Here is a 71,876-nt window from a genome sequence, read left to right as displayed (position 1 = left end):
ACAAGGTGTTCACATTTTAATAACGCTAAGATTAAGTCATAGGTTTGTAGATACTCTTATCCATCCTCATCACAGCTGCCAGGGTAAGGGAAGGTGTTTGTGGAAAGTAGGCCTTAGGGAAGGGGCTGCTATACATCATCAGTTAGCAAAGGTGTATGTACTAACTTATCTTCTGCCCTTATCTGTTCCTTTTCTCTAAGTTAGGCTCTTTGTCTCTGGGCAAGACTTGATTTTCCAGTTATATTCTTTATTGTACCAGAGAGCCAACCATACCTTTAAAGAGTTTAGGTATTATTTCCAATATATAGAACAACCTCTTCGAGTGCATTTACCTTTGTATCTACTTTTATGATTTCTTTAATAGCTAGGGCAGGAGAAACATTTTTGGTTAGTTGATTTACATGTTGAGCTGTATGAACATCTTGCACTAACACAACGGTAAAAGCAGAATTGTACATGTAAAGGTCAATCTTTTATGACTAGGGGTCATTAGCTTGTTCATAGCTCAAGGGAAAGTATGGAGGGAAACAGGACCTTCTGGAGACACGATGTCTGTTCCCATAATCAAAAGAAGAAGTTCCCACAATAAGTTCCTTCACAAGGTGCAATCATCATACCAGGGCCAGAATAAGGGGACAAGTCACTCCCGATATTGATCAACAAGGTACCCTAGGGGTCAGTGCTCAAGCAGACATAATTGAGTGGGGGTGGATATCGGTCGTCATCTGATTGGCAAGAGACAGTGCAAACTTGCTTTAACCTCACCAGGAGTTTTCTCGACTAGTGGGCTCAGAATGGCTCCCAACAGGCTCTGGAATTGGAAATGTAACAATAAAGCCAATTTCAACCTAATAAGGATTTATCAAAATCATGTAAGCCTCATTCTGTGCATAGGATCTTTTACCTGCATTGACTCAATCTTCCCAACAACCCTGTAAGGGGCAAATATTATTACTTCTAATTCTTAAGTGGGGATCCTGAGGCCATAAAGAGGTCAGTAGGAGGCCAAGGTGGCATATTTGTTAGACAATAGAACCTTATTCTATTGGTCTTATTCTATTGACTCTCAGGCAGTCACAGAGTAAGTGCATCAACCACCCACTATCAGCCCTCACAGAGGGAGGCTGTGGCCCCCTCTGTGCATTCAGGTCATTGGGAGGGATTTGGAACACAGGACTTTCCTGCCACCAGGGGAAAGTATGAGCATCATAAAGAAAAATGCAAAGTTCTTTGGGGAGATGGGGACACCGGAGGGAGTAATTGATTTGCTATGGTGTAACATTTAATCTATAGTTTTTCATTCATTTATACTTCTTTTTAAAAAAGAATTTTAAATGATAATTTATTTTTGAGACAGAGACAGAGCACGAGTGGGGGAGGGGCAGGGAGAGAGGGAGATACAGAATCTGAAACAGGCTCCAGGCTCTGAGCTGTCAGCACAGAACCTGATGCAGGGCTTAAACCCACAAACCTCAAGATCATGACCTGAGCCGAAGTTGGAGGCTCAACCAACTGAGCCACCCAGACGCCCCTCATCTATGTTTCTTCATTCTGAAAATAGTATTTTACTGTACAAGGCTTTCCCTCTCTCTCTCTGGTCTCTTGATGATATTTTAGAGATGGCTGTGTCCACTCAATGGAGCTGGAGGGGTGGGGCTGGGCACCTACTTTAAGATCTGTGTCTGTTGCCTTAAAAAAATGTAACACTCTTAATTTGTTTTGATCCTGTTGATTGTGGTAGCGTTTTCTAAACCTGTTGCAAATTGGGCCTTGAAAGTTGTGGGGGACAGGTGAAAAAGGGAAGAATATAAATCCTAACTGAATATCCTAAGAATTAGCTCGGATAGAATCATCAGAAATTAGGCCCAGTAGAAAACTGGAGGATGTCTAGCTCTTTGTTTTATAAACTAATGTATGCAGATCTGGGGTTCTGTCCAGGTTCCTCCTGGAACAAACCTCAGGCCTTCTACCCATTTCTGCTTCCGGACCACAGTAAGGCTTTCACCCCGTCTCTCTATCTCTGTCTCTGTCTCCATCTCTTCTCTCTCTGCCTTTCTCTTTTTTGGGCATAATATTCCTTTCTACTTAAGCTACCTTCTGCTGGAAAACATCAGAAAACCCCAGCTATTGTTCTACTCCATCCTCATTTCATTTTTCCCCATACATATTATATTAAAATTCTATAAATATTGAAGTAGCATGTTTGCTTTACTGTGTTTGAAGAAACCTCTTTATCTACACCTGCCTAAGTGCTTCCTGCATCACGAGCTACTGTCTTTTTCCTTTTTACTACTTTTCACAATTTGTATTCATCTATCCATTTATTTGTTTACTTGCTTAAGGTTTGTTTCCCGCTCAAGATTACAAGCTTCATGAGGGTAGGGATTGTGTGGACCCAGCTTTTTTATTCATTTCTTTGTTATATTGTTTTGTACCCAACTCCTGGCACTCAACAAACATATATTGAATTGATTAATGAATGAATGACTAAATCTCAGAATTTGGAGGGAGATATAAAGTTATTTCTTTATCCTAAGTGGTGAGTATCATGTATGTATTTTTTAGCATAAATAGGCAGGTCACTGAGACCTTCTTAATAGGTCTTCCCATTGGTCACGGAGATCTTCTCATTAGGCAAGTCATTGAGACATTTACCTTTCAGAGGACACTTGTCAGGGTCTGGAGACATTTTTGGTTGATGCGCTTGGGGAAATTTTACTGACATCTACCAGAATCTAGTAGCATGGATGTTGTTAAATCCCATTCAATGTTCAGGACAGATCCCCACATCAGAGTTATATGATCTCAGACATCAACAGTGCTGAATTTGAGACAGCCTGGCCTAGATCGTTGCCCTTGTAAACAATTATTATTATTTTACAAAACCAGATTCTCAAAAATAGTAGAAAAAACAGTAGAAAGAATCTAATTTTGTGGATTAGGAAGCAGATGGCCAGATGGATTAATAATAATACCTGTGGCACTCTATAACTTGAAAAGCAAGTTCACACATGTGTAGGTCACAGTCCTGCAGTGGCAAGAGTCTTGAATCTTCGAGAAGTCTGAGTAGTGTCTTCCCTTCCTCTGCAGACTTCAGCATTGCAGGGTTGTGAAATTACTAAGGAATTGTGTTCCCATTTTCCAACTTTATGCTCATTATTCCTTATTTGAATTCATTCAGGATTGGAAACAGAAGTTCTATCAGAACCACAAACATGTGTGTAGTCAGAGGGTTCACTGCCCATTTCTCACGTGGACAGAGAGATATCACGGATGTGTTTCCAGTGATGTCTGAGAAGAGAACTGATCTCCTTTCTACCAACACTGACACTCATAGTACCTCAGAAATGCTGGTGTGTCTAAACACCATGCTGTTTTTTAATGGTTGTGTGTGATGTATTTCACCAACCTCAAGCTGTCCTTCATGTAGGTTACCTTTTCTATTTGTTGGTAGCCAGTGCAGATATAAAAATGACGCCTAACAAGAGAGAAAGAGCCAAGTAATAACTCTCCCTATTTACACCATATTGTGTCTCTGTACAAAAATCCGATGAGGTGACCACATCAGGACCAAGAACAGGGGAAAGATTCAAGTCTACGAAAAAAGAAATCTTTGGGGCGCCTGGGTGGCTTAGTCGGTTAAGCGTCCGACTTTCGCTTGGGTCATGATCTCGCGGTTCGTGGGTTCGAGCCCCGCGTCGGGCTCTGTGCTGACTGCCAGCTCAGAGCCTGGAGCCTGTTTCGGTCTGTGACTCCCTCTCTCTCTGACCCTCCCCTGCTCACGCTCTCTCTCTCTCCTAGAAATAAATTAAAAAAAAGAAAAAAAAGAAAAAAAAAAAGAAATCTTTGGCCCAAGAAACTTAATGGCTAAGCTAATTTAATGTTAAGAGTTGTTTTGTAGAATGCCTTTCCTGATCATCACTGTTGAAAAAAGTCTCCCAAGTTCACACGTTATACTATAGGGATTCCATGCAGGGATTTTCCCACTGATGGCATTTATTTATGTGGAAGAACTGCATGTCTTAGTGATGCAGGTCAGCTAACGTAGAGATAAAGAGAAGGTGATCCTTCATCTCCACAGTTACATCCCATATCAGCAGCTGTGGCAAAGAGGAACACTAGAGGTAAAAAGAAAAACACATTTTTATGAAAAAAAGGGACTTTTATCAAAGTAAAGGAATCAAGCATTACTTAGTTGAAATTAACACCTACTAATCTTGTACAACACAATTTTTAAAATATTTATTTATTTTGAGAGAAAGAGAGAGCATGAGCAAGCATGAGTGGGGAAATAGCAGAGAGCGGGGGAGAGACAGGGAACCCCAAGCAGGGGACGCAGGGCTCGAGCTCAGGAAATGCCAGACAACGACCTGACGAAATCAAGAGAGTCGGACACTCAACCAAATGAGTCACCCAGGCATCCCTACAATATAATTGTGTTCAATTTTATTTTGTTGTATAGAAAGTATTTATAATAATAAAGGGAAAGTGGAAACATTAGAAATAATATCTGATAATTTCTTCAGGCATCCTGGTATAATTATGTTTTCCTCCCCAGGAGTATTTAAAAAGCAGAATCTTATACTCTGTGTGAAAATCAAGGACAAAGTTCTCCACATGCACCATGAGCACCAACTCATCCCCCTCTACAGCTGAGCAGCTCTGTTACCAGAACGTGACCGGGTCCTGCGTGAAAGCTTCCTACTCACCTGGACCCAGGCTCATTCTCTACACGGTGTTTGGCTCTGGGGCTCTGCTGGCTGTTTTTGGAAACCTCCTGGTGGTGATTTCAATCCTGCATTTCAAGCAGCTGCACTCTCCAACCAATTTCCTCATCGCCTCTCTGGCCTGTGCTGACTTTCTGGTGGGGGTGACCGTCATGCCCTTCAGCATGGTCAGGTCTGTGGAGAGCTGCTGGTACTTTGGGTCGAGTTTCTGTACCTTCCACACGTGCTGTGATGTGGCGTTTTGTTACTCGTCTCTCTTCCACTTGTGCTTCATCTCCATCGACAGGTACATCGCTGTTACTGAGCCTCTGGTCTATCCTACCAAGTTCACGGTGTCTGTGTCAGGGAGATGCATCGGCATCTCCTGGATCTTGCCTCTTGTATACAGTGGTGCCGTGTTCTACACAGGTGCCTATGATGATGGGCTGGAGGAGTTATCTAGTGCCCTCAACTGTGTAGGAGGCTGTCAGACAGTTGTAAATCAAAACTGGGTATTGATAGATTTTCTATCCTTCTTTATACCTACCCTTGTTATGATAATTCTCTATAGCAATATTTTTCTTGTGGCTAGACAACAGGCCAAAAAGATGGAAAATACTGGGGGCAAAATAGAATTGTCATCAGCTAGTTACAAATCCAGAGTAGCCAAGAGAGAAAGAAAAGCAGCGAAAACCCTGGGTATCACTGTGGTAACATTTATGATTTCATGGTTACCATACAGTATTGACTCACTAATTGATGCTTATATGGGTTTCATAACCCCTGCCTACGTTTATGAGATTTGTTGTTGGTGTGCTTATTATAATTCAGCCATGAATCCTTTAATTTATGCTTTATTTTACCCATGGTTCAGGAAAGCCATAAAAATTATTGTGAGTGGGTGGGTTTTCCAGGACAGTTCAGCCACCATGAATTTGTTCCCTGAACAAATGTAAGCAATTGGACTGAGGAAATTAGAGAAACTTTTACAATTTCCAAAGGAAATGAGTTTGTAAAAATCAAATAAGACTATTAATGAGGAGAAAACCATTTGCTCTTCAAATTTAACAGGATAAATCAATGTTTTCCAGTATTAACTGTGTGCTTCCTGTCGTTTCTCAAAAAAATATTTGTATAACTAGTAAATGTCAAATCCCTATTTGTTAAGTGCTACAGAGCTCACCATCCCTCATTTCCTGCACATACTTCCTTCCCTCCCTTTTGCTCTTGTATTTTATTGATTATTCCCTTCATGGCCTAAAAACACCTTTTTAAAAATTGTCTTCTTTCCTCTTTTCCTTAGAAAGTTTTCTACTCACTCCCAACTTGTTAAAAAATTTCTCTGAGGTTAGCTTTCACAGGGTTGTTGTCCTGTTTGTTTTTGGCTATGCTTTGCTTGTTTTCCCAAAGGAAAATTGGGGGCAGAAGTGAAATCTATTTTGTTGGCTGTCTGCATGGTACCTGTGCTTGGAATTTGCTTCAGCGGCTCCTGGATTCTCTTGTATACAGTAGGTGTGCATGAGGATGGGATGGAGGAATTAGTAAGTGCCTTCTGTTCTGTACATGGTTGCCACCTTGTTATAAATCAATTCTGGAAGTTGATAGAATTTCTATTATTTTTCACATCTAGCTTTCCTAATATTGCATCTAGTAATATTTTTCTTGTGGCTAGAAAACATACTAAAGAGACTGAAAATATTAGTACAAAATAGAATCACTGTCAGGGACTTGCAAGGCTAGGATGGCTAAGAGAGAGAGAAAAGCAGCTCAGGCCCTGGGTGTCACAGGGTAGCATTTTTGGTTGCATGTTAACACATGCAATTGATTCATTCACTGATTCTTTTAAGGGTTTATGGCACCTTCATATGTTATGAGATATTTTATTGGTTTGGTTATTGTAACTCTGCCCTAAAGTCTTTGATATATGCTTTATATATAAAGAGAGCAGGAAAACTTATTATAAGTGGTCAAATAATAAAAGACTGTTCATCGACCACAAATTGAATTTCTAAATTGACCTAAATTAATAATTTGAAAAAAAGACATTGATGTGGTGACATATTGAAAATTTCCTAATGATTATAATGCGAATTATAGTACATGAAAATGTCATTTTAAATGATGGAAGAGAAATGGTACCTCAATTTCAGTAGCATAACCTCTAGGCTTTTGCTTTCTTGGTGAAGTGAACATCTTTAAGCATTTGATAGAACTGTATTTACTAAATAATGGTTGGCACAAGGCTCCTTAAATCTGTGCCCTTTCCTGCTTTGTCAGTTGCTTTTTTCCTCTTCCAGGACTCACGTTCCTTTCTTACTTTTCTTTCACTGTCAAAGACTTCCTGGTCCCATGTTCCCTGTTAACGGCTTGTATTTCCTGCCTTTTCCTGGACTGGGTTAACTTTGCTTTCATTTGAGCAGCTTGTTTCTTGTGGCAGTGGGGGAAGGGGGGTGGAGGTGGAGGAGAGATAATTTTCTGGAGCTTCTAAGACATCTCTCAACCATATACATGAGCTATTTCAAACTCAGGACAAGACTCATATTTTATATGTTGGGAGCATATAATGTACATGTGGGAATAATCATGAGCAAATGCACAATTTCTTGAATAGTGATTATCTCTTGACATGATAGTTTTCTTATCACATGAGGTTTGTTGTTCGATCTTTAATCATGATGGAGGAAATTTTCTGTCATTTTTTTTCTATTAAACACTATCCAAAGTCTATATATTGTCCATGTTTATGGGAAAAGGATGGGATATTCAAGAAATGTTGATGTTGGGGTACCTAGGTGGCTCAGTCAGTTAAGCGTCTGTCCTTAGCTCAGGTCATGATCTCACAGTTGGTGGGTTCAAGCCCTGAGTTGGGCCCTGTGCTGACAGCTCAGAGCCTGGAGCCTGCTTCAGATTCTCTCTCCCTCTCTCTCTGCCCCCTCGCCCACTTGTGCTCTGTCTGTATGTCTCTCTCTCAAGAATAAATAGACATTAAAAAAATATATATATATAAAAAAGAAATGTTGATGTAGTATTTAACTTTCTGGAAAAATATTGTTCAGCATTCTGCTTCATGTATTTCATAAAATCAAAACTGACTTCTTTCAGATTTATGAAAATAAAGAAAATAAAGCATTTATGATTTTTCATTGGTGAAATCATAACAGAAAACCCACAGGGATTCATATACTAATTTAAGGTTTTTTAAATTTTAAAAGAAAGCAAAGTCATGTTAAGGAAAAAAGATAACATTAAAAAAACTATTGGCAGTGTACATGATAAAGAAGAGTTAATAGCTTTAAAAACAGAAAAGTGTTTTACAAAACAGGAAGACATAGTCAAATATTACACTGAACATGTCAATAGGCCATTTTGTAGAGGGAAAATACAAATGACTAATGAATGCATTCAAATTCCAAATATACAAATAAGTAAACATACGAATAAAATGTGTTAGAGTTTCATATATCACATTGGCAAATATTAGAAGGATCCATAAAACCCAATGTGAATTAGAGTGTAAGAAATTATGCATCTTCATAAGAGTTGAACATGCTTCTATACATCTCAGGAAAATGCACTTTAATTTCTTCTCTCTGAAGTAATTAAAATATGTATATTAAATTTAAATCATACATGTCACTTAAACCTGTAGCTCCATTTCTAGAAAGTAATTCTAAGAGCCAGGCAAGGAAACCGGCATGACCAGGACATTCTTTGTAGAAGTCTTGACATGGAAAGACAAGCACAATATATTTTTTGATTAAACTCAAAACAAAAGCAAAACACACTGGTCCAGATTATAAAACAGTAGATGTAACACAGCCCCCATATATGTATATTTCTATATATACAGAGGTAGGAAGCACATATTTCCATATGCTTTCACAAAGTCTAACTTTATGGACAGTGTGTGTAGGGGGAGTTTCTTTTCATTTATCTTTATCATTTTAGTGTTTGTGAGGAAATAAATATATTAAATTGATATTCTAACTTGTATCTCTGTTCTTATCTGAACATTGAAATTATGTTTGTCTGCTTGCTTCCTTGCTTTATTTTAGGAGAATCTTTTGAAAACACATATGTGCTAGATTTTTTCTTAACCTTATGACATGAACTAAATTGCAGCTGCATTGGTAAATTTTAGGACTACATTTTTTTTTAATTGCTGCAGCTTCTTTAAACATCCATTTCATATACTGTAATGTATTAGCAGTTAGGTTTGGGCCACATTACAAAAAAAATGTTAACTTCTATAAGTGGGCTAATAGACATTTAAATTTTCTTCTTGGATGGTTTCCATGGTGAGCAAGTGTGGCTCTTATAGTTGATTCCTGATGAGTTTTATAACAGTGAAGCTACCGAGATCATTGGGTCCCACATAATCTGTTAACCATAACACTGTCATGCTCTTTAAAAGTTTTTTAGTGTTTGAACCATGGGGAAAGGGTGTTTGTAAATCAGATTAGCCTATTTTTGCAGAGGGAAAAATAAAGGTTCGGATGAGCCCGAGAGTTGAGGGGATCCATGGATAGACGCCCAAGATGCCAGCTGTTCTGGCTTGTCCCCACACCTCAATCTTTGCACCTAACAGTGGGAAGGAAGAAAGTTGTGGAAACTCAAGTGGCATGGCATCCCTTAAACATCGAAAAGGTTTTTCCTTCTCCCTTCAATGTCCCAGCTGGTGACACTGATCCAAAAAAATGTTGTTTAAATAATAGCTCCTAAATCCTTATGGTGAAGCAACACATTTCCCTTCAAACTGTAAGTAATGAGATGGAAGAGGCCCTAGGAAGCACCAGCGAGTGCGTCAGTAGCAGTCCCCTCGGCAAGTGGCTGCTGCTAGGTCTGTCCCGAGGTAATTCTCTCTCTTCCAAGCATGGACGCCCTGCTCTCAGTAGATGGGGGCCTTCCCACCCATACTGCTTGGTTTTGTTCCTGGTTTTGTTTTTGTTTTTTAGTAAACTTATTTTGGAATAATTTTAGGTTTACAGAAAAGTTACAAAACTAGTACAAGATTTCTGAATACCCTGCACTCTGTCTCCTCATTGTTAACATCTTACCATAGGACCTTTGTCACAGCTGAGGAGCCGTTTCCAAATTACTATACACCAAACCCCACCCTTCATCTGGATGTCACCAGTGTCTCCATTAATGACTTCCTGTTTCCGATTCCCATCCAGGATTACACTTCGTTGTCACATGTCCCCAGCCTCCTGTGGTCTGGGCAGTGTTCCTCCACCGTCNCCGCGAGATCATGACCTAAGCGAAAGTCGGACGCTTAACCGACTAAGCAACCCAGGTGCCCCACATGGCCTCCACCGTCTTGAGAGGCACAGACCACCCAACTGATGGGTTAGGCCTCCTTTTCCTTTTCCAGCTCCTGAGTAGAGAGAATTATTCCCTGAGGGTCTGCTGGGCTGGGAGGGCACAGAGGGGCCTCAGGTGCTGAAAGTGTGGCATTTCTGCTCACAGAAGCACAGGGAGCTCCGGAAGGCTGGGACATTTCTGGGTTTTGACCCTCCCTGTGAAACTGCTAGATCCACACCCGGGCTGCAGCAAACTCTCTCAGCTTGCTAATGCGGCATCGGGGGGCTAGGGGACTCTGTTCAGAATGGCTTTCAGAGCTAGTTTGAGCCTCACGAGAAACTGTCTCATAACGTTGCCTCATAACTCAGTCACATCACTCTGAGTCCGAACGCTGCCTGTCTTGCTCAGCCCCCAAAGACCTTTGACTGTTCACTAAAACATAACACACACGGAGAGGTGCGTACACATATGTATGTACTGCTGTGCATAGGTGTTCATCCATGTGTTTATTTCTCTTTCCAAAGACTGACACACCCTTAGGGGCCACGGTAGAAGGAGCAGCTAAGGCCACCATACTTTCAGCCCACGAAGTTAGGGAGCTTTCGAGCCATGCTTCTCCTGGTGTCTGAACATGGGTGATGCGACGGATCAGACTCTACACAGAAAAGAGCTGCTTGTTTTAATATGGCCTGGACCTGATTAGTGCCTCTGTAACCGAGAATGTCATTTGGGGTTTTTTGTTTTGTTTTTTACATATTTTAAAATGTTTGTTTGTTTATTGATTGATTGAGAGAGAGAGAGAGAGGAAGAGAGAGAATCCCAGGCAGGCTCCCTACTCTCAGCTCAGAGCCCTACCTGGAGCTCCATCGCACAAACCATGAGATCATGACCTGAACCTAAATCGAGAGTCAGACACTTAACCCACTGAGCCACACAGGCGCCCTTGTCATTAAATTTGGTCCTCAGGCCAAGTGGAGTGAGTCAACACCGGTTGCTCATTAGTGTGTACGCTGCCTCACTCACAAGAGAGGCTTTGCAGTGGAAGGTACACTTATGGCTGCTTTCGCTCTCCTCACGGCCCATGGGGAAGTTTGAATGGCAAAGTTAGCGTGTCTGTGAATGCACTTTCTATCCTGAGACTCAGACCCTCTTCTCTGGCTTCAAGAAAAAAAAAAAATCGCCCCTTTTCACGATGCCCTAATTCGGGAACATGTATGAGGCTACCTGCCCAGGGTTCTGCCCACAGGACACAGGTTCTCATTCTCTGCAGAGCTGGAGAAGGAGCTCCCCCGGAGGCCGAGAAGGTCTGCATCGTCAGAGTGGTGGAACCTGGAACCTAAGCCCTGGTCACGGCCCAAGGAGGTCGGATCAGAAGTGTCTCCACGGAGGGAGGTAGACATGGAGATGGGACTGTAGCGGTTGCACATGGCCACGGCGAGGTTGTGCAGATGTGACGTGGCCCCCACCCACGGGAAGAGTGAGTCCCTCAGCCACTGATATGGAAGTGGCCGAGCTGCGCCCACCGTCTCGAGCTCGAGTTGTGCAGGGAGATGTCCCGCCAGTGGTGGCTGCCGTCCATGCCATCTGGCTGGCCCAGGCCCACAAATCTGGGGGCTACATTTTAAAGTGTTTAAAGCATCTTATAAATCACTTCCTAATGATATTAAGTTTTTTTTTTCTTTTTGTTGTTGCTGTTAAGCGTTTTTAGTAATTTTTAAAAGCAGGTCATTATGATCTTCTAACACTTCCCCTTCAATATTAAGTGTGTGCTGATTCGGGGGTCTGTGGAAGCTAGTAAGAGACATTTTTCCATCTTTCCTTTGTTTTCTACTTCCACTCTTTAGGTCCTTTTGTGAAAAGTGATTCACAGTGACAGCAAGTGTTTTGGGCATAAGCTATAGGTAAAGCCTGTCTTCTAAGCTAGGAAGGCAGTCTTCTAGAGAATCACTGCCCAGGGGTGTGGATCAGAAAGTTCTAAGGACAAATCTTGGCTGTGTGATCTTGCACAACTTACCTCACCTCCTCTCCTGGCTTCAGATCACTCATCTCTAAATATGGAAGCAATATTATCTACCATATGAATCTGTGGGTAAAGATAAGGAAGGGAAAGGACTAATTTATGGTTAGAACTCATTAGAATATAATATATAATGATATATAAATAATATCAAATGATAGATGGTAGGTAGATCTATAGATAAGGTAGATAGATAGGGTTACCATTAACAAAAGTAGTAAGAACAAGTGAACAATGATTTCATCCAACTTCAACTTCACATCTAAGAAGTGATTGGAATGATTGGCATTGGCATTAGCTGGGTGAGGAGGAGAGTGAAGAATTCCAGGAAGTGAGAGCTGAAACTTTGCTTCTAATCGGTTTTCTAGAGTAAAGGAGCCTGAAGGCAGAAGTGGGTGATCAGAAACACAAATTGGAGGGACTTCAGATTTTAGTACAAGTCCAAATTTTGATGTTCCACAAGCTATAACACTGGAAGTTTGTGTCTAATTAATTCGATGGCAAACACCCACATGAGGACTAGTGTTTATTTACTTCTCCTCGCATGAATGTTCATGTGCTTGTGCAGAGATCGTACTGTGTTGATTACAAGTGCTTCCCATACTTCACTGCTGTGTTCCACATTTGTAATAGATGTGCTTTGTTAAATAAAAAGAATCCGATTTTCAGAAGTCCCAAGGGTTTCAGATAAACCTATAAAATACGAGTCCTAGGTTTTGACTCACCCTGTGACTCACCTCTGACTCACCCTGTGAGTGAGAGACTGAGGTGGGGTGGAGAGGGTTTCCAAGACCCAGGAGGCAGCTTAGCACATGGCCCAGGACATGGACTCTGGGTCCAGTCAGTCTAGGCTAGAATCCAGTTCCCTTAACTTCTTAGCTTCCCTGGGCCTCGGTACTCTCTGCTGTGAAATGTGAATGCCAATACTACCTTCTTCCTAGAGTTATTTTGATGATTGTAGGAATTAATATTTCTAAAGCACTAATACAGCAAATATTTATGTTTTACATACTGTGTATATTGACAGTAGTACTGGAGAGATGGATAGAGTGCAGGGTATTAAACATTCACCTGAAATAAAGGTGGAGGATTCTAGGGTCCATGCTTGACAATACTGAGGAGGGCAGAGGAAATGCAAATTTGGGGTTATTTTTTTATAATTTTTTAAATGTTTCTTTATTCTGAGAGAGAGAGAGAGACAGAGCATGAACAGGAGAGGGGCAGAGAGAGGGAGATGCAGAATCCAAAGCAGCCTCTGGGCTCTGAGTTCTCAGCACTGAGCCTGACACGGGGCTCAAACTCACAAAATGTGAGATCATGACCTGAGCTGAAGTTGGATGCTTAACTGATTGACCCACCCAGGCACCCCTGATAACCTTGGGTTTCTAGAAAGGATGGAGGAAGAATGCCTTAGTACCACGAGGAGGAGGAAAGGACGATACCCACCTCATCATCTGCCTGCTGGGAAGCACAGTCGTCAGGTAAAGGCCAGGTTTCTGGAAGGTGCAGGGGATCCACACAGAAGGAAACATGTCTCTAATGTTATTTCTCAATATTTGCGCATTTTGATGTTGTCTTAGGTGGAGATGCCAGTCTGGGAACAGCACTGGGCTGTGGCAACGCTCTCACTGGGCAGAGAAAAATGAGAAAAATGAGAACAGTGGGACATGTGTCTCATGATGGAAAGTTTATTCAATTTACAAGATTATCCTTTTCCTTAGATTATATTCTTCTTTAACTCTTGATAGTAAGACATACTCAATGAAATTATGGCAAAATACCTAAAATTGTCCCCCGTGCTGTTGCTGCTTTTTTTTAAAATCATGTCCTTAGTCGGTAAAGTTAAAATTTTTGTAATTAATCTGCTTAGTTTCCCTAATTTTTAAACCAGTTTATTTCTGATTTAAATTTCTAGAAACCACTATCTTGACCCATTAGTATTTTTAAAAAATTTTATAGTTTATTTATTTTTGAGAGAGAGAGGGAGGGAGGATGGGCAGAGAGAGAGGGAGAAAGAGAATCCCAAGGAGGCTCCTTACTGTCAGCGCAGAGCCTGTTGCAGAGCTTGAACTCACAAACCAGAGGATCATGATCTGAACAGAAATCATGAGTCGCTTAACCGACTTAGCCACCCGGCGCTCACCCTTGTATTTTTAACAGCAAGGTGGTATTTTAGGCAGGTAAGGCTTTTATTATGCCCTCAAAATAAGCCTGGACAGCATTTGGTCAACTTTAAGTTAGAGACAATGAAGTAATAAAGACTGATAATAGAACTGTAATAATGACTGATAATAAATGTGACAGGATCCAATGCAAGCATATGTCCAAGAATTCAACCTTTTAGAGAAAGCAATATGAAGTGTCTACTAAGAAAAAGAATTCTTCTGCAAGTTTCCCTTTTCTTCCATCCTTCCTATCTTCCTTCCTTCCTTCCTTCCTTTCTCTCTCTTTTTTTCTTTCTTTCTTTCTTTCTTCTACATCATTGAAAGTTATTAGCAGAATCTAGGTTATTTTAGACACTCATATTTGTGGTTAGTCTATAAAAAGCAACTAGCCCAGAGCTGAGATGCCATGCAAATTAGAGGCACTTCCTAAAGCTTTAAAATTCTGGCACTTGTATGAGTCTTCCTATCTTGCTCATAAGACCATTTTGAGTGAATGCATTAGATCAAGATCAAGGTTAATCAGCAATCATGTTTTCAGCGGTTATGTTTTCTAACACCAAGGGCAGGACTGGAGGCAAACTTTTGATTATCTTGCATCATACAAAGTTTTCAGTCTCTTATCTGCACTTGCCAATCAGTTTGAAAGTTTTGAACTTCTGAGACATTCCTAAAATAAAAGGTCATTAAATTACCATCTCCCCAGTGACTGAAAGTGTGAGACATTTCTCATTATCAGAGAGAAAGATGCATTAATGATCTCTGTGTTCCTTCCAGGCCCCACACTCATACATTTGTTAATGAGAGAAAGGGACGAGAAATGTTTTGTGCTCTTGGGCCTTTAGACTAGAGACTAGAGGTAACCAAACACAAATCAGAGTCAGAGGGTCAAACTGTAAATGAACAGTGGTTGGCATTGATAACACAATCAATTTGTTCTATTGCCAGTCCTACAAATATTTCCAGTTAATGTGTAACTGAGTCAGTTCTCATTTTGATTCATCACATAATTAATTTCTGTTTAATAGGTATTTCTTAGAAATGTGTCTTAATTGCTTATGGAAATCTTTGGGATGAGAAACAGCATGAAATTAATTTCTCCTTAAATCACAGCCTCTAAAATGGGCCCTGTCAAATCTTCCCTGTTTATTCTTTCATTAGATCTCAGGTATATCTCTATAGCCACTCTTTTTTTCTTTAAAATTCTTCAATGTTTATTTATTTTTGAGGTAGGGAGAGAGAGCCCAGGGGACGGGCAGGAGAGAGGGAGACACAGAATCCGAAGCAGGCTCCAGGCTCTGAGCTGTCAGCACAGAGTCCGACGACGTGAAGCTTGAACTCATGAATCATGAGATCATGGCCTGAGTCGAAGTCAGACGCTTAACTGACTGAAACACCCAGGCACCCCTCTACAGTCACTCTTTGAGTATTAAAAATTTAATTTTATTGAATTCACTTTTTAAAAATTAAGTAACTCCATTTTTTATTAAATTTTTTTCAATGTTTTATTCATTTCTAGGAGAGAGAGAGAGAGAGACAGCGTGAGCAGGGGAGGGTCAGAGAGAGAGGGAGTCACAGACTGAAACAGGCTCCAGGCTCTGAGCTGGCAGTCAGCACAGAGCCCGACGCGGGGCTCGAACCCACGAACCGCGAGATCATGACCCAAGCGAAAGTCGGACGCTTAACCGACTAAGCCACCCAGGCGCCCCCAAGTAACTCCATTTTTAACCGAAGTTTAGAACTATGCTCTATGTCTAACTGTCCTCACTATTTCCAGGGGTAGTCAAGTCTGAACTTAAAAAGCCTGGCTTTAGGGGTGGGGCATGTCTGATTTTTCACTCTTTACCACATCTCCTTTTCTGCTCCATTCCACAGGGAGAAGGTAGAGTCGAAGAAAAGAAGAACAATAATTGTACATCGAATTTGGTTTCCTCATAATATTGGCTTAGTGGTCATGACCTTGGTGTTGTGAACCTTCCAGTAATGTCCAGCTCATGCAAGTGCACATGGGGTTCCTCAGGCAGCCCTGCAGGAGACAGCCCTTCCCCTGCTCCCTGGTCTTGTGGTCAGTGCTCAGTTGACGTTTTCCGACATCCTCCTCAAGTGGATGTGGCACAGACCCCTAGTGCACCCTGCAATAGGAGGTCTGCAGGAAGGGTCTAACCTGACTGGCTTCCAGTGTCCTCCAGCCCACGTGCATTGGTGCCACCTGAGTAGGTGACAAGACATGCTTCTTCTCCTGATGGCCTGTCTTCCTCACAGCCATCTTTCTCCAACTCTGCTTTCCTGTGCTCGACCTGAAGACAGGGCGGGTCAGCAGGACGACTGAATTAGCAGATCTAAACAGGGAATCAGTTTGAGTCATCTTGCCAGTACCTTCCTCAATGGAGTGGGTCCCTGAATGAAGAGACCCTAGAAAGAAAGGTCTATAAGGTTTCCCTTCATGGACAGACTCTAAGGAGGAGTTGGAAGATCAGCTGGAGTGGCTCACCGATATCAGGGGACCAGATGGTGGAGGGACACCCCGGCCCCCCAAAGGAAGTCACATATATACCTCATCACAGAGCCTCTACCCTTGCGCCTGGCGCATTCAGGGCATTGTCCATTGAGACAATGACACTACCAGGTGTGAGGACAGCTTTTGGCCCATTTGTCATATTCTTATTCCATTGCTGCCCTACCCTGGCAGATGGATGGAGTCACAGGCAGAAAAGGAGAGTAGAGGAAAGAGTAAAAACTCTAGGGCCTGAGGGCCTGGGCCTGGACACCACTGAAAGAGAACGGAGTGGGGTGTGATTGTAAAGTTTTAATCTGAATTAGATAGAATTTGTTATGGGCTTATAGATAGTGGAAATTGAGTGAAAAGCAATAAGATCTGCTTACAGTATTATTAAAAGATGAGTAAAGGGTCGGGGTGTCTGGGTGGCTCTGTCGGTTGAGTGTTCGACTTCACCTCAGGTCATGATCTCACGGTTTGTGGGTTCAAGACCTGCGTCAGGCTCTGTGCTGACAGGACAGAGCCTGGAGTTTTCCCCAGATTCTGTGTCTTCCCCTCTTTCTCTCCCCCTCCCCTGTTTGCACTCTGTAACTCTCTCCCTCATAATTAAAGAACATTAGAAAATTAAAAACATAAAGATGAGTAAGAGGGAATCAAAGGGCATTTGTCAGCTCTAGTAGAAAGAATGGTGAAGCTTTTGATATTTGTGATGTAACCAAGCTCAGAGTGTTTCAAATCTAGTGACATATTTTGTGAGTCAGGCTTCCAATTAAACTAGCAGGAAAGATGAATCTGATGACCAGAGTCTCATTCCTTCACACTTTTCCGGACTAACTTGAAGAATATGTCGCATCACCCTACCACACATTTTATGAGCTCTCATTCATTTCTTAGAAACAAATGATAATTAAGTAAGCAATCATTCAGGAGTTCTGAATACATTCTGAAATTGCCCCTACTTAAGCGTTAAGGACCTGAAATAAATGTATCATTGATGAAGTACTCTTCAGCCCATGACCATTTCAGCTCGATAGTCAGGGTTGATATTTCAACACAGTAAAAAACCATAGGCAGACGGAGGCAATGACGGGTCAGGATGCATGCTATGCTGGCAGGCGGAGTCAGCCCTGGAGATGTCCTCCTGGCCTTGCAGTGACCTTTCGCACGCTGGATCCGGAGGAGCCTTTGAAATCTGGGGAGGAGTTTCTAGGGAAAGTAAACAGGTGGTTCATGGGGGCTCAGAGCAATAGATACTCACCAATCAGTATTAAGCAATTCAGTGTTTTCACAACTGGAATGGTCGAATTGGTGCGTGCCATGGGGAAATCAGCCCTACAAAGATAATGAAGCACTGTACCTTACTCCTGAAAGCCCAGAAAAGGTCCCCTAATATACTTATGAAACATAAAAATCAGATGAGATCAAATTGATTGAAAAACCAGTGTAAAACACAACCCAAAATACACACAGTATAAGCTTACCAGAGAGGTAAGAGCTGTTCCTTCCAATAGAGCCTGGGAGAAATTCGAAGTTCTAGGAAGAACAATCACAAACAGTAAAGGGAAGAAAATACTGAAAGCAATTGTAAGGGAAGCTTCTTCTGGGAAAAGAAAGGTCTGAAGCTTCAGACTGAAAATGCAAAGAGGGCTAAAAAACAAACAGAAAAGACCGCACAGGCAACAACTTAGACAAGTGTAAAAAGAAAATCTTAAAAGCTCCTAAACAGGGGCCATCAAGAGACAGTTAGCTTAAAATTAAGGAGTGGCCATCATGCTGGCATCACACCACTCCTCATGTACTTGGCCTAGAAGGTAATAGAGAAATTCTTCTCAAATTCTCACAGACTTTTTTTCTTTTTTGAAACAGAATTCTAATTCTGGTTAAAATTATCATTGTCATTGAAATCCCATAAAATTCTTCAAGAGAGTTGAGGCAACATTCAGGAAGGAGCGGTTGTACTGTGAGCCTATGTTGGAGGACATGAGGGTGCTTTGGTTCAGGCTCTGTGCACACCCGGATGCTGCTGGTGTGTGGCCGGCCCTCTACATAAATTCACGAGACTTCTGCTGTTCTGCCTTGTGCTGGTTACTTAAGCCGCAACCTGCATCTAACGGAGGATGGTTTAATTTAGATTATTTTAAGATAACTTTCGGTTTCAATCCATGAGGATTCCACCTTCACAGTCTAATTCCACCAGGTGGTTATGGGAGTGTACAAAAGTACATTTGGTTTTGGAATTGTTCTGTCCATTGAATTCAACTACCAATGCCCTACAATTAGGGAATGAAGCCCTTTTCAGAGGGTAATTCAAATAAAATTCATATCCATGAATGGTCACACTCATTTACTACAAATTAACACCTATGTGTCTACAGCATTGAGAATGATAAGCACTGTGAGGCATAAAGCATGATCCATACAGAATCTGAAGGAAAAATCAGATAGCATCAAATCGATTAAAAAATCAGAGTTGAGAAAAAGACAACCCCAAATACACTTAGTATAAGGATTTTAATGAGGTAAGAGCCATTCCTACCAATAGAGCTTGAAAGAAATTCTAAGTCTATTATTTTCTCAATGTGACCATACACATTCTATATAAACTTACTAAAATATTTAAAGGAATACACACCTATTTATTCAGTAAACATTTATTGATTATCCATTATTTCCAAGTACAGTAGAAGGTCTAGTTGGGGATAAAAGGAAGAACAAGAGGGACATTCTCCTCAGTCATGAAGTTTTTTGGGAATGAACAAATATGAACAACAGATCACGAGAAAGCAGAGAGTAATGTCATGGATAAAATGAACATGGTGGTTCCCGAGAAGGAAGATGTACGGAAATGTTTCTATGATCTCTTTGTACGTGGAAAACAAAGAGAAACTTTGAAAGGGACTGTTAAATATGTGAGCAAACATAATCATATTGTTATTCATAATAATGAAGGAACAATTGATCCATGGAAAAAAGAAAATGAAACTTCTAATGTCAACAATGCAGGTGAGATGGAGTGATTTCTGTGGAGAAAAGGTGCAAAGGAGCCAAAGAATGGTATAAAGCACCAAATTCATGGTTGTGCACATGTGTAAGCCAACCCTGCCTTAGTAGTAAAGATACAGTGTATCTGAATGGCCCTCCCTTCAGTCTCAGTGGGAAGAGCCTTGTACAGTAAAATACTATTTCCAGAATGAAGGAGTATAGGTGAGTAAAAAACTGTAGATTAAATGTTACACCGTAGCAAATCAATTACTCTCTCCAGTGTCCCCATCTCCCCAAAGAACTTTGTACTTTTCTTTATGATGCTCATACTTTCTCCTGGTAGCAGGAAAGTCCTGTGTTCCAAATCCCTCCCAATGACCTGAATGCCGAGGGGGGCCACAGCCTCCCCTGTGAGGGCTAATAGTGGGTGGTTGCTGCGCTTACTCTCTGACTGCCTGGCTATGGTTATGAATAACGTTCTATTGTTTAACAAATATGCCACCTTGGCCTTCTACTCACCTCTTTATGGCCTTAGGCTCCTTGCTTAGGAAATAAAATAATAATATTTGCCTTCTTAGAGAGTTGTTGGGAAGATTGAGCCAGTGCAGGTAAGGGATCCCATGCACAGAATGATAGTTTCGTGAGTTGGATAAATCTTTATTAGGTTGAAATTGACTTTATTGTACATGTTTCCAGTTCCAGAGCCCACGTGTTGCATACCAAAAGCACTCAATAAATGTTCATTGATACAAAGGCCAATAGCAAAGGCCCCACACAACCAGAATAAGTTCATAGAGAATAATGAGGGAATAGCTGGTATCTTTAAAATGAAAGTTTCTTTTTTTAAAACTTTTAAATTTTATTAAAAAAAATTTTTTTAATAGTTTATTTATTTTTGAGAGACAGAGAGAGAGTGTGTGAGTGTGGGAGGGACAAGGAGAGAGGGAGACACAGACTCTGAAGCAGGCTCCAGGCTCTGAGCTGTCAGCACAGAGCCCAATGAGGGCTTGAACTCAAGGACCATGAGTTAATGACCTGAGCCAAAGTCAGACGCTTAATGGACTGAGTCACACAGGCACCCCTAAGGTGAAAGTTTCAAACACTTATAAAAGTATAATAGTACAGGGGCACCTGAGTGGCTCAGTCAGTTAAGCGTCCAACTTCAGCTCAGGTCACTATCTCATGGTTCGTGGGTTCGAGCTCCTCATCGGGCTCTGTGCTGACAGCCAGTTCAGAGCCCGGAGCCTGTTTCAAATTCTGTATCTCCCTCTCTCTCTGACCCTCCCCTGCTCACAGTCTCTCTCTCTCTCTCAGAAACAAGTAAAACATTAAAAAAAAAATTTTTTTTTAAGTACAATAGTTTGTTGGCCTTGGAAGAGAGTGGTAAAAATGAAAAGGTTTTTTGAATATATTTGAGAGGCTACCAATAATAAATAAATGAAGAGAAAAGACAAGTGTAAATTTATTAAACTCGATGCTGAAAGTGTTTGTTTGAATCCAGAAGCTTTATGATAGTCACTAGATTTCTTAAACACTGGTTTTAGCTTTTTGATCTTTAACATGAGGCAGCAGGATGATTCCATAGCTTGCAGAACAGGATGAAAAAACGTTGCTATAACTGAAACCACTAGCATCAAAAGAAGATGACATTCAGTATTGGAACTGAAGAGTTGTGGGTAACATGATACTAAACATAGTAGGGTACCTTTAATCATTTGTAAAATCCAATAAAGCAAGAGAGAGATAAGAGAGTGTCTCATAAGCACAGTAGAATCAGAAATAATACACTATTTCAGGAAGGGTTTAGCACTTTGTAGCATTTGCATAATAACAGAAATGATGTGCTAGTAGATAGCATTGATTTACATTATCTAGAAATTTGAAAACTATAGCAAGAATATTCTGATATATATTCACACCTGCTCCCAAGATCTGATATCTGACCTTAACATCTCAGTGTTTGATAGTAATAAAAGTAGAGTTAGAACTGAATCAAGTACTGTAGCACATTGTTCATAGGTCATACAGCAACCTTCAGTCTGAGCACCCAGGAAAACTTCTGAAATACCTGGCTTGGTTTACCCCTGGTGATCTGCTTGACTAAGTCAGCTTTTCTTTTTCACCTTTGAACCAAGTTTGTGGGTCATATGATATGTATTTTGCAGATTCCTTCTTGGCTTCTTTTTATGCCTTCTTTATATTTCAGTTTTCTTTCTACTTTTGAACACACTTTTAACTTATATTTTCACATATATCCTTGAAAGCTTCTATGAGTAATTTTTGGAACAAAGTTCCATTATGTGAATAAAAATAAATTAATTTTAATATTAATTTTAACATGATGAATGACAATCTTAAAATCCTTTAATTAAACATATGCTAACTGGCAAAATTTCTGACCCCTACTGTAATTCTATGTGCAGACTTACCAGGAAGAAGCTTACTGAATAAACGTTGTTTTCTATGATGCCATTCATTTATCTTTTCCATTGTAAATACCTGCATTGATATTACAGTTAAGAGATATGTCTCTTGATTGATTTTTTTTTCTGACTCTGAAATCACACTATTAGACCCATAAATATGAACACCTGACAGTGCAGATTCATTCTGTGATCCTGTCAGAGCAAAGAGCCACTGCCTCCTTAAGTATCTCTTAGTTGTATTTACAGTTTATTAAAAAAATATTACAAAGAAACAAAGAGAAGATACAGCCTGGGATTAACTAACATAAAGTAATCAAAGGCAGGGTTTAGAATAACAAAAATATACTAGGTCCTTTATATTATTGTCTTAATCTTTCTGAAAAGTCCTACAAGGGAGTGATTATTAAGCAGAGAAATACAGTTAAGCTCAGAGGAAATGAAGCTGCCCAAGATCATGGTGCTAAATGGCAAAGTTGGCTTTGTAGTCTGGGCACTTCTGGCTCTAAGGCCATGGCGTTTCCTTCACAAATGGGTTTTAATGTTGCATTTACCAAAGAACTATGAACTTGAACTATGAACCTGAATTAAGTGTTTGGATCAAAAGTGAAGCTTACTTCAATAATTGTACATGAGAAGTTCGCACACAGTTATGATTCATTTTTTTCTTCAGTGCCATGTGCATTGTGAACCTATTCTCAATCTATAACCTATACTTACTCAGAAAATAAACTTATTGTTGAGGAATTCTCTCTCAAGACTCTGCCGGTGACAATCAGTTTGATGGCCTTTCGAAACCAAGGATAAAAGAAAGCATAAATTAAGGGGTTCATTGCTGAGTTATAGTAAGCAATCCAAACCAGTATTTCATAAATGTATGTGGGTGTGACAAAACCCAGGAAGGCATCGATTATTGAATCAACGAAGTACGGCAACCATGAAATGAGGAAGGCTACCACTGCGATTCCCAGGGTTTTTGCAGCTTTTTGCTCCCTCTTGGCCACTCTGTCTTTGTAGCTGTCTGCTGATCTCATAGTCTTACTACTCATAGTTTCTATTTTTCTAGCCTGTTGTTTAGCGATGAGGAAAATCTTTGAGTAAGCAATGACCATCACAAGCGTGGGTATGAAAAATAATAGGAAATTTACCAATACCCAGCTTTGATTCACTGCCATCTGGCAGCCCCCCACGCAGGTGAGAGCACTTACTAGATCCTCCAGGCCAGCTTCATTTGCACCCGTGCCAAAAAGGGAAAAAGTATAAATAATTGAAAGGAGCCAGGAGAAGGCAATGCATAAGCCAGACACAGAAGCTGTGAACCTGGTCGGGTAGACCAGAGGGTCAGTGACAGCAATGTATCTATCGAGAGAAATAAAACCCAAATGGTAGATAGAAGCATAGCAGAAAGACCCATCGAAACAAGAGTGAAATTTACAGTAACTCTCCCCAAAGTACCAGCAGCTCTCCACGGACCTCACTGTGCTAAAGGGCATGACGGTCACCCCCACCAAGAAGTCAGCGCAGGCCAGGGACACGATCAGAAAGTTTGTAGGTGTGTGCAGCTGCTTGAAATGAAGAATCGAAATCATCACCAAGAGGTTTCCAAATACAGTCAGCACAGCCCCAAAGCCAAACACTGCATAGAGAATCACGCGGGGGCCTGGTGAGTAGGCAGTTTTGACACAGGATCCATTCAGGTTCTCAAAGCACATTTGCTCAGCTGCAGGGGGGAGCAAGTCACTGCTCATGATTCTGTTCCCATACCTGGAAAGCTGTCTTCTTATGGCTAAGGATGTCATTTCAGTTTCCAAAAATCCTTTAAAAAAAGAGAGAGATACCATATACCAGTAATTGCCAGTACATTCTTTCCCTATTTCTTTGTCTGTAACATTCCTTATTTTCATGTTTAAAAACGTGATGGATTCATGTCCTCACCTCATAAAAGATTTCACTTTGTAATGAAGCAGCACTTAATTTTCATTTTTACATAAAAGATGCTGTTTAATTCAAAAATATTTTCTCCATAATACCTACTAGTTCATATCTGAGAAACATTAGTCATCAAAGAGCTGTTACATGATGCATGTATAATGCCACTTTTTATTAACGTTTTCCCCCCTTCATTTATCAGAGCCATATTAATGCCAAAATCACTCTGTCCCCTCAGGAGAGTAGCCAAATAATTCCAAATACCCAGAGCCCTGAAGATTGAATCCCCATTGTGCAAGGTGTAGAAAGTAAAAAAAAAAAAAAAAAATCTAAATAATGATTATCTTAGGCTAAAAATAAGTTTATACCCTTCTAATTTCCAGATGACATATGACTTTTTCATGAAATAGAAATAAGAATAGAAATAGTGCCTGTCCTTAAAAACCTCTGTATAGGATTTGAAAGCCATATTGTTCATTCTTACCAATTATTGGGACTGCATTTTCATTTTTGTAAGAACCATTTATTTGTGATTCCTGTTTGTCACTAGATCCTTCACATAAGCTCTTTCTTCTTTTCATGGTTGGTTTGTGTTAAAGAAGTTAAATGCAGAATCATATATTAAAATCTTGAATATCTAAGGTTGAATTTTAATAATTCTGATTTGGAAACATGGGGGTATAGAAATACAGTGTTTTCTTCATGGAAATACATAAAGCAAGTATATGTTCACTTAAAAAGCAGGTTTTGGCTGAGGTTTTTTGGTTTTGTTTGTCTGGTAGTTTGTTTCTACATGGGGACTGTTGGGAAGCTATTAAAGAAAAAGAATCTTTGGAATGTGGATATTCCTACATTATACATTAGATTTTACCATTGACAAGTTTCTTTTTCCTCTTAGCTCTCTAGAAGAGATCTCAGCCTTAGGCTTTGAAAAATACATTTTTTTAAATAAATGAATTTGGTCATTTGTAAAAACCAGCTTTTTCATTATAAGGGATAATTTATGTTTGAAAACTTTACACTTTTACAGCGTTCAGGCTGATGACTTACACTAAATAGATCCGCCTTCGCAATCAAGATAGAGACATTTTCGATGCCACAGCAACTTCCCTGAGCCTTTTGCAGTAGATCTCACCAATTTCTCTTCTCCTGCCCTAGGCAGCCAGTGATCTTCATTCTACTACTACAGATTAGTCTGTCCCGTCTAAACTCACTTGAGAAATGAATCACACAATCTGTGCTCTCCTGGGACCTTCTTTCTCTCAGCTTAATGTCTGGGAGACTCATCCATTATTGGGTATATTTATTGGTTCGTTGTTATTGCTAAATAACAATCAATACATGAGTAAATCACAGTTACTTTATCTGTATACCTGTTGATAGACATTTAGGTTGTGTTTGCTTTGGGGTTATTAGTAACAGCCTTGCTATAAACATTGATGTACAATTCTTTGCATAGACATATGTTTTTATTTGTTTTTGGGAAATACCTAGGAGTAGTATTGCTCATATGGGAACCATACATTTAACTGTGCAAGAAACTGTAAACTGTTTTGGAATGTAATTGCACCATTTTACGTGCCCGAAAACGATCTGTGAGCATTCCAATTGCTCCAAGTTCTCTTCAAAATCGATATTGGCATTTCTTTTTATTTTAATTTTTTGTAATGTTTTATTTATTTCCAGGAGAGAGAGAGAGAGACAGCGTGAGCAGGGGAGGGTCAGAGAGAGAGGAAGTCACAGACTGAAACAGGCTTCAGGCTCTGAGCTGGCTGTCAGCACAGAGCCCGACGCGGGGCTCGAACCCACGAACTGGGAGATCATGACCTAAGCGAAAGTCGGACACTTAACCGACTAAGCCACCCAGGCGCCCCTCATTTCTTTTTATTTTAAACATTCTAGATAGCGTTAGTAGTATCTCACAATGCTTTTAGTGCAATGAATGGTGATCTTAAGAATCTATTCATGATATTTTTGACCATTAATGTATCCACTTTGGTGAACTATTCATTAACATTTTCGCCCACTTTTAATTGGGTTTTAAGGGTTCTTATTATTGAGTGGACTAGGTACAAGTCCTTTCTAAATATATGTTTTGAATGTTGAACTTTTCAATTTCTTGAGAGTGTATTTTTGAGGAGTAAAGGTTTTAATTTTAATGAAGTTCAACTTTTTTTATGGTTAGCGACTTTGTTTTTTATCTGAGAAGCATGTGTCTAACTCAATGTCACAACTATTTTCTGCTATGTTCCTTCTGAAATTCTTGTAATTTTACTCCTAATGTTTACTTTTGTAATTCCTGTCATTAAATTTAAGTATGTTGTCAGAAATTTTATTATGATTATTATTTGAGGTTCAATAGCACTAGCAATAATAGTAGTATATGGATATTTAGCAATTCAAGCAGTATTTCTTGAAATGACTATTCTTTTTCCAGTGAACAGTGTTTAATCTTTTGTCAATAATCAATCAACCATGTACCTGTGGACCTGTTTCTACACTCTCTAGTCTGCTGCTCTTGTTTCTGTGTTTTGGTTAATACCTTACTGTCTTAACTGAAACATGATAGTAAATATTAACATCAGATTATGTAAGCTTTCCACTCTGCTGTTCTTTCCAAAATTGTTTTGACTATTCTGTTGTCTTTATGTTTCATATAACTTTTAGAATCACCTTGTCAATTTCTAAAAAAAAAAAAAAAACAACCTGTGGGGTTTTTTTATTTGTATAAAATTTCATGTATAAAAGTTAGAGAGAGAGATACTGAAATATTTGATCAGGACAGTAAATTTGCTCATTTCTCCTTCTAGTTTTGTCATTTACAGCGTATGAATATAGATGTTCTGCCATTAACTACATGTATATAGGATCACTATATTTTCCTGGTAACATTTAAGGATTGGACATCCTAGAAATATTGAATCTACTAAATCTACACATTATATCTCTCCATGTATAGGAAGCCCAAAGAAGAAAATAATAGTAACTAAAACTTTTATTTTAGCAAAAATAAGGCAAGAAAGGAGCCACAGAGAAACAAAATACAAAAGCAAGAAATGAGAAACAAATATCAGATGATAGAATTAACTTAAACATGTAAAATTTACATCAGATGTAAATGGATTAAACTCTCCAATAAGTAGACAAAAATTGTCCAGCTGCATAAAAATAGCAAATCTCCACTATTGCCGTCTAGAGGAGACACACTGTTTAAAGAAAAAAGAATAGAAAAATACGTACTAGTAAAATAATGATCATAAGAATGCACTGTGGCTATATAAATATCAGATGATGTAACAGTCATGACAGATCATACCTTTAGAATGAAAGGCTGATTCCATACAATGATAAAAGAACTATGTTCCAGGGGCCCCTCGGTGGCTCAGTCAGTTAAGCATCCAACTTTGGCTCAGGTCACAATCTCACGGTCCATGAGTTTGAGCCCCACGTCAGACTCTGTGCTGAAAGCTCAGAGCCTGGAGCCTGCTTTGGATTCTGTGACTCCCTCTCTCTTTGTCCTCCCCTATTCATACTCTGTCTCTCAAAAAATGAATAAATGTTAAAAAAAATTAAAAAGAGAAAAAGAACTATGTTCTAGAGGAATTGAATCTTAAGATGAGTTCTCCGAATAGGTTCTGGGTTTCCTGGAATTGGATCTTTGATGCATTCATGACCCCACTTCCAGTGGTGGAGAGAGAATTGTTAGCCCATAACCGATGGTGGCAAAGCATATACTCGAATTATTATCTGTAGATACCTGTGATCAAATGTCTGCAGAAGACAAGGCTCTGGTGACCAAAAATATGCTGTCATATCACATTTTAGTTAAAATAGAAGTGTAATAAATTGGTTAGTTTCTTTTAGCTGCTCTGGAGAACCTGAGGAAAGAAAATGATGAGCTTCAAAATCTTTAGATTCTCTACTCAAGGCCCACATAGAGAATTGAAAGCTTCCCTAAGTACCTCGGAAGAGTCCCATATGTGCCATTGCTATGGGACTGAGTTTATGAGAACCAAGACAGGGCCCTACCCTATAGCTGGGTGAATTCTGTTCAAACTGAATTCTCAAACTCCCAGGGCATCTTTTGCTAAAATTCTGGCATTGGTTAGGTGTCGGAGGCCGGCTCCGGCCGGGTCCAGGGGTCCCTGATGGATGGACGGGGTCGGCAAGGGAGGGATGAGAAAGGCCCGAGATTCTTTCTGATCACCAGGCAGGCATCTCTGCTCTGACTGGGGCTCAACTTCATTTTATAATTAAGTGTTTGAGAGATGGCACAGAAGTGGCATTTGCCTTAGACAATGATTTTTATGACAAACTTCTTTGATATGTAAGAATTTCCCAGAACATAGATTTGTAGAAGACTCCTGCATAACCTTTATCAATAGTGATTGGGGTAGGGGATTTAGATGCTTATCCTATGGGGAAGGAACTTATCTTTAGCATACAAGACAATGTTTTTAGCCAAAAAAGGGTGAAGTTACTTCTTTGTGGGCAGGGGTCAATAGGTTGTTTGTTTAAGGCAAAGTATCAAGAAAAACAGGTCTTTCAGGAAACACAATGTTTGCTCCCATAACCACAAAAGAAAAAGTTCCTCAATAGGTTCCTTCACAGGGTGGAATCAGCATTTTCTTTTTTTTTTTTAATTTTTTAATAGTGTATTTTTGAAACAGAGAGACAGAGCATGAGCAGGGGAGGGGCAGAGAGAGAGGGAGGCACAGAATCTGAAACAGGCTCCAGGCTCTGAGCTGCCAGCACAGAACCCGATGTGGGGTTCGAACTCACAAACCCCGAGATCATGACCTGAGCCAAAGTCGGACGCTTAACCGACTGAGCCACCCAGGTGCCCTGCAATCAGCATTTTTTAGGCCAGAATAAGTCATTCCAAATTTGATCACAAATGCCTTGGGGAGGGGGGGAGGCGCTCCAAGCAGAAACAATTGGGTGGGGGTGGATATCTGCCCTTAACTCTAAATTAGGCTCTTTGTCTCAGGGCCAGACTCAATTGTAACTCGTGTTCTTTGCCCCCTTTATTATGTAAGTCTTGGATCTGCAAGGCCCATAGGAAGAGCCTTTTGACAATCATCCACAGGGCTTTCATCTGAAGTCTCTTTTGAAAAGGCAGGAATATGCTTTTCCTTATGAGGAACCTGTGTGGGGAATATTGGTCTGATCTGGAATATTGTGAGGCCTGATCAATACCAGCAGCCTCATTTCCAACAGGAGCCAGTAGTAGCAGAAGGAGATACCAGTTTTGGTTTCCCATGGCAGGAGCTGTGCAAACGCTGCCTCGCTGTGACTGTCATCCAGCGAGGCCAGTGAGGCTCCCAGCAGTTAGGAAATAAAGATTCTAAAGATTAGAATGTTGACACATGGCAGGTCCTGATGCAACTGATCACACCCACCCTCTAATTCTCACAAGCCTTTTTCTGCTGGAAGAGGCAGCGGGTCCACTCCTGCCTAAGGAGGTCCGTCTCCCTTGTTTCCAGAAGCAATAATGGTCTTCCCTGGGGGTAATGTTCAGACCCTCCTCAGGACCTCCCCTAACACCTTTTCTGGCCTCCAGACCTGTCATTACACTCAAATCCAGCAGCCCCAAAAAGAGGTACAGAGTGTGACCCATGAAAATGTGCACCTCAAACAATATTAAAAACATTTCGATAATATTAAAATGTATTCTTAAGAAGATACTTTAACCACTTTTAAGAGGTACCCTAAAGTATACCAACGCTGCTACAATTTAGTTCCCTTATGTAAGAAAAAATATACTATGGATATGCACTCAAAGAATATCCTCATTTGATCAAAACTAGCAAAGAGACAAACCTGCAGTATTCAAGGAAAACAGAGATTGTGAAATCATAATGTCAATTTTGATACTTTAATTTCATCACCAATACCACAGTGATAAAGACAAATGACACAGTAACTCCCCTCCCCCCATATACACATACACTGTCCCTTATACATAAAGGTAGACTTTTTTTTTAAATATTTTTTTATTTATTTCTAGGAGAGAGAGAGAGAAACAGCGTGAGCAGGGGAGGGTCAGAGAGAGAGGGAGTCACAGACTGAAACAAGCTCCAGGCTCTGAGCTGGCAGTCAGCACAGAGCCCGACGCGGGGCTCGAACCCACGAACCGCGAGATCATGACCTAAGCGAAAGTCGGACACTTAACCGACTAAGCCACCCAGGCGCCCCATAAAGGTAGACTTTTAAGAAGCATATGGAAATATACATATATGGGGGCCATCTTACATATACTGTTTTATAATCTGGGTTTTTGGTTCTGTTTAGTTTTTATTTTAGTCAAAAAATATATTGTGGGTTTTTTCCATGTCAATTTATATAGAACTCATTAATACTTTTTGACAGTTTCATAATGTTCTATTACATAGGTGTAACATCATTCATTTAATTTATCCCATATTGACGTAGGCTTTTCCCAGCTGATAATTAAAAGTTAAACAATGAATGCGATTGTCATGTTTGCTTTCTTGACTGGCTCTTTTCTTAGCATTACTTTCTAGAAATGGAGCTACAGAGTCAAGCGACATGTATGTTTTAATTTTTAAAAAATTTTAATGTTTATTTTGAGACAGAAAGAGAGAGACAGAGTGTGAGCTGGGGAGGGATGGAGACAGAGGGAGACACAGAATCCGAAGCAGTTTCCAGGCTCTGAGCTGTCAGCACAGAGCCTGACCGTGGCGCTCAAACTTGCAAGCTGTGAGATCATGACCTGAGCTGAAGTCCGATGCTCAACCAACTGAGCCACGGAGGCACCCATTAAAATTTTAATTCCTTCAGAAAAGAGAGACTGAGTTATATTCTCCCAAGATGCATGGGAACATGCTCTACTTGCACGACAGTATCCAATTTCCCATACTCTAATATTGGGTATTATTGAAATGTCAAATATTTGCCAATTTGATATACGATACCTTATCACATAATCATTAGCATTTAAAATCAGTTTTGAATTTGCATTATAATGCGTTTATTAAACATCTGTATAGTTTTCTTTGCGTATTTACCTATTCATATGCCCAGTCAGGTGTTAACCTTGTCTTAGTGTTTGGTTAAAGCCTTTACATGTTTAAATCTATTAACCTTCACTCTGTGTGCTGCCAAGACTTTTCCAAGTTTAACTTTTTAATTTTTCCTTAACTAGGCTACGTTTCCTTTGAGTTAAAAATATTAAATTGAGTGCTTGAATCTATACAGGTGTTCAGCCTTGATTCCTACAATAAAAAATCTAAAAACACTAGTATTCTATTTCTGGAAATATCAGTTTTGATTTTGTTAATGATATGAGGCAAGATGCTTACCATTCTTTTCCAAAAAGCGGTATGCCACACCATCACTCCTTAAATAGTCCACTCTTACTCCATAACTTGCAATGCATTGTTCTTTTTGTCATGAACAAGGTACTACCTTGGATATTATTTATAGGGGAAAAAAAAAAAAAGAACAATGCCGTCCACAATAGCAGAAAGGTAAAATAGCTCACCTCAGGTTGAGAAAACAGTCCCGTAAAGGGACAATCACCGGTGTGGAAATTGCATCATCTGCTCAGAATTATTCCACAAAATATCCCCCCAAATATAAAATATGAGTCCAGTACTGAGCTTGAAATAAGCCTCACAGAACCTTAGGAGCTACAGAAGACCCAGACCCAAGAAACAAACTGCTTAAAATGGAAGCCGGGTGCGCAGAGTCCAGAGATGACAGGGACGGCGAGACTTTCATAGGAAACACGGAACCAGGCGACCTTTGAGGTGACACCAAGGTACGCCTGACAACAGGCCTTGAAAAGGAAATTAATTAACAATAGACAAAGCAGGGAAGTGCACATATTTGAAGAAATAGAAAGTATGAACGTGTGTCAGCCGTTTCTTAGTAAACATATTTCTTTCAAGTGCGTAAAAGTGTTCACCTCACAGAGCAGGTAAAGGCATAAAAGTTATGCTACTGAAATGGAGGTATTATTTCTCCTCTGTGATTGGATGGGTCATCTTCATGCTGTGTGATTCATGCCACAGGCCTGGGGACATTCTCAATATAGCAACAAATTCCTCAATATGGGATTAGGTTCATTAAGAAAACAGACTTATGGTTGACGAGCTGTCTTTTAATACTTGGCCGCTTATAATGAGTTTTATTGCTCTCCTAAACCAAGGGTAAAATAAAGCGTAAATCAAAGGATTCACAGCAGAGTTATAGTAAGCGAACCAGCAAAGTATCTCGTAAATATATGAAGGTGTTATAAACCCCCAAAACACATCAATGAGTGAATCAATCATGTACGGTAACCATGAGATTAAAAATGCTACCACAGTGATGCCCAGGGTTTTAGCGGCTTTTCTCTCTCTCTTACTCACCCTGGTTTTGTATGGCCCTGATGCTTCTGCTTTGCTACTAATGTTTTCAATCTTGATAGCCTGCTTTCTAGCCACAAGAAAAATATTACTGTACAGAATCATCATTACAAAAGTAGGTATGAAAAATAATAGCAAATCTATCAAAATCCAAAATTGATTTATGAGCAGCTGACAACCACCTACGCAGCTGAGGGCACTTACTAACTCCTCCAGCCCATCATCATGGGCACCTGTGAAGAACACGGCACCACTGTATACAAGGGGCAGGAGCCAGGAGATGCTGATGCATATCCTTGACGCAGACACCGTGAACTTGGTAGGATAGACCAGAGGGTCAGTAACAGCGATGTACCTGTCGATGGAGATGAAGCACAGATGGAAGAGAGACGAGTAACAAAACGCCACATCAAAGAAACTGTGCAGTCTACAAAATCTGGCTCCAAAGTACCAGCAGCTCTCCACAGACCTGACCATGCTGAAGGGCATGACGGTCACCCCCACCAGAAAGTCAGCACAGGCCAGAGAGGCGATGAGGAAATTGGTTGGAGAGTGCAGCTGCTTGAAATGCAGGATTGAAATCACCACCAGGAGGTTTCCAAAAACAGCCAGCAGAGCCCCAGAGCCAAACACCATGTAGAGAATGAGCCTGGGTCCAGGCGAATAGGAAACTTTCACACAGGACCCGGTCACATTCTGGTAGCAGAGCTGCTCGGATGCAGTGGGGGACGAGCTGGTGCTCATGGTGCTGCCGCCAAGAGCTTGTAAATGTGAAGTTCTGTCCGTGACCAGTCACACAACATAAAGCAGGTTCCTATTTCCTAGGGCAGAGAAAAGATCTTTTTAACTGAAACCCCTGTTGTAGTTATCAGATACGATCATTGGGCCCTGTCATATACCCATTTTATTTTAAGCCCATAACAGAAAATAATGATATTCAGTTTAAATGCTCAATAAATCTTAGCTATTATTATCATTTAAAATTTTACTGTTTAGCATGTAATCGAACCAATTTTTCTAAGTCCAATAAGATTTTACTTCAAGTAAGACTGTCACAAATTTGGCTTTTGCCACAGATTTTTTTGTCCATCAACTTATCAAAATTCTGACATTACCTGCTCTTGATGTAGGAGATATTCCTTTTTGCCAGTTAGTGATAATTGTGTGACTTGTTTTTTATTAGTTACCTTTTACCACCACGCCCCACAAAACTGTCTGTGACGTTAATGACAAAATAAATCCCAGGAAGCACAGCCAAGTCCCATATCTCAAATCATCCCAAATCAAGTGGAGTCCCTGTAGTGCAAGGTGTGAACAGAAAGCAGAAACTTATATGTATATTCTCCGCTTAAAATTCATATTTTGACATATAATAGCCTCTGTAGAAAAACCCAACAGAGACTATGTGAAAAACAAACAAAAGGACACCTCACTTACATAAATAAATACAAAAATCCTGAACAGAAGCTTAACAAACCAAATCTAAATATATAAAATGATAATGCATCATGATTGGAGTCGATGCAAAGAAAGGGATTTGGCCTTAACATTAGAAAGTAAAATGATGTGGGGTGCCTAGGTGGCTCAGTCGGCTAAGCGGCCAACTTCAGCACAGGTCATAATCTCACAGTTCGTGGGTTTGAGCCTCACGTCAGGCTCTGTGCTGACAGCTCAGAACCTGGAGCCTGCTTCGGATTCTGTGTCTCCCTCTCTTTCTGGCCCTTCCCTGCTCGCTCGCTCTCTCTCTCTTCTGTCAAAAATAAATAAACATTAAAAAAATTTAAACAAAGAAAGTAAAATGATGCAATTAACCATTTTAACATATCTGAGGGATGAAGCAAATTATATAAAATTCAACACTTCATCATTACTAAAAAAATTCTTAGCAGGGAGCCAAGGTGGCTCAGTTGGTTAAGCATCCAACTTTGAATCAGGTCATGGCCTCATGGTTCATGGGTCCAACTTCAGCTCAGGTCATGATCACATGGTTCGTGGGTTCGAGCCCTGCGTTGGGCTCTGTGCTGATGGCTAGCACAGAGCCTGGAATTTACTTCAGATTCTGTGTCTCCCTCTCTCTCTCTGCCCCTTCCCTATTTGTGCTTCTCTCTCTCAAAAGTAAATAAACATTTAACAAATTTCTTCGCAAAATAAAAATACAAGAAGTCTTTGTAGGTAGAAAGGTCTCTACTGAAAAGTCTATCACATACAATACACTCCATAGTGACATTTGAGAGCATTCTTTTTGAGTGACAAGGCAAAGATGCTTCAGTAATCAGAAGATTCAGGGAGCGTTAAGTCCTCCCACAATACCCATAAATTCACGTGCAGTCCAATCATTCATGAATGTATTATTTGTTTGTTTATTAAGCATCTATTTGTATCAGACTCTTGAAGATACAAAAATAAGCAAGAAATATCTTCTGCACTTAATGGGGTATCCATGTTGATATGAGAGACAGACATATAGCAGTAACAGTTCACTGTGCTCCAAGTTAAAATTGTAAAAAGGGTAAAGTGAAAAATGTCATCAACAACTACTAGAATTGGGTGAATAAATAAAATTCACTGAAGGTATAAAGTGGGGGCCAGGTGTAGAAGGATGGATGGAATGTATTCATGAAAAGAACAGGTAACGATTCAGATGTTATGCACAGCTTTGTACACCCCAACAATCACTTTAGATTTTATACTATGGGACTAGTGCATGGAGGTAGAGAAAACATACGTATCAGCAGGTAAAGATCTTAACTACCACAGAAGACAGTTTTCTGGATTTTTCTGTAACTTATCTTTAACTTTCTTATAAACCCGCGTATCATGGGATGCAATAAACTTCAGTTCAGTCAATTTGGGTTTCCCACACTCTTCTCCCAGGGTTGCATCTCATTCCAGAGTAACTACATAGTCTGCCTCATTTCCACATGAATCGATTAGGGTTGTGTCTGGAGATGTCTTCTAGGATGAAATGGCCATTTATCTCCTAATGGAAAAACAGATGTACACACAACCCTAAACTCTGAATAATGTGCTTAACAATCGCCTCCTCCAGACTATGAATCTGACGATCTCTTACACGTGTTCCAGACCATCCATGCCACAGTGAGTGGTGTGCTGCTTTGGCTTTTTCAGATTTCACATCAATGTACTCTCATCAGTCTCTCCTCTATCTCCAAGAAAAGGTGCCATTTTTATTGAAATTAAGAGATTAATTGGGGGTCTTAGATCTGTGTCTCAAGGCCCTACCTTCTTAATGTCCTCAACTAAGACTAAGAGATTTGAGCTACATCAGAGTAGTCTGTCATTTTCTCTCTAGTTTTCTTTCCCTTCTTCCATCCTTCATCTCTTCTTAGCCTCTGCTAATTACCCTGTGTCCATCCAGGAAATTGTAAACATTCTGAAGTTCGCTTTCAAACTCTGTCTCATCATAGTCACCAGGTATTTCTATACCTACTCTAACTGCAGAGCACCTACCTAACATCTTTGTATGAATTTTCTTAGAATTTGGATCATAACTCATATGTTTTACAGAAATGCTTCCTAAAACATTATCGAAATTCTGGAAACCCACAAGTATCTTCTGTGAATCACAGGGCACAGATTCAGGTGTGCAAAATCTGTTTCATTATTGTTAAGGCACCTATCATTATAACAGTCGCAAACAGCTTTTGAACAGTTGCTATATCTAAGTGCTTTATATGTATTAAACTTAAATAAATTTAATGAAATTGTCACATGCAAGAAAAATCCATGACATCAGCATGACTATTTTACAGAATCACTGCAAGCTATTCACTTACCCAGGGTTAACATCCAATAAGTGGTGAACTGGGGATTGTATGCGAGCAATTTAGCTTCAGATTTTGTGTTCTCTATGCTCTACAATTACAAATTTACCTCATTTCTGAGCCAAGCTCCCTAACCTCCAGGTGAAAGAAACTTCCTCTCTACTTTCCTTTCTGAGTCAGTCACCCATCAACAGTGACTCTGTGGATTAGAGATCTGATCTGGGAGGCCATCTACATACACTGATGTCCAATAAGATGTCCTGCCTGGTCTCTGGACTTTGGTCCTGTTCTGTCACAGAGCAGTCATCCCTCATATGTGACAGTAAGTCTCCTTTAATTCTTACTTTCATCAGCAAATTCCAGTGCCTTTCTCAGAAGAATTCAGCCATAGTTGTGGCATCACAGGCAGCTGAACATTTGGTGGGGTTTCTAGGACCTGTCATGACTCCATGGCACCCTCAGGGGCTCAGGAATTTTCACTGTCTTGTCCATGCAGAGCAGTGAGATGCTCTGTGAGACTGTCTCTAGCTACATGCTCAGAAAGCCTATGTAGCCATTTCTGCCCTGCGAGTTCTGCCCAAGGAAGGAGAATGAGTTTCCCTTGCACTTGGATCTTTTTCTCCTTAAACCTACCTGACTCTATTAGCTTCCTGTGGTTACTGTAAGAAGTTGCCACACACCTGATGTTTTAACACAACACAAATTTATTTCCTTAGAATTCTGGAGGCCAGAAATATGGTATCAGTTGTTCTGAACCAAAATCAAGGTGCCTACATAGTCTCACGCCCTCTGGAGGGTCTGGCGGTGGATCCATCGTAGTGTCTTCCAGCTTCTGCTGGCTGCTGGTTCTCCTTTGCTTCTGTCCCCAACGCTCCAGGGTCTCCCTGTGTGATCGCACTGCCTTCTCCGTGTGTGTCATCTCCCTGTGCTTCTATCCTATAAGGACACTTGAGATAGCATTTAGGTCCCACCCAGATAATCCTGGAAGATTAGTCCATCTCAAGACTTTTAATTTAATCACACCCGCAAAAATATTTATTCCCAAAGAGGATTAACAGGGATAAGTTCCAAGTATTAGAATATGGATCCCCTTCAAAGGGGCCAGTATTCAACCAACTGCACTGGTGACTCAGTTTTTATCCTTTCTCAATCCAGACTATAGAGAGGAAGAGATGGGGCACTCCTATCTCAGAGGTCCCCACTATTTTCTCCTTTATTGTGGTCATCCAATTATCTCTCCTACTCTTATACTGGAATACAAGGAAATTTTGATATTGCCCATAACTTCCTCAAATCTAGTGACCATCAGCTCTTTCTTTTCTGAATAGGGCCTGGGCTGTTGAGGTGAAGGTGCTTGAAGAAAAAATCTGTCTTGCTCATTTCAACTAAATCAATTAGAGCACAATAAAGAGTTTTTCCAAGTTTATCTTTTCTAAACATTTTTTATTATATGGAAAAATTAAACTTATGGTATATCTTCTAAAATTTTCCATTGGAAACTATGAATATATTCAATTTTTTTTTTCTAAATCTTCATGGCTTTGTATTTTATACTCAGATCTGTGTAAGGATGGATGTAACTTTTTTCCCTCAAATAGATAGGCAAATGTCCAAACACAATTTTTTGAATATATCATCTTCCCCTATAAATATGTGACTTTGTACGTTTGCATTATAATCAACAATAATAATATTTATAATATGTTATGACAGACAACCATTCCCACATGATGTTGAAGAAGTAAAGTGCAATAATCATGTTGAAAAGATAATTATTGTTATAAATACATCTTTTTGTTATGGTCTATTTCACAGTGGAGAGACATCCTATGGAGAATGTCCCTTAAACATCAAGTCTTAAGCTTGTGTCAGATCTGAGTTTGACACGATTCCCCTGTTGGTAGAAGAGCATTAGTGAGCAAGAGGAATCCTACTCCTCACTAGAGCATGAAGCAGAGGGAGCTGAGGGGATTTAAGAAAAGAACCCCAGCAAAAGAAAATCTTGGACTGAAAGTTCGTCAAAAAAACAAGAGTCTCGGGGAAGACAAAGAACATATGACTTTTTCAGAGAATAGGAAGAAGCAAATGAACAAGGATGAAAGGTGAAAATACCAAGAAATCACACCCCCAGAAGGCTGGGAAGTGGAAAAGTGACAGGACCGAGAAGCGGACAGAATCAGCAATAGGAAGTAGGACCTGTTCACCGCGTCAGTAAGTCTGTCTGTAGCAGACGCTTGGAGAAGCTCACCTGAAGCAATGCTTGATTAAATCAGAGGAGCGCCTTTTTTCAAATTTGATGCCATATTCATATACTGTCTTCCATGTCACAATACATGGAAAATTGCCAACATCTCACAAATACCTCAATTTTAAGTCCAGGCTTATATTGAAAACACATTTGTGGCAGATAAACTGCCCTTTAGTTCTTGACCAGTTATGTTGTTTGAATTCTCTCCAAATCCCAGGGTCACATAAAACCAGATATTTGGCCCTTAATTTTGAAATCCAGGCCAATAAGTTTTTTGCCGATTTAAATGACTATCTTTATATATTTATCATCATTGGTGCATTTGGGTTTAAATCAACTATCTTAGTATTTTTTTTACATTCTTCGCATTTTGTCTTTGATCTTTTATCACTCTGGACTCACTTTAGATTATGTTTTTATTAGTCACTCTTTTTCTCCCATGAATTATAAATTATACTTACATATTATTCTGTTGGAATACTGAAGTTTTAATATGTATCCCTGATTAATAAAATTGTCCAATAAGTTAATAATTTTACCAATTCAGGGCAATGCAAAAGCTTGCCATAAATTACAAGATATAGTTTAATTCCATTTGTCTTGGGCACCTTTTGTTGATAGTGCTGTCATTTATTTAAATTCTGTATATAATTTAAGTCAAAAAGACATTCATTTTTACTTTTAGCTTTCATGTTATTTTTCTGATATTGACACTCTGGCACATGTCATGAATTCTCACACTACAGTGTTTCCTCTGGGATTTATTTTTTTTTCCTCCTTGGAAACTCCTTTAGTTTTTTCTTTTTTGTGGGTTTGCTGGCAGTGATGACTCTAGGGTTTTGTTCATATACAAATATTTTTATCTCACAATCAATTTTGAAAGGTATTTATGCTAATTTGAGAATTCAATGTTGTTAGTTATTTGTTATAAAGGCTTTAATGATCAGGGCTCCTGGGCGTGTTAGTCGGTTAAGTGTCCAATTCTTGATTTAGGCTCAGGTCATGATGTCATGGTTCAGTTTGCGAGATGGAGCCCAGCATTGGAATCTGTGCTGACAGAATGGAGCCTGCCTGGTATCTCTCCCTTTCCTTGTCTCTCTGCCCCTTCCCCTCTCCGAAACATAGTCTCTCTCTCTCTCTAATATATAAAATATTAAAAAAGAATAGTGTTCCTAAAAGTCATTGCTGAAAATAACCTTCCACGTTCACGTGTTATACTATAGGGATTCCATGCAAGGATTTTTCCACTGATGCATTGATTTTTCTGGAAGGACTGTATGTCTTAGTCAAGCAATGCTGGTCAGACAACATAGAGATAAATATAAGCAGAGGTTATCCTTCAGTCCCACAGTTACATCCCATATCAGTGGCTGTTGCAAAGAGTAATGCAAAAAGTAGAAAATAAAGATATGCATGACTAAAAGGAAATGTCATCAAATTAAGGGATTAAATAAAAATTTAAAATTAAGGGAATTAAATCATTATTTTTAATTGATATCAACTCTCAGTAATCTTTTATCATATAATTTTAATTTTATTATAGACATCAAAAGATTTATAACAAAAATGGAAAATTAAAAAATAAAATAAAGATCCTATCTGATAATTTCTTAGACTTCCTTGTGGATTTTTTCTCATATGTATTAAAAAGTAAAATCTCATTTTCTCTGTGAAAATCAAGAAGATCAGAAGTTTCCACATGTAAACAGCACCATCATGAGCAGCACCTCGTCCTCACCTGCAGCCCAGAGCTCTGTTACCAGAACATGACCATGACCAGATCCTGCATGAAAGCTCCAACTCGCTCGCACCCCGGTTCATTCTCTACACAGTGTCTGGGGCTGTGCTGCTGGTTTTGGAAACCTCTTGGTGGTGATTTCAATCCTGCATTTCAAGCAGCTGCACTCTCCAACCAATTTCCTCATCGCCTCTCTGGCCTGTGCTGACTTTCTGGTGGGGGTGACCGTCATGCCCTTCAGCATGGTCAGGTCTGTGGAGAGCTGCTGGTACTTTGGAGCCAGATTTTGTAGCCTGCACAGTTGCTTTGATGTGGCGTTTTGTTACTCGTCTCTCTTCCATCTGTGCTTCATCTCCATCGACAGGTACATCGCTGTTACTGAGCCTCTGGTCTATCCTACCAAGTTCACGGTGTCTGTGTCAGGGATATGCATCGGCATCTCCTGGCTCCTGCCCCTTGTATACAGTGGTGCCGTGCTCTACACAGCTGCCTATGGTGATGGGCTGGAGGAGTTATCTAGTGCCCTCAGCTGTGTAGGAGGCTGTCAGACAGTTGTTAATCTGAGTGTTGATAGATTTTCTATTCTTCTATATACCTATTTTTGTTATAATAACTCTTTAAAGCAATATTTTTCTTGTGGCTAGACAACAGGCTAAAAAGTTGGAAAATACTGGGGGCAAAATAGAATTGTCATCAGCTAGTTACAAATCCAGAGTAGCCAAGGGTGAAAAGCAGGGAAAACCCCGGGTATCACTATGGTAGCATTTATGAGTTCATGGTTACTGTATACTATTGACTCATTAATTGATTCTTTTACAGGCCTCATAACCTCTGCCTAAACTTACAAGATCTGTTATTGGTGTGCTTATTATAACTCAAACATGAGCCCTTTATGTTTTATTTTACCCATGGTTTAAAAAAGCCATAAAAATTGTGAATGGTTGGGTTTTCAAGGACGGTTCAGCCACCATGAATTTGCTTTCTGAACAAACATAAACAATTGGACTCAGGAAGTTAAAGAAATCTTTACAATTTCTAAGTGAAATGAGTTTTAAAAATCAACTACAACTGTTAATGAGGAGAAAACAAATTACTCTTCAAATGTAATAGGGTAGATCAGTATTTTCCACTCATGTTAAATGTGAACTTCCTTGTCACTTCTCCAAAAGCATGCACTTTACTAATAAATGTTAAATTTTTATTTGGCAACTACTTCAGAGCTCAGCATATCCCACTTTCTAAAAATACTTTTCTCCCTCATTTCTTTTAAATCACAGACTCTTCCCTTTGTTCTGATATGTGACCTGTAAACATCTTCATTCTTTGATCCACTTTCCTCTTTCCTAACTAAGCTTTTTCTCTAGCAACAAGTCAAAACTTTCACCGACGAATTACATTCTCGAGGTTCTTGCTTTCTTTTGGTTTGCTTAATTTCCCAAGAAAGCCTTTTAAGGAGCAGTTAAATGTCTTGTGCTTAATGTCTGAGGAGAGAGATCTGAAATATTTATCCATAAATTGTGTGTAGACTAACACAGCCACTGTGTCTGATTCAGAATCAGAATCTGGGTTCGGGGGGCATTTGCAAACTCAGACATTATTTTGACCAAGCTGTTGTGATGGCCAGACAAATTACTGTCATCCTGTGAAATTATTTCCTCCCCCAATGTAGGAAGCAGAAGCCATTGTACTTCCTGAAATGATGATAGGATACATCTTGGTCTACTATTCTCGTTACTGCTGTTACTACTCAAAACTGTGTAAATGGTTGGTATGGATAGCACTCTATGCTATGCTATTTTGTTTAAACACGTTGAATATTACTTCTCCGTTCAGGGAGATTCTCTTTTGAAAGCAGTCTTTAGTTCTTTCTTTTTCTATAACAAAACTTAATTTCAACAGAAAATTTGCTAGTCTTAGGAGATAAGTGCAATATGCATCAATTAAAACATTTACATATTCATCTTCTTTTTTCATTCATGAAACATAAGCCACATGCTCCCATTGTACCAAACCAGTGCTAGGTTACATAAAATGGTAACAGGATCCTACCTTTATGTTTAAGAATCTGTAACTCTGGCAAGAAGCAATATTGTTAACTATGATAATTTTAAAAGGATAAACACTAGCTCAACGAGATTAAGGTTAACATCAATAGTGACAAGTCATGTTGATAGCAGGGTGCCCTTGTCATGATGTGATGAGAATGACATGTTATTTCAATGCTTTTTTTCCCCCAAAGCCTATAACCCTAGTGGAATCATAAGAAAACCATCAGACAAACCCTCATAGAGGACTGTCTTACAAAATGACTGATCAGTGCTCCTCAAAACTGTCAAGGTCATCAAAAATAAAGGGAGTGAAAGAAACTGTCAAGGTCTAGAGGGGCATAAAGAGACATAATAACTAAATGTAATGTAGTGTCCTAAATGGGAAGCTGGAAGAGAGACGGGACATAAAGGAAAACAGAGGAAATCTGAAAAATATATGGACTACTTATTGATACATTAATAATAATATATCCATATTGGTTCATTAATTGTAAGAAATTTACAATACTAATCTAAAATGTTAACAATAGCAGAAATGGGGTGCAGGATATAGGAACTCTACCGTATCTTTTCAGCTTTCCTGTAAATTTAAAGTATTCTAAAATGAAACATTTATTTAAAAAAATATAAGGCACACAATTATTGAAAACAATGGGCATTTATCCTTATATCACTGATTCACTGATCCATTTTGCAAATACGTTTGAAGACTTAGTGTTCTGGGTTCTGGTTCAGTGCTTCAGGAATACAAAACAAAAACCTTAAAATATTTTGTAGAAAAAACAAATATACCAACAATTTTTATGGTTTGGAATTCATGGAGGTTTAAATGATAAAAGGCGTGTTTGAGTAGTACAAAAGAAAGAACTGGCCTCTAGATGGAAGATCAGGGAGACATATTAAAGAAGGGGCACTTAAGCTGGGTCTTAAGACATAAGAGTTTTTGCAGGAGGGAAAGGATGGAAATGGATTTTCAGGCTGGAGGAATGGCATGACAAAAGAAAATGAGAAAGAGCACAGAGTATTCAGGAAATATGGAGATAAAGCAACTAAACAACTACTAAGGGAATAGTCACCCTTTTGACCTTCCTAAGGCTGGCATTCAAGCCTCTCCCCCCCACCCCCTCCATCTCCCCAGGCATCCTCCATTTTAATTTGGAGGCATTCTTACCTCCACTCATTTGCTCAGGTTTTGATTCCTCCGATTCTCATTGTCTTCTAAGCCAACATTTCGCAAATGAGGTTTTATCAGAGAGTGGTCCTATGAAGTGCTCCAGGGGAAAGAAGTTTCCACATTTGGAATTGCTACGTACAATATCCTGCTTTTGGGGGATAACACTAGACATGACATATTAAAGACTCTGAGAAGTCCTGTTTCAACAAAAACCCATTTAACATTGTTTAAATATACACATAAAAACTATGCAGAGTTCCACCTCGTGATATAGCAGAGTGTCCTAGGACAGACAGTACCATACTCAGTGGATAAAAACAATAAAGTTAATAGAAGTTCTCTCTTGCCAGAAAGAAAAGAAGGAAGGAAGGAAGGAAGGAAGGAAGGAAGGAAGGAAGGAAGGAAGGAAAAAAAAGAAAAGGAAATGAATTCATTTCAGCTAACTTCCATGACAAAATAAAACATTACATTTTATTTATGGAGATTGATTAATTTATGTTTGTTTCTATATTACCTCTATCTATACATTTGTACTTTAGAGACCTCAAATTAACTTACTAATAAGTTTTCCAAATCAGAAATTATTAATTTGAAAAATAGCAAAAAATGTGGGAGTTACTAGAGACCTCAAGGAGAAGATTTAGGAAGAAAACAGAGGCAAAATGTACATAGGAGATGTCAGTGCCTTTATTAGTAATAGGTCCTAAGAAACACTTGGTTCAATGTTGAACAAGTATGTGGCTTAAGTACTTGTTTTTCCAAAGAAAATCTTATACTTTCCAGGTGTCCCTGGAAAGATAGTAGATCTAACTTATGTGATTTTTTTTTAAAGGAAGAAATATTACAATGGCCAGATGTGGATCATTATCACTTTACAAAATATTTCACCATTTCCATGTTTCGATTATTAAAGAAAAGTGAGAAAATATTCCTTCAAGAATACAGTACATTTACTCAATGGTCATTGAAGTGGGCAAACCTGGCTTACAATCCTGGTTAGGGAGATAGGAATTCTAAAGGGGACATTTTGAAAAAGAAACATTCCAAACACTTGATTACGATCGTGAAAAATGATGCCAAACCACGTTTCCCAAAGTTAAATTATTATACAATAACTGAGTTTCAGGTTCCTGAACAGTACAAAACCCTAATTTTCTAGCTGAAACTCAATGAGATGGGGAGAAATTCAAAGGTTGTCAAAATAGTCTCACCCAAGAACTGCCAGGAGGCAGAACCAGTGTGAGAACTCAGAAACCCCCACCTCGCCGTCTTTTCTCTCCCCCTCTGTATCTCCTGAGTCTCAAGGAAGTGATAAACAAGGAGTCAAGTATTTTCACAGAATTTTAATGTAGCCCTAAATATTTGGTTGATTTCATTCTCTCCTTTTCCTACATTCTACTACGGAAGCATTGAATAAAGAGACTGCTATATTTCTTTCTGAGTTAAGAAGTTGTTTTTTCTCTTCCACTTAAGCCATGGTGTCCTAAAAGCATGCCCACAAACTCATGACACCCCTCTGCCAAGGAGAACTCAACCTTCCCAAAAAGACCTACCCCTCGCCTGCATTCAGTTTAAGAAGTCATTCTTGGTACAAATCGATAGCGTGTGTCCGAGGTGAGAAGATCTCTCGACTCAGGCAGAGTTTCAGTGCCTTTCTGAACCACCGGTAGGAAAAGACATAGATGATAGGGTTGCAGGCTGAGTTGAAGTAAGCAAACCAAATAAAGATGTCAAAGACCAGAGGCGGTGTGATGAAGTGAAGGAGGCTGTCAACCAACGTGTCAATGGTGAAGGGAAGCCAGCACAAGAGATATATGCCCACGGCAATGCCGAGGGTCTTGGCAGCTTTTCTTTCACGTTTGGCAGCCCCGGCCAGGTTTTTGCTCAAGGTGCTGATCTGCTGAGCCTGCCTGATGGCAACCACAAAAATCTTCACGTACAAGCTGATCATGATGAGGCAGGGGAAAAAGAACATAGGAAAATTTAACCAGCCCCAAAACTTATTGAAGAGCAGCTGGCAACTGCCCACACAAGGCATCTCTTCCAGCCATTGACTGAGCCCATCATCTACCACATCTGTGTAGAGGAAGAAGGCGGTGTAAGCCGCTGGAATCCCCCATCCTGCCAGGATGTACCTGATGGCCACCCTGACTGTGAACTTGGAGGGATAGGTCAAGGGCTCACAGATGGCACAGTGGCGGTCAATGGAAATGAAACAGAGATGGAAGATGGAGGTGAGGCAGAAGAGGGTATCCAGGTAGGTATGCAGACGGCAGAGGAAGTCTCCAAGGAACCAGCAACTCTCGACTGAGCGAATGGTACTGAGAGGCAGCACTAGCAGACCCAGAAACATGTCAGCCAGGGCCAAGGAAAGCAGCAAGAAGTTAGTGGGAGTGTGAAGCACTCTGAAGTAGGACACAGCAAACACCACAAACAAATTTCCTAGGACCGTAATCAACATGCCTACTGCACCGGCCAGGTAGATGGCCAACCGGATGCCCAGAGGATGGACTGTCCTGGGGCAAGATCCATTCACCTGGTAGCAGAACGCTGCGGAGTGTTCTTCAGCACCTTCGTTGAGGACAGCACTCATTTATGGTTCTTACGCTTCCTTTCTGGGAACTGGCCACCTGTATGCCCCTCCCCCCCAAAAAAAGATGTGAAGGAAAAATTGAAGGGCATTTTGTAACCTGGTACAATTTCCTTAGATACTGAAGCAAATATTGTTCAAAAATCAGTATAATGTGAGATTTAAGGTCTCATAAGAGTCACTTCTCTGCTAGCTCTGGTTTGTCTAACTGGACACTTTTGAAATTGGTGTAGACTATATCTTTAAGGGAAAAGAAGAAGAATGTAAGCTAACTGTTATCTCACAGACAAAGCAGGCTATGTCACAGTAGGTACTATACAATTATTGAGAAACTATCTCTTCCATTTAGATAAATTCACCTATTGGCAAAAGTAAAGTGAGATTTCAAGCTACCAGTCTGAACCAAGGGAAGAATTAATTCTTTATAACAAATCATTGCTTGGGGAAAGAGTAACATCTGGCTCCTCTCTTCAAGAACTAAATAAAGTGACAATAAAATCAACAGATTGAGCTGCTTAATTACATGCCAACCAAGAACATAATTCAAAATACAAATAATTAAAAGAGTAGAGAATTACCAATTTCAGTTTTGCATGTGGCACAATTTCTAAAGAGAACACACATTACTTATACATCTTGGAAGAACTATCTGTTGTGAAAAAGTATTTTTCTATCTTAACACCAGTCTGCAATTTTAAACTCTAATAAACTGAATTCAAGCTTCCTAAACTACTTACAGAGGTAGGAATCAGAATCACTTCATTAGAAGTCCTTCCTGTAGCAGGTGAACATAGGTATGTAGAATTTTCTTCCATCAGCAAAGATGACAATGTGCAATCAGTTAATGATTTTATACTCCAAATAGAAACAAGTCCTTGGTGTGGTATGCCAGGCAAATGAGTGCTGGAAGAGCACCAAGGGACCTAGTTTGCACTATTCACAAGTCTGTAGTTTGAAGCTTCTCAGCATGGGATCACTTATCTTGCCAATTAATTAGAGATGAAAATTGAAGACACTGGTTTTATATACTCTTTTGTTTAATTTTATTTTTAGTGAGTTTCATATATCCTTTCTGCTTTATTGTTTTAAATTTTTAAAAAATTATTCATTTTTGAGAAGCAGACCATGAGTGGGGGAGGGGCAGAGAGAGACACACACACACACACAGAATCTGAACGAGGCTCCAGGTTCTCAGCTGTCAGCACAGAGCCCAAGGTGGGGCCTCAACCCACGGACCATGAGATCAGGACCTGAGCCACCCAGGCATCCCACTGCTTTAGAATTATTCGTATACAGTGCTGTTTGGGTGGGTTAGTCGGTTAAGGGTCTGACTTCAGCTCAGTTCATGATCTCACAGTTTGTGAGTTCAAGCCCTACTTCAGGCTCTGTGTTGATAGGTGGGAGCCTGGAGGCTGCTTTGGATTCTGTGTCTTTCTCTTCTCTCTACCCTTCTGCCACTTGCATTGTGTATCTCTCTCTTTCTCAAAAATAAATAGACACTAAATATTAAAAAATTATTTGTGTGCATGTCTTTCAACAAAATAGTTGAGAATAATTGATCATAGCCCTTAGGGTCACTTCATGTTAGTTAAAGAAATCACAGTAGATGAAACAATTCCCTAAACACAGTCGAGTTAGATTCTTGTTCTGTTACCCCGTCAGTCATCCCTTATTCTCTTCGTCCCTCTGCCTCTCCAATGGTAAGAATATCTACAATTAGATTCATATGTCAATACTCTATACAGATTTTGCCAAGGGAAACACATTCAATCATATATGGCTCTCTCTGATTTTTGGTACCAAATCTCCAGGGTATAGAATGCCTCTTTATGGGCTTGGAGAGATCATTCCTCAAAATAAATCAAACTGATGTTTGATGTTGCAAAAACCACATAATTATAAAGGTGACAAAAGATTACATCTGCCAGTGGGGCCTGTGGTAAGAGATGTAGAGGTCAAAATGAATGAAATAAAAAAAGAAATGAAAAAGAAAATGAAGCAGGTCAGCAGGCACCTCCACCTTCTCCACAAAGCCTGGGCTAAACCCAGTGGCCATTGCTGGAAACTTGCATTGTATCAAGTCCACATGCATAGAAATAGGTTTTTGACTCCAGAACTTGATAATCAGACCAGGAAGGATCCCGTGTTATCACATGCAATGACACCTTTTGATGTGTAAGTCATAATTCGCCTGTAGTCAGAGAGTCCCATGGCTCTAAGTCTAATCTGATCAAGAGTTTGTGAAAAATAAGGACAAATGTCTTACAAATAAAAGAAGGTCTAAGAAAGAAAGTCTCAAAAAGAGACTTGTGCTTTGTCTCTTTGTGTTTTGGGGGGATATATTACATCAAACCTGAAATGTAATATGCCATCACATGTGTGATTCCTCTATCAGAGATTATGTAACCTTCTGTGCCCTTTTCTCATCTATTAATTGAATATAATACAATACCTACACCACAATTTTGTCAGGAAGATGAATGAGTGTTAAGAATGGTTCTGTCCCGTGGTGAACTGGACAGATACGAGTGGGAATAGATGTGAGTCCAGATTCTGTGTTAACCCTCCCAAGTCAGGGCTCTCATCCCCTCTTCCAGACTGACTTTCAGAAATACACTCCAGTTACATAACAACTGGGAGCAAAACTCATTGGAGTTTGGATCATCTAGATTTTCTTGCTTATCTCGGGATTCATTGTGTTCCATTTCCACAGCTTTCATCCACGAGGCTTTATATTTTAGAAACAGAACATATGAGAACGTGGAATACTTATAAGGTAGTCAAAAGTGTTATTTAGATTGAGGATCTTAACAATTAGTTTTGCTATTTAATAATGCTAAAGCTACTAGGGTAGGTTATAAGACAGGAATATTAATGTCCCCCCCCCGCCAAGCAATGTCTGACTCCATTGAAATAATCTCTGAGTGTTGGTCCAGGAGAGAAAAGGTTTACGGTAAGATATTCTAAAAAAGAAAATAATCTAACTGATGATCCCAAGGGACCCATAAATTCTCAGCAATATTTGGGACAGGCAGTTAGTAAGTTTTTAACAATTGCCTCTATTCATATTTGCAGTCTGAAACTGCGTTCACCATTGATGACTAAGGTCCAAAGAAGAGAGGTTTTTCTTTTTTTTTTTTAACAGAAAGAATAATAAAAGCAATTCCCTTGAGGATACAAATAAAAAAGCAATTGCAGAACTTGTTTAGGGAGTATCAGATAAGGTTTCCTGTTTTTAGTAGCCCCTCTGCAATCCAGTCAAGCTCAATTAAATGCATGTGAAAGGGAAAACCTAGGTTAGCAGTTGATGAGGCAAAAAGCATGGACTTTACCAAAAGCTACACCAGGTTTTGAATATTATGATCTTGGGAAAGTTGCCTAATCTCTTAAAGGGACAGGGGATTTAAGCCAGAGGTTATAGGGAGTGCTAGTCAGTGGTTGGGAGCAGCTCCTTTACTTAATCTGATGACACATTCCTTTGGCCTAAAATGCAATCTTCCCTACACCCCAAACCAGGCAAAATTTTCCTCCTCCATATTCCCATAACATATTGTGCCTGGCGCTATCATCAGACATATTACCATGCAGTGTAATTGAGTGGTTATGACTCTCCTATTAGACCAAGAGCCCCTTGAAGCCAAGATTTCAGTTTTATGTGTCTCTGAACCACAAACACTCAGAGTAGTACTTGGCACATAGTAGATGCTCAGTAAATGTTTATTGAGCTGAGCAGCTTTTAATATAGACAGCTGTCAATGACAGCCACCATCTTCCTGAGATAATGGCTGCTCTATTCAACTTAGATACATTCTGGAAAGAAGAGCATTGGATTTGTAATAATAATGGGATGATTCACTTTTCCTTGGACTACCCACCTTCCGCTTGGGAAGAACATGTGGAGCTGTTCTGAGAAACAATTGAGCTGATGTTCACAGGCATCCTTTGTAAATTACAAAAAGTGCTTATGACGGTAAGGAATGATTATGACTGCAGCAAAAACTTCCACCGGCTCTTTCATTTCTCCTCTATTTAGCTGTGCTTTCAGTGGGCAAAAGAAAATGTGGCCTGTGTCCGCAGACCCGAGTTCTTTGATATCAAGTCAATCATTTTATGTAATTCCAATTTTTTTACTGTTTTGTTTATTTTTGACAAACAAAGAGACAGAGCGTGAGTCGGGGAGGGGCAGAGAGCGAGGGAGACACAGAATCTGAAATAGGCTCCAGGCTCTGAGCTGTCAGCACAGAGCAGAGCCTGAAGTGGGGCTCAAACTCATGAACCACGAGATCATGACCTGAGCTGAAGTTGGACACTTAACATACTGAGCCACCCAGACACCCGGTCTTTATGCTATTCTGAGGACCAAATGAGAAAATGAATATATACTGAGCGAATGGCTGCTCTTCCCATTCAGTCTCTCAGTTCTAGCAGTGCAAATCGCCCTGTTGAATCCCTTAAAAGGAAGAGAGGCTGCTCATGGGAAGCAGATTATAAAATACTCCTGCCATTATATGGTGCTCTATCTATTACCCCATCTGACCCAGGAAGGACGTCTATGTTGGCCTAAAGACCAAGGAACTCCTCCTGCTTCTTTGAGTCTTCAAAAGGAAAGAGTACCATTAGCCTCTAGAATGTTGCCTTCGGGATTAGGGGCAGAGGAAATCTCCTCCTGAAGGATTAAATGACTGCAATCATTGAAGAATAAACCAGTACTTTACCAAGCATCTCAAAACCTAACTATGATTTCAAATACTGTCCTTTGATGATGATAATAATAATAATAATAATTTGCCAAAACATTTTAGGATCTAAATATGCTATATTTAAATGATCAAATTATAAGTACTGTCCTCAGGAAGCTATAAATATTTAATAGAACATGTAGATCCAGAGAGTATTGGGAATTCTCAACAGAATAGAGATGTTATTAAATGTATTTTGGAATAATGAGTAGCTCCCAATAGATAGTCTAGAGTGAGGATAGAGTCAAAAAAGCAAAGGTTCACAACAGCATTTAGGATTTATATACATGTATATGAACATTAGAAACTTTAAGGATTAAGATGCCCTGCATGGATGTGTGATTTTATTTGCCCAGGTCAAAGAATGGAGGGGGTTTGGCTAACCAAATATTCTGGTATTACTATAAGAATTACTGTAGGAGCACCTGGGTAGCTTATTTGGTTAAGCATCCGACTTTGGCTCAGGTCATAATCTCACTGTTTGTAAGTTCAAGCCCCACACCAGGCTCTCTGCTGTCAGCCCAGAGCCCGCTTCAGATCCTCTGTTCCACCCACCCACCCCTAACCCCCGCTCTCAAAAATACAAGAAAATAAATTACTGCCATAAAATGCACTTAACATTAAAGCCTCTGCTAATGGCAACAAGATTTCTCTTTGCAACCTACCAGTGTCTGAAAGTTATCTTTATGAAAAGCAACTTTACTTCCTGCAAAAATTAGCAAAGATTATAAATAAATTACATCAGCCACATACAAACAAATCTAAGTTTGCAGATAGAGTCTATTCAGCTGGAAGACTCCTTCTATTGAATATCTCCATTTATGAAATTTCCCAATCTGTCAATCTATAAAATAGTGAACAATATTTCTAACATGACCAAACCTTTCAGTAAAATACTTCCACTATTGAGGCATTAGGAAAGGGAAGGGAAGATCTGATTTCTATTCTCAGGAATCTTACTATATGAGAACGAAAGCTTCATCTTGAATATTGCAAATGTTTCTGAGTCAGTAAGTCATTTTCCACTATGTGCCTCTGCTGGCTCTGTCCCCAAGTTCCCCAGTCCAATGTTGTGCACATGTGACCAAAGAAAAGAGGAATTAAATTCTGTTCAATTTCTTCTTTACAAATAGGCTCTTGACTCCATCTTCCTTCCCAAGAGAAAGGGTCCATACTTATCTAATATTCTTTGCTTTGTAATTGTTTATTTTGTTGAATTTGAGTAACTAGATGTTCTTCAAAGTTTCTGTTTTAGTTATCCAGGGAACATGTTCAGAGATTTTAATGAGAAAGAAATCATCCCAGGCACCGTGGGATACAAAATGAAAAATATAAAGACATAGTGTCCCACAGAAGAAGCTTATAATCTAGTGAGGAACCAACACACCTGTGCACACTCAACTCTGGCACAAAGCAGGAGTCAGAGAAACAGGTTTGGGGTGGTGGGTGTGCATAGAAGGAAGATGCTGGATACATTGAGTTTGCTATCTTGGTGGAGCCTTCAAAACAACAGTCCGTTGGTAGTAATGAGGGACTGAAGTTTGGAAGAAATGATAGGCTGCAAATAAATATATTTGAGAGAAAGGTATGTAGACGTGAGTATTGAAACGGTGAGGTTAGCTAAGGTTAAAGCATGATTTCACCATGGAACTGTTTAAGTCTTCGGTCAGATAATCCTCTCCTGTGGGGGATGTTCTGTGCATTGTAGACTGTTCATTGAGCAACATCCCTTACCTCTACCCTCAAGATGTCAATAGCATTCCTCCCTGGTTGTAAAAACCAAAAAACATCTCCAGACATTGAAAGGCCACAAAGGGCAAAACCACCTGGTTAAGAACCACTGGATTAGAGAGACAGAGAAATGGTATGAAGGATGAAAAGAAGGTTGTAAAGGACAAAATAAGTTTATGGGTAGGAGAATCAAGAGAAAGACAAAAGAAAAAAAAAGACATGATGAGACGTGTGAGGCATTATGTCTTATCCTAAAACTCTGGTGTAGGGAAGGAACTTCAGTTGTGAATGAAGCTCAGTCTTAGTGAATAATTAGTGTGTACACACAGATACCAAAGTCATGGAAATACCACCTATGTGTATATACACAGGTTGTAAATATATACAGTATATGTAATTATATATTGAGAGGAAGAAAGAATATATTCCTAAACTCTTTATTTATTCTTCTCATTCAGTAAGACAGTCCAATTTTATTACCAAAATATTACAAAATTGACATCAATGCTTTTTGTAAGATGTTTAAGTCAGAACTAAAAAGTTGAAAGTAGCTACAACTGTCTGCTTCCTTCTCCCCTTCCATGTCACTCACATGCTCAATAATCCAGATTCCCAATGTTCTCAAGCTCTCTCCCCGACTCCCCTAAGATAGAACAATAGTCTCAAGAAAGATTTGGATAAACTCTGTGTGGCTGTCAATAAGTGTGAAGACTACCTATGTCTCCTCTTCTCATATTTATAAGAAAAAAAAATGAATATCTGCATTTGATGTAAGTCAGAGGAGCGAAATTCTAAATCTCTAATTTTGTAAATTTAGGAATCAGCAAGCCATGGGACAGAGTTTTTTTTATTGGCAATGCCTTCCCCAGAACTCCAGAAATTGACCACTTTGGTAGCTCTGGTACAGAGCATACTAGATCTATTGCTCCTACTTAGGTAGATGTCCATAAAACCAACTGGTAGAATATATTTATCCAGTAAGTTTGTGGCCTTACCTTTGAGGAGAAGCAGCATCCCAGATTCCTTACCAAGAAAGAATCTTAGAGAATGGAGAGCATTGCCTAAGCATCTGCAGGAAATAGGCTTAGGGTGGAAGAGTCAGGGTGGAAGATGGTTCCCGTGATAATCATTCTCAATGCCCTGCGAAACCAGGGATAAAACATGCCATATATAATGGGATTGAAAGTGGAGTTAAAATAACCCAGCCAGAGGAAAACATTGTACAAATCTTCAGGAGTTGTAAAATTAATGAAGGGGTCTGTGATTGTCAAGATGAAAAAGGGCAGCCAGCACAAGACAAACACTCCCATGACTATGCTTAAAGTCTTGGTGGCCTTGCTTTCTTTTTTGGATGATACTTTCATTTTGCTTTGTGACCCAGTGTGTTTCCTGGTAGGACCCATGCCAATTTGCTTAGCGTGCTTCCTGGCTACTGTGAAAATGTGTAAGTAAATGCCCACCATTACAGTTCCAGGGAGGAAGAAGGCTATAAAGGAGGCCAGCACCCCCCAGAGCTTGTTAAATATCAACACACACAAACCTGTGCAGTCAATGGCTGCAACAAAGTCTTCTGCACCAACTATGTTTAATTCTGAGAATACCAGACCAAAGGCAAAAAAAATTGGAATAGACCAACTGATGAGCAGAAAGACCTCTATTACAGGGATGGTAATCTTGGTGACATAATGCAAAGGGTCACAAACAGCATAGTAGCGATCCACTGAGATGAAGCAGAGATGAAAAATAGAGGTGGTACAGAGCATGATGTCACAGCAGCTGTGGACTTTGCAAAAGAGTTCCCCAAAATACCAGCAGGACTCAATGGACCTGACCATACTGAAGGGCATGACCACACAACTCAACAAAAAGTCAGTTGTGGCCATGGAGAGAATCAGGAAGTTGGTTGGCGACTGGAGCTGCTTGAAGTGAGCGATGGAAATGATCACAACTAGGTTGCCCAACATGGTCATCACTATAGCACCAATCATGACAGCATACATGGCACACACACTCAGCACAGACCTCACATTTCTAGGGCATGAATTGTTGACCAAAGCGAAGCAAAATTGTACTTCTGGAGAGTTCCAAAGTTCAGTTGAATTCATTGTCCTTGTCTTATGGGTACTATTGATGGGTACTTTTGCAAAATTATTGTGCTCCTGTCCTTTCTGTGGAAGAAAGAGGAAAAACAATAAAAACCTTTGGTGTGGGGTGCCTAGGTGGCTCAATCAGTTAAGCGTCTGACTTCAGCTCAGGTCATGATCTTGTGGTTCTGTGGGTTCGAGCCCCACGTTGGGCTCTGTGCTTACGGCTAGCTCAGAGCCTGGAGCCTGTTTCAGAGTCTGTGTCTCCCTCTCTCTCTGAGCTGACCCTCCCCTGCTCATGCTGTCTCTCTCTCTCTTTCTCAGAAAAACAGAAACAAAAACAAACAAACAAACAAAAAAAACAACCTTGGTGGGAAAATTTTCAGAAAGGCCCAGCTAGCTGCATTTCCAATTTTAAACTGAACTCCCTACTGACCAAGAGCACTGCTTCCCAAACATTAACGTACATACGAATCACCTAACGATCTTTCTAAAAACACAGATTCTGATTCTGGGGTGGGGTTAAGAGTCTGCCTTTCTCACTGGCTCTCAGGAGATGCCAATGCTGTTAATCTAAGGACTGTCCCTTAACTAGGAAGGGACTAAAGACAACTGAATGAATATGGTCAGCCAATGTCTAAGTAACCCAGTTAAAACCACTTACGTAACCCGGGTAAATGCCCATGTTCTGGGCACTAATATGTAGCCTGCCCTTAGGATTCCAAATCTACAGGCAGATCAAGAATTTTCTCTGTCCCACTTATACTAACCAATTTGATGGCTAAAAGCCTATCAAGAATTACTAGGACTTGTGGCACTTTTATTTAATGTTTAGCTTCAAAAATAATTACAATCTAAAGATTGTGTGCTTTTTTTCCCCCCTCTTAATTTCTCTTGTGGTATTTACAAATGCTTTGTATCCTGTTGCTTAATACATACTATTCAATTAAGGGAATATTTTTCTTTCCAAGGTGAAGAATATAGTTCTTAGATTTTAGAGCAATTTCTGGTAAACCAAAAATGTGCTAAAGCCTACAAAATTATACGTGAATAATCTCCATGAAGGGGGGAGGAATACTGAAATGATAGATTCTGTAAATCTCGCGCATTATCTCCTTTCATTTAGCAACTCCATTCATGAATTCAAATTTAAGTTGAGGTCTCCCGTTTCACAGATTGCAAGGCTTAGCCCGGTAACAAATTTGACACATGGGCGTGCTCATTGTTTAAACTGTCCCTTTACATAATTTATGCTGTTGCCTTTAAAAATGTGAAAACAATGAGACTGACTCACTCCGGAATATGACAGAGGTTGATTTGTTTTTCCAATGCCAGGACTGGCTGTGTTAGTCTGATGACCAAAGACAAGTATTACTGAGCTCTAATGCCAGGTGGGAAGAGTGGACTTTGGCCTGAGAAGAAATGAAAACTCACTGGTCCATCGTGGAAACAAGCCCACAAACATGTCCTCATGAGACCTACTTGGAAAATACATTAAATAAGAATACAATGACCTTTGAAAATAATATTTACAGTATTTGCTACTATAGCTCAGCCATTTTTTCCAATGTGTATTATTTGAAATTTTAACATCATGGCACATTTTATTTGATCGTGATATAATAAGTTAATTTCTCAAGTTAGCATTTTTCTTTAGATATGTTTTAACTTTGCCAATCAAATTCAGTGCAATGGAGTTGAACTGGAAATACCAAAGCACAGAGGAGGAAAAGGTAAGGACAAAGACTTATTCAAGTCCTTTTTAAACTGTAACTTATCAATTTTGGAACACACAGCACAAATTACTTGATTACTTATCACATTAGCCATAAAATACTGAATCTAATGAAATCTTAAACGCTCAATTAACTTCTTTAACAAATTAATTTTATTCTTTCATCTTTAGTTTTGTGAATTTAAATTATTTTCTTTAATTCTTTAAAAAATTATCTTTAAAGACAGCTAACAGGTACCAAAAAATTACTGAAGCACATCAATACATATCCATAGACAGACAGCATGCTCATACAAAATATACACTCTTCGACAGTTTATGGTATAATTTTTGGAGTTTGAAGTTTCATTTTTGAAAAATTAATCCCTGAAAGAATTGATACAGCTTAACTCCCAGGTCTGTAAAGTGAATATCATTTATTTCATCTTATTTATTTATTTACTTATTTAATGTGGGAGGAAATGCAGTATGAAGCAGCTGCCTGAACTTGACAGCATTGTCTCATGTTTCAGATTCATGGTTATATATATTAGGGAAGTGTTTAAGCTTCTAAGTATTCAAGTAAGACAAAAAGAGTAAGATGCACACTTTTACTTACAAAGTTATTACATGTGTGAATTGTGAAGGTAATACCAAAGGGAATGATACTTTAAGCCCTAAACTCTTGGTCCTAAATTACAAAAGCAAGTAAGAAAATGCAAATGGGGGCTGCTGGCTTACTGCTTTGTTAAAGGAGGAAATTGTCATGAAATCAAGTGCAGTCTGGGTTTTGCTTGTTATGTAAGAACATAACAGAACAGATCCCTTTATGTTGAAGACTCACTTCCAAAAAAGATACAGTAATTTTTAATAAGATCAAACAAAGGTAAACCCACTAAGACATTTGACTTTTAACATAGCATATTATTATGACACCTCATTTCTTTTTACCGTTAACATTTCCAGGGGCCAAATGCAGGACAGCATTGTAAACAATCACACAGTGCCAGCAGAGAAAATTGTTAGTTCTTTTTCCTAAGCATTAAAAAGAAACATTTGCAAACAACTCTGGAGAGAAGCAAGGATTGCTTGTCTTTTACTTCAAAGTTATTTCTTTAAGGGAAAAGATAATAAGGAAACAGACGCGAGGACTCTGAAATAATGATTTCAAAAATACAAAAGTCCCTCAGAATTGCAAAGAAAAAGTGAAAACAGACTCAATAATAATTTTCCCCAAGCATTAAATACCTAAAATGTTATTAATATATAATGTATTTCCCCAAAATAAGAAGGAAAATATTCATCCAGCTCAATAATGTATTATAAAGTGGAAATTTTAGGCAAAGATATCAAACCTGCTTACCACGCATGAGTTTTCTTCTCTTGCTAGTGACATAGTTCAGCCACTTTACTTCTGAGACTATTTCTGTGGGGAAAAATGCTTTTATCTTACCTTGATGTACATCACTTATGCAATAATTTCTTAGGTAAGAGAGCTTACTTGGAACTACATTTAAGAAAGAACTGGGGCGCCTGGGTGGCTCAGTCGGTGGAGTGTCCGACTTCGGCTCAGGTCTTGATCTTGGGGTTCGTGGGTTCGAGCCCCGTGTCAGGCTCTGTGCTGACAGCTCAGAGCCTGGAGCCTGTTTCAGATTCTGTATCTCCCTCTCTCTCAGATCCTCCCCTGCTCATGCTGTCTCTCTCAAAAATAAAAAAAAATAAAAAAGAACTGGGTCTTCCTATCATTGCCCGTTTAGAATTTCAGTGACTTTTTTTTAAAAAAGTATGATTTAGCTTTAGTGTTTAGATCAGTGTTTTAAGTTTGATTCCTTTCAACATGCAAAAAAAAAAAAAAAAAGAAAGAAAAGGATGAATGTATCTGATCTTTTTCTTCTTTTAATATATTCTCTTCTGGTTTACCAGAACTTCTCTGGCTAACTAGGTAATTTGGAGCTAAAATCATTGCGAGATGAATTATCTGTTGTGCTAGTTTCTTACCACGCACTGGGCATTGTGCCTCATGGCTGTCTTTGCTGATATCGACCAGAAAAGGCACTTAGGTCCAAGTTCTTATAGGTGGACTCCTAGCAGGCTGTGCTGTCATCAGTACGTATACACAAAATATGCCTCCTGAGGCTGCATTACCCACTTCTGTCCTACTTTTGACAGGTGTGCCCTTTAACGACATTCAATGCGCTGCCGGCAAAGCCATTATAGCAGGTCACAAGAGAATTGGCTCTGGGAGGGTGAATCGGTTTATGTTCGTGTCCCTTTGGCTTCAGAGGAACAGCATGGACTAGCCTTGCACAAGCCAAAGTGGAGAAAAATGAAAAAAAAAACAAAAAGAAAAGAAAGGAGGAAGGGAGGTTGGGAGGATGAGGAAGGAAGAGTACGAAAGGAGAAAATGTGGTTAAAATCCAAAAATTGCTCTCTCCACTTATTACCAAAAGATAGATGTTTTTAAGCAGTGAGTTCTTTAATCCCTAGTGAAAATTTGACTCATTTATATTGTTGCAGGATTTTTACCTCAATACCATGGATTCTTTGTCCAGCCTCTTCGAAGAATGAAGAGGTGGAAACAAAATGAGCAGCAGGCCAAAGTTTATTAGAGTATAAGATCCGTAAGAAAGAATAATTTCATAAAAAGAGCTTTCATAGCTCTCTTTAAAGAGAGGGGACACTGGAAAGTGAATGCCCAAGGACTATAGGCAAGGGTCCTTGTTTTATAGGGTTCTCGTCGCCTCTTCTTTCCCTTCTGCCATGTTTCTTCTCAGGTTCTGCCCTATTGGCTTGATAATTAGGTGGTGGGTTGTCCATTCCTGATTGGCCCCTTTCCATCGTATGAGGGGTGGTCTATGGCCATACCATTCCTTGTGGGTCACACGTTTTATGATCTATTTATTTTTAGTCAAGTCTTTGCTCAAATTCCTGAGGAAAATCTGAGGGGGAGTAGGTGGTGTCTGTTACATTCTTAAGAAAACCCTTATGCCTGAGGGGGTTTGCTGTGGTCAAACCCCCCAGCATTGTTCCAAAAATGTTTCCCCACCCAGGGACCTCAGGTCCGGTCCTTTCCCTCTCTGCCCACTGAATCCTATCTTTTCCTATCAATATCTTTCCCTTATGTTCTATGCACAGGTCAGTGATATTGACGCTGCAGTTACATCCATAATTTTCCAAATGAAGGTTTTAGCTAAGCAAAAAGCAATAGGAACCATGTTTCAAACCAACCAAAAAAAAAAGTGAAAACCTCTGTCGCCAAGTGGATATTTTTATGATCCCTTGGGGAAAGTGTTTCTATTAGGGCACCACAGTTCTACACTAAGCCTCAAGTCATTTACATTGATAATTTTATCATCCATCAAGGACACAAACCTGTTATATCTGAATACTCAATGCTTTAGAAAGCAACAGAGTTTAAGTATTTATAAAAATTCAATCAAATTATTCATGTTTAGAACTAGCAGAAACTAACTATTTCATCCTCTGGGGATTTTTCTTTATAAAATGAAAACCCTTGGTGACTGAGGATGGTTAGAAGACATTGGGTTTTCCTTCAATGCTCATGTGGGTTTATAAAACTTCTCTTTCCAAACGTCTTCCTAGATATAGAACTAATAACTTCATAGCGTATTTTCATAAATTTTCATTGTCTCAGGCAGGGTCCATTCAGGAAAGTAGAAAGGTAAATTGTTATTTTAACAGAAAGAAATCAATTATGAAATTGTTTTAAGAGCTAGTGGCGGACTTGTGACCTATTGGTGGCTTTAAGAGTTTGTCCAGCTGAGGGGCGCCTAGGTGGCTCAGTCGGTTAAGCGGCTGACTCTTGATTTCAGCTCAGGTCATGATCTTCAGTTCGTGCGATCAAGCCCCTGCTTGAGATTCTCTCTCTCTCCTCTCTGCCCCTCCCCTGCTTGCTCTCTCTCTCTCTCAAGATAAACAAATAAAAATTAAAACAACAACAACAAGAACAACAACAGCTTGTCCAGGCTCAAACCAAGGTTCAAATGCTTCAATGGTGTTTGACTAAGCAAAATTATTTAGCATGAAGATTACTCCTTGGTGAGCTTCTGAGCTGATCAAGCATAAAGCACACACTCAGCTGCTACAGTGGGATTCTGAGCCATCCGATCCATCATCCCAGCTCTCCTGGGGCTCCACGGAGGACAGAAAGACTTTGGGAGCCTCAGGACTTAATTATTACTAAAAGAACTTAATTTGCAAAAGGGAATACTATTGCATCCTTTTGACCTTAAGAAGATCTTTTCTTTCCTTGGCATTAATTTACCAGTAAACCACTCTCAGCTGCTCATTCCCCAAGATGAGTAAAGTAATATGGGATAAAGTATACATAAGAATAAAGTAAAATAAAAGAAACAAGAATAAAGTTGTCGAGAATAAAATAAAGATCCAAGAATGATCCCCCAAAGATCAAAGCGGGGAGATGGGCATGGAGGAGGACACTTGTGGGGATGAGCACTGGGTGTTATGTGGAAACTAATTTGACAATAAACTATTTGTAAAAAAAAAAAAAATCAAAGAATAAAGTAAAAAAGGAAACACAGTGGAAGGAAGGAAGGAAAAGACAAACCAGGTCAACAGGTGCCTATAAACTGCACACTTGAATTGTCAGTAGGGTTTCCTTCATACACTAAATAACTAATAGATCTAAGTTAAACACAAGATTTACATGGTTCAGGTCAGGTATATTATACTTGAAAAACTTTGCCAAATATGTGTTCATTAGCCCTTATGTTTTCTTTTCCCCCACTAGGTTTCAAATTTCTAGAGGAAGGGGCTTAATTCTAGCTTATCACTATGTTCTGTTCTGTACCCCTCTGGGTGTGCATGGATTGACTATGCACTGTGGTCAACCACAGAGGGAGGAGGGATATAACGCAATCATGGAAATGCAGTAAAATAAACATCAAAAAGCAAACCACTAAGGTTTTTGCTGATACTCTCAATGAATAAGTATGCGTTTACATGGGTATTTATGGCAGCATGATTTGTTACTGCAGAAATCAGAAACGGTAGAGATACAGTTATATAAATTATGATACTTCCAAATAATGGAAAATTTTATAGAGTTTTTGAAAAATTAGGAATAACTGTTTCCTGATAGAGAATGAATCCGATAATGTATACTAAGTGAAACAATCAAGTTGCAGAACAGGATGCATAGTATTTCGACATCTTTAAAAAAAGTGTGTGAGAATAATATGTACATATATGATTGTGGATATGCCTGTGTGTTTCTAGAAAAATACACAGGAAAATAATTGCCTCTGAAAAAGAGGTCTGTAGGGGCACCCGGGTGGCTCAGTCGGTTAAGCGTCTGAGTCAGGATCTTCAGCTCAAGTCAGGATCTCCCAGTCTGTGAGTTCAAGCCCCACATTGGGCTCTGTCCTGACACCTCAGAGCCTGGAGTCTGCTTCCGATTCTGTCTCTCCCTCACTCTCTGCCCCTCCCCTGCTCATACTCTGTCTCTCTCACTCTCAAAAATGAATAAATGTTAATAAAAAAAGAGATCTGTAAGTTGAAAGGACAGACTAGAGGGAAATTTATTTTTTAGTGTACAATCCTTGTTTCCTTTTGCATTTTTTAATATGCATACGATCTCTCAAATTTTTTCAAAAGATTATAAAAAAATTTTTTAACGTTCAATTGTTTTTGAGAGAGAGAGAGAGAGCTCAAGCAAGGGAGGGGCAGAGAGAGAAGGAGACACAGAATCTGAAGCAGACTCCCGGCTCTGAACTGTTAGCACAGAGCCTGACTCAGTCCTCAAACTCACTGACTGCAAGATCATGACCTGAGCCAAAGTCGACGCTTAACTGCCTGAGCCACCCGGGTACCACTCAAAAAAATTTTTTTAAGTTTTTCTTTATTTTAGTTTTATTTATATCATTTAAATTTATTAATTAAAACTCTGTGTACCTATAAGCAGGGTTTAAAACTCTTATATTCATGCTTGTGAAGGCTCTGAATTCGTTTTAGAAATGCTGTAATTCAATTTCATAGGATTAATATAGTTTATGTTCAGTTTAAAAGTCATCTTTGTATATTTGTCGTTTTCAGCATTTGTAATATTTAAGAGAATTTAGCACATTAGGGCATTTATCACCCTAGCTTTGTGATTCCCACTTAAAACGTGTTATTTTTTTCTTTTTTATATTCTTAAAACTTCTTTACTGTACTACAACACAAACCCACTAAGTACACAAATATCAAACATGCAGCTTCTGAGATTTTGAATATATACAGACCTGTAAAGCTGTAATTCAGAAGAGACCTAGAACATTTCCAATAGGTAGATGGTTTCCTTGTACCCCTTTCCAGTCACCTCTCCCCCGATGAGTAACCACTATTCTGACTTTTTTCATCAAAGATTAGTTTTTCCTGTTATTGCAATTTTTAAAAACTTGTCTATTTATTTATTTATTTAGTAATCTCTACACCCAATGTAGGGCTTGAACTCACAACCCCAAAATCAAGAGTCGTACGCTCCTCTGATGGAGACAGCCAGCTGCCCCTCTTGTTCCTGCTATTTTTATAAATGGAATCACAGTATATGTAAATGCAGTGGTGGCTTGATGTTATGTCAGGTGACCAAATATATGTGGATCTGGTTCTGGGCTTTATATTCTATTCTATCCTTGCAACCATATAACATTATCTTACTTACTGTAACTTTCCAGCAGGATGCAATATTTGGTAGTGGAAGTCCTCTTTGTTCTTCTTCAAGATTATTTGCTATATCTTTTGCATTTCAACATGAATATTTTATAATCAACTCTTCATTTTACACACACACACACACACACACACACACATCTTTATGGGTTTTTGATTGGGACTGCATTTAACCTATACATCAACAGAGAGAATTCAGGGAGAATTGTCATCTTGCATCCATACTGAGAATTTAAATCCATTAATATGGAATACTTTTCCTAATTATTTAGGTCTTTTTTCATTAAGTTTTAAAATATTAATTCAGTATAGTTAAAATACAGTGTTATATTTATTTCAGGTATATAATACAGTGATTCAACAATTCTATCCATTACTCAGTGCTCATCATAAGTGTGCTTTTTAATCTCCATCATCTATTTCACCTATTCCCACCACCCACCTCTCATCTGGTAATCACCAGTTTGTTCTCTATTGTTAAGAGTCTGTTTCTTGGTTTGTCTCTCTCTCTTTCTCTCTCTCCTTGTTTTGTCTTTGTTTTGTTTCTTAAATTCCATATATGAGTGAAATCATATAGTTTTTGTGTTTCTCTGACTTACTTTGCTTAGTGTTATACTCTCTAGCTCCATCCATGTCATTGCAAATGGCAAGATTTCATTCCTTTTAATGGTTGAATAATATTGATATATATGTGTATACCACTTCTTCTTTACCCATTCATGGACACGTGGGCAGCTTCCATAATTTGGCAATTGAAATAATGCTGCAATAAACATAGAGATGCATGTAAACCTTTGAATTAGTGATTTTGTATTTTGGGGGTAAATACCTAGCAGTGAGAGTACTGGATCATAGAGTACTTCTATTTTTAACTTTTTGAAAAAATCCATACTCTTTTCCAGACTGGCTGCACCAGTTTGCATTCCCACCAACAGAGCAAGAGGGTTCTTTTTTCTCTCTACATCCTTGTCAGCATTTGTTGTTGTTGTTGTGTGTGTGTGTGTGTGTGTATGTGTGTGTGTTTTATCTTAGTCATTCTAACAGTTGTGAGGTGATATCTCATTGTAGTTTTGATTTGCATTTCCCTGATGATGAGTGATTTTGAGTATCTATTCATGTGTCTGTTGTCCATCTGGATGTCTTCTTTGGAGAAATTTCTGTTCATGTCTTCTGCCTATCTTTAATTGGATTATTTGTTTCTTGGGTGTTGAGTTGTATAAGTTCTTTATACATTTTTGATACTTTTATAGGATATGTCATTTGCAAATATCTTCTCCCATTCAGTAGGTTGTCTTTTAGATTTGTTGATTATTTTCCTTTGCTATCCAGACGCTTTTTATTTTGATGTATAACATCTGTTGTTAAATAGTTAATTTAGCCATGATTTTTAAGTTGAAAGGCACAAAAAAAGTTTGGAAAGTCTACAAATGGCATTATAATTATTAATAATCTTAAATTACTAGGTCAATTGGGTGGCTCAGTCAATTGAACATCTGACTCTTGATTTTGGCTCAGGTCGTGATCCCAGGTCATAAGATCGAGCCCTGCAGCAGGCTCTATACTGAATATGGAACCTGTTTGGGATGCTCTCACCCTCCCTCCCTCTCCCCCCCTTCCCCCATTCATGCTCTCTCTTTAAAAATAAAAAAATAAAAAATAATACAATAAAAAAGGATCTTAAAATTACTATATTTGTAAGTCGTTAAGTCTATAACATTTTCTAAGTACTAGAAAAAGTTTTATGCATTAATTTGACAAATTTTCAAAAAGGGAGTTTGAGGGCTGCTCTTGGCTAATTCAGTCGGTAGATCATGGGACTCTTAATCTTGTGGTTGTGAGTTCAAACCCCATGTTGGGTGTGGAGACTACTTAAAATAAAATAAAATACAAATTTAAAAAATAAAAAATCATAAAAAAGGGAAATTGAATATTTTAATTTGGTAACTACAAAGAAAACATTAAGAGAATATTTAAATTTTTTAAATGTTTTATTTATTTCAGAGAGAGAGAGAGACATTGTGAGCAGGGGAGGGTCAGAGAAAGGGAGATACAGAATCTAAAGCAGCCTCCAGGCTCTGAGCTAGCTGTCAGCACAGAGCTCGATGCAGGGCCTGAACCCACAAACCATGAGATTATGACCTATGCTGAAGTCGGACACTTAACTGACTGAGCCACCTTGGCGCCCCAAGAGAATATTTAAAGATGTTGTTAAAGATGTTGTTAAACAGTACTAACTGCAGAGATAGAGTAACTATATTCTGTTTATAAGTTAAAGCTTATATGTTACTGTTAAACAGAAGTTATATATTAAATAAGATTTTTAAGGAAGAGCCATGCTTTTCAATATTATTATTTTGTAAATGAAAGGTTAATTTTTAAAGCCAAAATTACCTCAAATAATCTTTCCTATACACAAAAAGGACATCAGAAATCTCAAATGGATTACTGATCCTAAAAGTAAAAAGTTTGTCAGGTGGAGGAGGAAGGCAAGTTGCCCCCAGGTAGGGCAAACAGAAGAATGTTTTACTGGGCACCAACTATCCCTTCAGAGAAGTGTCAACCCCTGGAGACTGACTCAATGTGAAAATACAAAGAAAGGCCAAGTTGGGCTTGGACAGACTTGATGCCTTTGAGGAGAATTTCAAAACTTCAGAGCAATGAAATCTACACTCACCACATGTCTAGCAGGAAACAGATGGCACAATCCAACTGGGTGATTGAAGAGAGTTTAATAAAGGGATCATTTACGAGGATGTGGGCAGCATTAAGAAAACCAGCAAGAAACAGCCTAGAACTCGGGGGCAGCAATAACATATCGCCACCACCCCGCGGGACCCTAAGTGACTGGGAAAGGCAGTGGTTACCGGAATTTGAGCAAATATCTGTATGGAGAGGGACTCCACATGTCTTTCCCTGGATGAACTCAGCCAGCCCTAGGGCTGAGTGTTTTTCTGGGTTACCCTGATTTCAACTTCTGCCCATCCGTTGATCTCCTACAGGTGCTTCTCATTGGTAGAATGCCATTGGATACCCCACAGCAAGGGAGCCCCTTAATCCTAATCCTAATATGTGCTCCCCACTAGTGTAAACAGAGAATCTAGCACAGAAACAATGTGCTTCTTCTTTAAGAAGAAGGTGGTTAACTTCAGAAAACTGTAGAGTGGATTAGAAAGCTGTGAAACCTGAAGCAAGAGCACTAGTTAACACAAATGAATATTTATATGCTTCATTGAGGACTCAATATCCATATCAATGAAGAGAGACAGTTTTCCTGTAGCCTTAGAGCTGTCTATTTCATGCAGCTGGCTAGCTGAATCTATTAAAATAGATTATCCCATTTATATTTAGATAGATTTCTATCTACAGTCAGCCCTCAGTCTAACAATCACATGCTGATGTCCCACTTACTAAAAAGGTGGCCATCCCTATAGTGTTCCCCTCTCCCTTTGAAAGCCCCTGATTCTGCTTCCATGAAAAGAATCCAAGTGAACACACAACAAAGGCTCTCTCCTTTGACTAAACTTTAATCAGGCTTCTTTAATCCTTGTGCTTACCTAGACCCAGAACTTGGAACTTGGGCTTCCCTCCAGGACCTGTAGAATCCAGTTTGAGCTAGAATCCTGTTAAGTCAGTTCAGCAAAAATCCTCCACCCTTGGTATCTAACCAGTTTCAACATCTTATCACTCTGGCCTGACTTCAGCAAAAATTCTGATGAGTCAGTCTAGCAAGAATCCCCTTTAACCCTGGTGTTTCTTCTTAGTAGTTTTCCACCCACTGCTCTACACCCTATTCTTTGGGTATGGAGCCCCACTGCAGTTTGTTGGAGTCAAGGTAGAGTCCAATCTCCTCTACTATACTAACCACATGGTAGTAGCTTCCCTTGGATGAAGTCTACCTTACTGCCTTTAACAGGTGTGATAAATAACTTATTTTTGCCACACATACAATCATGTACACATGTGTGTGCCATGACGTTTTTAAAATAGAGAAATAGTTACTCCTGAAATCATTGTTGTACTATATGCTAACTTGGATATAAATTTAAAAAAAGAATTACTAAGAACAACAAAACAAAATAAAATAGAGAAATAGATGAGAAGAAGAGAAACAGACGAGGCTTTTAAAAGTGGGAATTGAGAGGAAGCCAACAGTAGTATAAGAGTCACTGGAGAGGCAGCAAGTTTAGCAAGTCAGTTGTAAGGTCTTCATCTGTGATAATTTTTAAACTAATCTTTACACTCAATGTGGGGCTCAAACTCAGGACCCTGAGATCAAGAGTCTACCTTCTGAGCCAGCCAGGCTCCCTGGTCCTCAACTGTGAGGGAAGAGGTATACTTGGGTGGTGTCCGTTGTCTTTTGGGACTCTCAGAAAGAAGGAGCCAGGCAGTACTACTCATACCCAATCACTCTCCCTGGACGCAGCCTAAAATGTTCATTTCAAGATGAGCAGTTGCACTACATTAGTAGATGTTTTGGTAGACATGAAAGTACTTCAATTATGCATTTATTATGCACCTTTGCTTTTCTACCAACAAGAACAGAAAATGAAAACTGTAATGATGGTGAAGAGGAATCATTCTTATGGAATCATGTTGTCTTTTAAGGCACAAGTTGAGCCAAATGATTGTCCATAGCTGGACCTAGGACTTGGGTGTCTGGATATGGGGAGAGAAGGGCTTAGGAGAGAGTCAGGGAAAAGCCAGAATTAAATTTGCCTATTCAAAGTCTGACCTAAAGCTGAACTTGGATTCAGGAGCAATCTTCCCTCCTTCTGCTCCTCCTCTTTTCCATCTCACAACTTAATCTCATGGTGGAGAGGATGTGGACATGGTTGTTACATGTATTTTCCAATCCATCAGATAAAAGGAAGTTTCTGTTTTTTCTTAATGTTTCACAGAAGAATCACCTAAAAGGTTTTCACCAAACATTAATGATCTGACTTAAATCATAGGCTTTGTGGTGTGAATGAAATTTATTTGGCAGGACTGTAGGGCAACTTACAGAGAAAGTGATTTAAACAAGTACAGGGAGAGGCGTGATCGCTGGCTGATAGCGTAGACACACCATACGGAGGAATAAAGTAGGGACAAGGAAGCAGGAAGTCATTTCAAATATAAACCACAGAGTGAAAAATCACAAGGATAAAAGCTCAAATTGCATATGATGATTTGTAATCAACTGCTTCTCCTATGGGTGACTCTTTGTTATAAGCTTCAAGGTGTCAGGAAATGACTGAATTATTTATATAATGATGGTTAATAATTCTCCCAAGCCAAACAATAAAGGGGACTGACTGCTAGTTGATAGTAGAGATCAACTTTATATTCACACTTCCTCAATGGGTCGACATGCCTCATTCATGATCATGATCATGACCATGATCATCATCATCATCATCTTCTCTTTTCTGAATTCCTAGAGTGGAATCAGTGACCAAAACCATTAGCACTTTATTTTCTTTATTCTTATATTGGTTATAATTGTCTCATAGGCTAACCTATTCTGAAAAGTTTTATATTTCTTTTGTATATTTTCCCCCAGTCGGATGGGAATGTTGATTAGATACAAAGTTCACAGTTAATACATGGCTGATAGCTGGACTGGTCAAAGATACTGAAGGTAACTCTTGCGCAGGTTACAAAACACTTATCCAGATTACTGAAATTTAATAGAATAGTTAATGTGAAGTATGAGGCCAAAATAAAAGTCTCATTTTCAATACTCTCTTCACTTTTGTAATAGCTTTTTTATTAATGTGCTTCAGGAAACAGATTTGCAGTTTCTGAGTGAGAGCTAAATATTTTGCCTGACACTATGTACTTAAGAGCTTTCCGAAACCATGGATAAAAAAACCCATGAATGAGGGGGTTGCAAGTAGAGTTGAAGTACCCAAGCCACACTAAAAGGTCAAGTATTATTACGGGAGTGGAATAGTCTAAATACGGGTCTATCAAAACAGCAAGAAAGCAAGGCAGCCAGCAAGCTAGAAACACCCCCATTACTATTCCCAGGGTCTTAGCTGCTTTCCTGTCCTTTTTCTTAGATAAGTTTTTTTTCACTTCCCCCATTGTGTTTTCAGGCATATTGCTGATAACACGAGCATGTCGTTTGGAAACAAGAAAGATTTTGCCATAAATACCAACCATGACGGAGCCAGGAGTAAAGAAACACGTAGTGAACAATATCGTCCCCCAAAATTTGTTGAACGTAAGTGCACAGAAATGGAAACAAGCAACAAGAATCTCGTAGCTCTGCATGCCAGCAACATTGGCTTCTGATAGAACTAAACTGAACGAAAAAAGAGCAGGTGCCGACCAGCAAAATGCTAACAGTCGCTTTATCATGGAGGTGGTCATTGTGGTTGCATAATGTAAAGGGTAACACACGGCATAAAATCGGTCAATAGCAATGGAACAGAGGTGGAAAATGGAAGTTAGGCTAAGCATCATGTCAAAGCTTGCATGGAATTTACAAAAGCCATCCCCAAAATACCAGCAGCTCTCCACCGATCGTACCATGCTGTATGGCATAATGACAAAACCCAGCAGAAAGTCAGTGGTTGCCATGGAGAGGATCAGAAAGTTTGTGGGAGAGTGAAGCTGTTTGAAATGTGATATGGAAATCATTATAACCAAGTTTCCAAAGATAGTGATAAACATGGCTGCAGTCATAATTGAATACATTATCACTCGGACATGCAAAGAGCGGTTAACAGGAGGGCAAGATTTATTTCCAAATTTTGGGCAACTGGATAAATCTTCAGGAATATAAATTATATCCATAGTGCTTTATCACTTAAAATTCCCTTTTCTCAGAAGATGAGTCTGTGTTTCTTCTCTTCTTAAAAATGATTCCAGTAAATTTCAGCTCCTAATTGTATAATAAGGTTCAAAGATATGTTATTAATTCATTTCAATTTCTATTTATTTAAATATTTAAAATTATGTCAATTGTGATTGCTCTCTGAGTTATTTGCTACATTAGAAAAGGAAAAGTTTCAACTGCTTATTCTTTCCTGTTCTATTTTATTCTATTCCACCCATCCATTTGTTCACTCAACCTGGGTTTATGTATTGAGTGCTCTGTTCTTTTTAATGTACTGGAAGCTTCTCTAGAATTCATTCCACTTATATAGGTATCTATAATAGTCAAACTCATGAAGCAGAGAATACAATAGTGGTTACCAGAATTGGGGGAAGTGGGGAGTTATTGTTCAATGGCTATAAAGTTTCAGTTATGCTAGATGAATAAATTCCAGAGAATTTACTTCAAAATATGTTAAGAGGGTAAATCTCATGTTAAGTGTTCTTAACACACACACACAGACAGACAGCTAAAACTAAAAAGAAAAGGGACAGAACATGTTGCATATGTCCATTACCTTGACTATGGTGATGGTATCACAGGTGTTTGATGTCCAAACGAATCAAATTGTGCAGTTCTTTGTATATCAATATACCTCTCAATAAAGCTGTTTACGAAAAAAGAATTTATGGTCAACTTTTACCTTGAGCAACCACTTTTCTAGAAACTCCTTTGAAGTACAAGTTAATATCTCTCATCATAAAAATACTTAATACACAGAAGCTAAGTGAAATCACAGTGTTTTTCTTTATGTATTCTTTCAATAACTTCAACTCTTAATTTTAAAGAGTCTGCAGATGTTTAAGAGTTATAAATGGCATATAGCTGTTGAAATATAAGGAAAAACTGTGTACCTATAGGTCAAACCATGCACCTGCACCAATGTTTCAAATCTTCTCTATTCTCTACTCCCTTCCTCTCCTCTCCTCTGCCCTTCTCTTCTGCCCTTCCTTCTTTGTTCCCCTTCCCTGTATTTCCTGAGTGTTGTCACTCATCTGAAATTCTAACTACTGGACATGACATATATGCCATCCCTGAGTGACTCAGAAGCATCATAAATTTCATATTCACAGAGTTGGGTCAGTCAAATCTCATATAACTGCTGTTGGCCACAGTGGGCTGAATAAGAGATAATGGTCAAATTGCAGAAGTCCAAACTCTCAGTAAGTTATTGCACCTGCTTTGCTATTTACTTTGGGACACCACCATGAAAAATCACTGGCTGGTTCTGGAGAAGCTGGATGCTGTGCCTCTCACAAAGCATCAAATCTACTTAGAATCTTACAGAAATCTACAAATCTACATCAAATCTTACAGAAAAACAAGTCCAATCTTGTCTGAGTCACACACATGAGATACTCCTGACCTACGTCAGATTCTTCCAAGCCATAGAGATTCAACCACAGTGTATGTTTGGCAAATTCATCTACTTAGGCAGACTCAACTTAATTTTGCCCTTAGAACTCTAAGAAAGAGCGCAAAAGGTCCCTTATTGGTCTCAAAGTGTCGGAAGCTCCTTTCATTCCTTCTGGTTCTGTCTCTTTCCTGTTTGGCAGGGAAAAGAAAAAGAACCTTGTCATGACAGAAGAATTTGTTCGATGTTAGTTGGAGAAGCTTCTTTTCCCAAGTCTCAGGAAGGTTTCTCTTCAGAAAGTCTTAGGGGGACTGCTTTTGAGCCGACTGCTCCATGTGGCTCTCTTGTTTGCTCTGGGTTAGGGGCATACATCACTTACTTGCAAAAAAGAAGAAGCAAAAGAACCTTGGATTAGAGGTTCTTCTTCTCGTGTGAGCATTACCTCTCCCTAACTGTGAGCTTCCGGTGAAACAAGGTATGCTAGAATAGATGGCCCTAACAGGCTCTTCCAGCTCTGAAAAATCTGTGAATGATTGGTACTTGAAAGGTCATTAGTTTTAAATCATCTTCCCATAAAAAAAAATAGGAAGCAGAAAAATAGAGAAACAAGATGAAAGAAAAACATAGAATAAAGGATGTGGCTCAACATAGGAATTCATTGAATAGTAGTTTCACTTCTGAGGCACATCTAACCATGATCACAGATGTGTTTCTCTCCACC

At 39.2% G+C, this 71,876-nt stretch overlaps 7 protein-coding genes and 1 pseudogene across 7 annotated transcripts; 2 read left to right on the top strand and 6 right to left on the bottom strand.

Moving 5' to 3' along the window:
* Positions 1-4,624: 4,624 nt before the first annotated feature.
* On the top strand, positions 4,625-5,662 carry LOC144241507 (trace amine-associated receptor 6). The gene has a single exon (XM_077776086.1). It carries the CDS (start codon positions 4,625-4,627, stop codon positions 5,660-5,662), a length of 1,038 nt encoding a protein of 345 aa, XP_077632212.1.
* A 5,568-nt stretch (positions 5,663-11,230) lies between these two features.
* LOC144241428 (proteasome assembly chaperone 4-like) lies at positions 11,231-11,589 on the bottom strand. The gene is given in 2 exon segments (XM_077775987.1): positions 11,231-11,502; positions 11,505-11,589. Coding segments are annotated over 2 exon segments (357 nt in total).
* Positions 11,590-22,807: 11,218 nt separating this feature from the next.
* Positions 22,808-23,839, bottom strand: LOC144241496 (trace amine-associated receptor 7a-like). The gene has a single exon (XM_077776074.1). The coding sequence runs from the start codon at positions 23,837-23,839 to the stop codon at positions 22,808-22,810; it is 1,032 nt and encodes a 343-aa protein (XP_077632200.1).
* An 8,274-nt stretch (positions 23,840-32,113) lies between these two features.
* LOC144241504 (trace amine-associated receptor 6-like) lies at positions 32,114-33,139 on the bottom strand. Its single transcript, XM_077776085.1, has one exon. The coding sequence runs from the start codon at positions 33,137-33,139 to the stop codon at positions 32,114-32,116; it is 1,026 nt and encodes a 341-aa protein (XP_077632211.1).
* A 7,005-nt stretch (positions 33,140-40,144) lies between these two features.
* On the top strand, positions 40,145-41,162 carry LOC144241427 (trace amine-associated receptor 6-like; annotated as a pseudogene).
* Positions 41,163-44,967: 3,805 nt separating this feature from the next.
* On the bottom strand, positions 44,968-45,981 carry TAAR5 (trace amine associated receptor 5). Its single transcript, XM_077776184.1, has one exon. The coding sequence runs from the start codon at positions 45,979-45,981 to the stop codon at positions 44,968-44,970; it is 1,014 nt and encodes a 337-aa protein (XP_077632310.1).
* Positions 45,982-53,509: 7,528 nt separating this feature from the next.
* On the bottom strand, positions 53,510-54,553 carry LOC144241591 (trace amine-associated receptor 4). The gene has a single exon (XM_077776173.1). The coding sequence runs from the start codon at positions 54,551-54,553 to the stop codon at positions 53,510-53,512; it is 1,044 nt and encodes a 347-aa protein (XP_077632299.1).
* Positions 54,554-68,687: 14,134 nt separating this feature from the next.
* On the bottom strand, positions 68,688-69,719 carry LOC144241526 (trace amine-associated receptor 3). The gene has a single exon (XM_077776107.1). The coding sequence runs from the start codon at positions 69,717-69,719 to the stop codon at positions 68,688-68,690; it is 1,032 nt and encodes a 343-aa protein (XP_077632233.1).
* Between the last annotated feature and the right edge of the window lie 2,157 nt (positions 69,720-71,876).

Source organism: Crocuta crocuta, unplaced genomic scaffold (assembly GCF_008692635.1).
Source record: "Crocuta crocuta isolate KB4526 unplaced genomic scaffold, BGI_CrCroc_1.0 scaffold25, whole genome shotgun sequence".
In the NCBI taxonomy this organism is placed as follows: domain Eukaryota; kingdom Metazoa; phylum Chordata; class Mammalia; order Carnivora; family Hyaenidae; genus Crocuta; species Crocuta crocuta.
This window is presented reverse-complemented; position numbering and strand designations above follow the sequence as displayed.

What these genes read in the sequence shown, in the direction of transcription:
- LOC144241507 (XM_077776086.1), top strand. Translation starts at nt 4,625, where the DNA reads ATGAGCACCAACTCATCCCCCTCTACAGCTGAGCAGCTCTGTTACCAG.
- LOC144241496 (XM_077776074.1), bottom strand. Translation starts at nt 23,839, where the DNA reads ATGAGCAGTGACTTGCTCCCCCCTGCAGCTGAGCAAATGTGCTTTGAG.
- LOC144241504 (XM_077776085.1), bottom strand. Translation starts at nt 33,139, where the DNA reads ATGAGCACCAGCTCGTCCCCCACTGCATCCGAGCAGCTCTGCTACCAG.
- TAAR5 (XM_077776184.1), bottom strand. Translation starts at nt 45,981, where the DNA reads ATGAGTGCTGTCCTCAACGAAGGTGCTGAAGAACACTCCGCAGCGTTC.
- LOC144241591 (XM_077776173.1), bottom strand. Translation starts at nt 54,553, where the DNA reads ATGAATTCAACTGAACTTTGGAACTCTCCAGAAGTACAATTTTGCTTC.
- LOC144241526 (XM_077776107.1), bottom strand. Translation starts at nt 69,719, where the DNA reads ATGGATATAATTTATATTCCTGAAGATTTATCCAGTTGCCCAAAATTT.